This window comes from Pieris brassicae, chromosome Z (genome assembly GCF_905147105.1).
Source record: "Pieris brassicae chromosome Z, ilPieBrab1.1, whole genome shotgun sequence".
Lineage (NCBI taxonomy): Eukaryota > Metazoa > Arthropoda > Insecta > Lepidoptera > Pieridae > Pieris > Pieris brassicae.
The window spans coordinates 1,408,059-1,472,413 of NC_059680.1; the positions used below are offsets into that span (position 1 = coordinate 1,408,059).

At 34.9% G+C, this 64,355-nt stretch overlaps 2 protein-coding genes across 2 annotated transcripts; both read left to right on the top strand.

Moving 5' to 3' along the window:
• Nucleotides 1-33,438: 33,438 nt before the first annotated feature.
• Nucleotides 33,439-46,449, top strand: LOC123718864. Its single transcript, XM_045675800.1, has 13 exons — nucleotides 33,439-33,519; nucleotides 37,938-38,043; nucleotides 38,338-38,423; nucleotides 39,125-39,273; nucleotides 39,966-40,098; nucleotides 40,324-40,450; nucleotides 41,955-42,022; nucleotides 42,463-42,586; nucleotides 43,072-43,184; nucleotides 43,610-43,801; nucleotides 44,330-44,454; nucleotides 45,177-45,306; nucleotides 46,363-46,449. The coding sequence occupies exons 1-13, from the start codon at nucleotides 33,459-33,461 to the stop codon at nucleotides 46,410-46,412; spliced, it is 1,464 nt and encodes a 487-aa protein (XP_045531756.1). The 5' UTR covers nucleotides 33,439-33,458; the 3' UTR covers nucleotides 46,413-46,449.
• A 2,212-nt stretch (nucleotides 46,450-48,661) lies between these two features.
• Nucleotides 48,662-59,940, top strand: LOC123718906 (CTD small phosphatase-like protein 2). Its single transcript, XM_045675888.1, has 11 exons — nucleotides 48,662-49,140; nucleotides 49,344-50,293; nucleotides 51,194-51,370; nucleotides 52,031-52,096; nucleotides 55,336-55,437; nucleotides 56,233-56,325; nucleotides 56,412-56,510; nucleotides 57,405-57,553; nucleotides 58,438-58,543; nucleotides 58,689-58,796; nucleotides 59,605-59,940. The coding sequence occupies exons 2-11, from the start codon at nucleotides 49,364-49,366 to the stop codon at nucleotides 59,668-59,670; spliced, it is 1,896 nt and encodes a 631-aa protein (XP_045531844.1). The 5' UTR covers nucleotides 48,662-49,140; nucleotides 49,344-49,363; the 3' UTR covers nucleotides 59,671-59,940.
• The last annotated feature ends 4,415 nt before the right edge of the window (nucleotides 59,941-64,355 follow it).

Consider the following 64,355-nt stretch of genomic DNA (forward strand, 5'->3'; position numbering starts at 1 on the left):
GCCGATTCTCATCTAAAACATGATCATTCCAATTGCATAATTCTTCTAATTGATTAATAGATATAAAACTAACCGAAAAAAGTTAGATGGAAACAAGAAATGGAAATCTCAACGTATTTAATAATAAATAAAAATGGTTACCACATCATTTCCAACCGACTCCATCGCCTGTGAAGACTCTTCACTCACACTCTGGTCTGATGATTCCTGTTGTAAAGAGATTTCATAATATTTCAAGTAGTTTTCTATTTAGTTAGTTCTTGTTAAACAAATGTTTAAATTTTTTTTTATTTGAAAATTATATGAATTAAATATTGATGTACCTTATACTTTTGGTTATTATGGTTAAACTTACTGAAGTGCAACTGCGAGCCCTTTTACGACTCGTCGTTGGGACCTCCTCCTCTATCGTCATCGAAGAACTGCTCTTATGAATTGTCACGGTAGAAAGCCTCGATGAGAAATGCAGATTTTCTGTTTCCTGAAACGTGGCTGGCATACCACCATTTTGAATTAACGTTAGCATACATCGGTTTAATGGGACAGAGGACTCTGCCATAAAGACTGAGTTGTCTCGACTAATGCGACAGGTTTATTACGAGCTGGCCAAGCGAACTAACACCAACTGAATATGCGTAACTAAGGATTTGGATTTGAGTATGATCCAATAAGACATTTAAAATAGAATTAAAAATATAATAGTAACAGTAAGTACTTACGAGTCTCTGGAGGACATTGTATTCCGGTTCCCCGAAGCTCTAATAATGCTTTGGCGGCGATTATTTCGGCGATGCCCATTTCTACACGAAAACAATAAATATGAATTTGTTCTCGAACCAAAATAGTCATTCAAGATTCTTTGCGTTTAAAATTGAGAATACTTTTGCCCTCCGACCTTCCGCAGACTATTTAGTTAAGAAAAATACACGGGCAACACTCTATATTTCCAATTTGATGCACTGATTTAGGTTCATAAGTAGTGTCATTGGTTTACACAAATCATCACTTTGCTAACGCACTTACCACTCAACGGAGTCAAGCTGATCGATTCCTTCATCGCCAACAGGGCTTGGACGGCGGCTATTTCGAATGATACCAGAGACATTCTACAAATATTTGTAAATTAAGGAACACAAAAGTATTATACATACATCATATACTTAAAAAACATTTTGAACAGTTTGAACATGCCTAATTCCGAAAAAAAATATTTTAAAGACTGCATTGTTTACACATAGTTAATATTGGTTAATTTAAGTAAAACAGAAAAATGAAAATGACTTCAAATACAATTTGACGAAACTTGCACTGTTTTTATCAAAATAATTTCCAAAATTTAAAATTCAGGGCAACGTTGGCTTACAACTTAGTTGGCACTGTAAATTTGCTATTAATTAGTATTTGTCAACGGAAAGATCTGTATTATGGATAGTACTTTGGCACCTCATATGGCTTATAATAGCTTATAGCAACTAATAGATAAAATTTAACCCTACATTTAACGAGAAACAAATACGACAAATAAAAACAGAACATTGTTAAAAGTAACAATTATTAAAACTTAATGTAAGGTAACGTTTTGGAGAGATTTAATGATGAAAATTATACAACTCAATTCTGATTAATACATAATTGTAAATGTATAGTATAGTATCCTTTAAACATATAAATATAAGTCCCGTAAATAAATTTAAAAGTACCAAACATATTGATATGATATATTGAATAACTTTAAAAAATTATACACTGCTACACGAAAATAAACCATAAAATTGAAGTTTTTAAATATTTAATTTACAAAAATATAAACTAACCAAAAACCCCTAACTAGAATACAAAAATTTAGCTTAAAACAGTCTTCGTCAGTAAAAAGTTCAAATACTTACATTAAAAAGTTAAATCACAGGCAAACAACTGAATTAGCTCTGCTAATTTCAGACCTTTCACTCCGATACGCTAAAAGACACTAAGCGAATTTGCAAAAATATTAAAAGCGAAAACAAATGAAGGGGGATGATCATAGTTAAACATCTAACCTCTTTTGTTTCTCCCGATCGCGTTTTTACCTGATAGAAAAGAGCGAGACGCAAGAGGTAATGATACCATTGTCTTTAATTCTTTGAAATTACATAATCCCTGTCCCAATAAGCTTATTCTTCAAAAACATTTTGTTTGTTATTACAATTGAAAATACCGTGCAGATGGATGGTTTTATGACCCCAGATTATATTGATGCTATTTCTGTGAATTAGGATTTACTTTCATCTTTGGCCGTGGAATATTTTAAATGAACAACGAACATCTTTTTCTCGCCATTTAGTATTCTAGACGAAAAAGCCAAACTTAAACATTGATATCAAATAAAAAATGGTTATCAGAATAGTTTCTATTTAAGGATTTTTTTCATACACATCTAAAAACCTTTCGTTTCAACCTTGTTGATTACAATGGAACGGATATCAGTTAAAAATATAATTTCCCTCATGCGCAGGAGTGCCTATGTCAAGCGCAATCTTTTTAAAACCAAGGTGTTGCTTACATTTCCAATGTCAGCCTTCCTTTGCATGTCTACTGTTAGTACAATGTAACTTCAGTACCAGTGAAGAATTATGAAAATGTACTTGTTTTTGAGACAGAAAATCTACCAATAAAACATTTGGTCGGTCTTTCATACGATGTCATATATTTTAGCCAACGATTTCGATACAAATCGGGATTGTAAGTGTTATTGAAAGCCCAAATCACAAATATTAATATCCGATTGATCGGATTAAGATTAAGATCGGATCGGAGCTTGCCCCTGATATTGTTAAGAAGTTGTGTGTGTGGTAATGTGTACGTGAAAATGTTGACGTAAGTATTTTAATTCGTTCTTTCATTAGAATCGTTTAATGAATTATTTTCGGTGTAGGTATTATCTTATTAGTAATATCTGTAAAGATAGAAGGTTATGTGGGAAATTAGCATAAAGAAATGAGTATTTAGTAATTTGATGGAAATAGATTTGATTAAAGCTTAGTTGTGATCAGAATTATAAATGCAGTTTTCTAAAAAGTGAACAAACAATAATTTGTTGCTATGAACTTTTGCTAAATGTCTGATCTTTTGGGAGCCTCCAAGCTATTATTTTTATTTGCTTGTTACAAGTTACATTTTGGCTTATATCGATCGTTTTAGTAATTGTGGTCTGTTAGTTCCCAAGAGGAACATGGCAACTGGAGAGGAATCCTTAGACAACGATTTATGACTCATCAATCTAGTCCAATTTAATCCCAAAAAGGCAGAAGATAAAAATACTCTTTGTTGCTACTGCTCTTTTCGAAGCCACTCTTCTTAAAGCCGCAGCCAGCATCGTAAGGATTGGCGTTGATATACAGAACAACGTTCAGTTTCATGGTCATTTGGTGGAGGGAAAGGCTAAAAAGCCTCCAAGAAAGTTGGTATGCTCAGCATCACTCGGCACTGCATTTATTATGGCGAGTGTTCTGAGGGGTTGTTTGAATCAGTTGAGTTTCATCATCGCACGTCGATGCAGAATACGTAATTCCACCCATATCACCTCGGCGTCCGCCGTCCGGCGTTAGCCCTTTGATTAAAAAGCTAGGCAAATATGAAATAACTTGAATAGTTGACGTTTCATTACTAGCCAGCCTGTTCATTTCAGTTTATCGACATTCTGTCACCTAACGCGGAAACTTTCCAAACGGCATTATAGCGTCGCTCTTGATTTCCAAAGGACATATTATCTTACATTTTAAATGCTTATATTTAAAAAAAACGTGTGTATACTTATGTACACGCGTTAGAAGTTATACTTCTTTGGAGTAACCAAGATTTTTTCAAAATTTTAATCTTTCATCTTATTCTACGTTTGTATAAAAACAACAATAACGATAGAAAAAAGGTAATTAATACTTGAAAGTTTTATTATAACGCATTATCTAGTTAATTACAGTTTATTTAAATATCACAAACTCTAAAATGTTGACTATAGCTCACTTTAGCGTGTCGGTTTTTTGTGATGGTGTGTGCGCGTATTAAAATGATTTACTCTCTAAAGAAATATAACTTCAATAAAGAATTTTATGTCAAATGTTTCTTATTTCTCCTATCATACGAATGGCCAAAGCATTAGTCGGCCAGTTTGTTAAATGTTGTTACAAATGCAACGGCTGACTATCATGCAGGCCGCTAGTAGTAAGTAAATGCTGGTATATATATATATATATATAGGCACTGCTATAGTGCGAACGCTGCACTATAGCAAAAGAAAACAAGGATTAATACGAAGCACATTTATTACAAAAGTCTGAAGCTGGGACTTTATGTTTCTTGTAAATGTATGTGCTATTTTGATTTTCGTTATTATTGAAATTAAATAAAAGTTATTGATGTCCGTGGATTCTCGTTCTACAAATACACTGATATATCAGTGTAGATATCGTGTAAATAGTGTATATAACAAACAAAATAATTTTAAGACTTATCAGTAGGTACTATTAAAATAATATTATAATATTGTTATATTATAGCTTAAGTTTGTTACTAATATTAGTATCATCAATAATCAACTGTATAGAAAAACTAACGATGTATAGAAGGATGCGTACAACAGAACGAATTTTATTATTAAAGTTCTATTTTGTCGTTAACTGTTAAATTTATAATGTATAAAACTGAAGATTACCTAATTTAACCGATACAATGTAGTAAAGCATTTTCATTCTTAATATTGAATTCATAATCATAATAGGTTATATATTATTACATTAACACATTAAAAATATTCACTACAGTGGCTTAGTTCTACACTAATATATATTTAGAAAGAAAAGAGTTTTTAATTAGTGCTTCATTAGGACAAATGAAGATAACATTTACATATCTCTAATTATTTAAATATAAGTTAACTATGTAGCTCGCAGATATCATTATTAATAATAAAAATGTGTGCGTGTACTAGTATGTGTACGCACGTAAGAAATGAAACTTCTTTATGACCTTAGTTTTCGAAAAATTATCTTCTATATGAAACTGTACAGATATTGGTTAAATAAAATAAAATAGAATTACTACTATCATTGTTATCGATCGTTATTTTATATTTTTGTTATTAATGGCTTCGAATTTCTTCGCGTCAACCGTGGTAGGGACAAGGAAAAATGGCGTGTAACGGAAAAATGTGACAGTAGTTTTTTTTCCAACCCGATAAAGAAGTTTCACTTCAAAAAGGCGGCGTCTAGTGATTGTCTGTACACTGTTACATGTGAATGAAAAATGAAGCTGTTTTTGGAACAGCTGGTTTTAAACTATTCATTTCAATAAAGATTATTACTTTATAAATAGTTTTTTCTTACCTTCCTGTCTCCTACCTGAAAATAGTATTGATTATGAGATTTTTAACCAACGTTATTGATAACTGTAACTAATATAAGTATTATAAATGGTACGGACAATTACTAAACATCTTATCCTTAATAAACATCTTTTTGTCCTAGGCACGACTGCCCCATGTGCAGAGGCTGTTTCAGCGTAGAGATATCAGCCTTCCAGGTAGTCCTGGAATGCGAGGCTGTGGCTAAACAATGAACAGAAATTTTGCTTCGCGCTGCGCTAGCAAGTTCGCTTTGAAACCTGTGAAGTGCCCAGAAGACTTCTGTACATCTGGAAGGAGCTAGGCTAAATTAGCCAGATCTTTACGCACAATGGACCAACTATGAGGCTAAATGCGGCAAATGAGTCCACCAACCGATACCAACAACGATACCAAGTATAATGAATTATAAAAAAAAACACGCTGATATATTCTACGCCCCAAAATATTTTAGTTCTAGATAATGACAAGTTGCACTTTAGTACGCATTGTCGTATGCAAATTTATGTTTTTAATACATGTCTTTACTAAGACCAATATCACTTACTTATTTCTTATTAACATTCAAGAGCTACTCAAATTGAATACATTTAGAGGTTTAATTACATTACTTATGACAAGTGCGGACATCATTAAGTGGTGGTAGGCCTAATGTTCCTCGTGTTTCGTAAAGAACGTGTCTATTACAGATACCGGCAAATATCTTGACGAAGAAGCGATTTTTGGTATCACTTGGGGTGCGCGGCGGCGGACGAGTGATGTGTCGATAGCGTGATTGGTAAATCACACACTACACACTGGCGTGCACGAAAAGAGATCGTGTGGTAGACTGAGTTACCGACCAATTTTTTATTCTGGCGATGATAGTGAGTCCGAGGATGATGATGAGCATCATGATAACCCCATCTCGCATGAACCTAGACCAAGCACTAGCTTAGAGATTAAATATTTTTTTCCAATCATTATTAATAACATTTGAAATTGATGACGAGCTTTGGGGTGAAGGGAAACATCGTGAGGAAACCTGCAGCAACCTGCTTCACACCACCAAATCAGTGGTGCGTGTGAAGTTCCCAATCCGCACTGGGCCCGCGTGGGAACTATGGCTGAAGCCCTCTTGTTCTGACAGGAGGCCTGTGCCCAGCAGTGGGACATATATTATTAAGAATTACTACTATTAATTTATTATTAAGAAATACATAAATAAATATATTCTTTCATTTTTTTCTGGTGTTTCCTGTTTTCCTGGTTTCACTTAGCCCGTTTTCATTACTTGTTATCATATTTGAGAAGGTTTTAAAAATTATATTTGTCAACTCACAATAATATCTGATAAGCACTAACATACTACAAAAATTAAAACTGACTATTTTAAAAAGTTATCTTCTCCCTTGCTCATAAAGTTTTCCGGTATCTGTACTACTAGTGTTAAAACTTCATTTCTATTATTGCAAAAGGCGAAACCTGTTATTCGGAACGCGATATAAAAATATCATAATTATTTTAATAAAAAAACAATTTTGCCGAGTCTGCAACAAAATTGTTTTTTTATTAAAATAACTAGCGGACCCGACAGACTTCGTTCTGTCAAGAAGATTTAAAATGTGGCAGTTTTTTGTTCCTACTAATTTTATAGTCGGCGCAAAAAATTCTCCTGAACAGAACCGTCACCCTAATGATAGGGTGATTTGTGAGGTTCAGACCAAAGTATCTTCGCGTCCACGAACTTTGGCCACTCTCACGAATTTTGCACAGATTGGGATATTTAATTAATAATTTAAAAATTAAACCCTTTTTTAACGCGACTTGTTTGACAGATGTAATGACGTGAAAATGTCGCATGCCGAAACTAAAATAAAATAAATAATATTGCGAAGCGAACCAAAATAAAAATCAGTACTAATGATCTATAGCTCTCACATTTTTTGACTATTCAATTTGGTAGGGTTCGCGATATTATCACTTGTTGTTTTTCGGAACATTGCTAAGACAACAGTGAGTGCTTGTAATTTAATATGAACTTTATTGAATAGCAATAAAGTTCAAATTGACTCTACATTTTATTTACAAAACGTTTGTATGGGAAAAAGAAAAGGGCTGTTTTAGGGTTTTCCCGGAAATTATTCGAATTTTTCTCGCCGTAAACACCAACCTTAGACTTCAACTAACATTAAAAAAAATGGTACAATTGGTCCAGGCGTTGTAGAGTTATGCGCTTACCCACACATTTTGCGATTCATTTTTATATTATAGATGTATCAATAAATTTATTGCATTTGTTTCATTGTTATTTGTTCAAATATAAACACAACAAAAATAACCTCATTGGCTTCAAGGTACAATTAAGTTAATTATAAAACTATATCAATAACTTGTCTTTTATTTCTATATTATTTACTAATAAAATATTGTATTAATGTATTGATTAAAGTGACATCTATCATTTAATAGCGGTACTAGGAAGGTGTAATGCCGTTGAAAGCTGTAAATTTTCTTCACCTCCATAGATGGCGCTAAATATTTTTTTCATATCATATCTTTAAAACTTTATTAATTGCTATTATATAAAAAAAACCTGATTAATTTAAATTTTATTGAGTTCGCCTGAAAATTAAGTTCTCTCGTAAGAAATAGTTATATATAATGTATTGAATGTCTTCTTGCGTTTGTTTTTTTATATTGATAACACTATTTCAATCTTCTTTATGTATCTGTGTCGCCTTTTTGGCTTTTTCTCTGCCATGAACCACTGCTTCTAATTCTTAAATTTGGTGTGTATCCACCTTCTAAGTTGTCGTCCAACTCTTTGCTTATCTTAGGCACTTATGTTCCTTTTTATATTGATAAAGCCGTGTAAATATGTTTAAAAGTTATTCAAAATTTTTTTTTATACTAGCAACATGTAACAAATGTACCGTACTGAAATATTCTTGATTTCGTTAAATGATAATATAAATAATGATTAAAAGGAATACAATGAATAAGAGCGTAATAATAAGTATTTTCAATGAGAGAATATGAAAATAAATACTACTGAAGATCAAGACTGTGTCAAGCGACGCAAGTGGAAAATAAGCCATACGGAGTGTATGGCTAGAGATTCCAATTACAACCGCTTGCCAATGGCCATTGTTGTGGCTGCCTGACTCCATTTTTATTATATATAGATATAGATTGGCTACCTCCCTAACATCTTTTAAAACTCTTCTACTCAATCGTGACTCTTGTTTTTCCTATTCTTTTTTCTCTAATTCATGAATCCGTGAGATTGACTTTTTAGTTTTTTTTGTATTATTTAGATTAAGGTTATATAATGTTTTTTTATAACATTTGGTTATGCACTTCTTGCATATCTATCATGAGTAAAGTGCCCATTTTATTAATTTTTTAGTTTCCCCTTACTAGGGTCGATTAGTGTTTTTTTTGCTTAGAGCGAAATAGCCCTGTCTTGAAACTTTGTGCGGCTATACAAAGACCGTTCATGTTAGAAAAGGCTCATAAACGGTATTTTACTATTAAGTATCTTTTTTTGTCTAGTTGTAGCGCTTAAATCCGTAGATGATCATAATATTTAAGTTTATATTGATAATAACAACCAAAACGTGCGTTTTTCGCATGTGCCCCACCTTCAAGTTCGCAGCTAAAATTAATATCAATGCTTGCTATTTTTTGTAAGCTTATAAGTGTCATACGTATGATTTTATACTTGGCTTTCAATTTAAAATCTTATTAAGCCATCAGTTAGGGTACTAAAACTACTGTACTTGGTTTGGATTTTAATAAATAAAACATTATTTTGTCTATGGAAAACGCCTTCTTGGGAAAAAAGCGTCTGTCCTATAAAACGCCATTGTAAAGGATTGCTTAGTTATGAAAAAATTGTGTCCACTACGAACGCTGCGAAACAAAGGTAATCTTAGTTTTATTCCAGTCTTAGTCGTTTCCCATATTGCATAATTAACTATTTCATTAGTGAATTGCTTATCCCTTATAAACTCGGGTTTAGAAACATCTTTAATCTGGAATCTTATACCAGCCGGCGTAAATACGTAGTAGCGTCCTTTACGCAACGTTATGTATTAGTGGACAAAAAAGTGACCTAATAGAACTATAAGGACTACTTAATATTATGACCCATCCAAATATAAAGCTCTAAAAATTATACTTAAAAAGTCTGAAAATTTACCAAAAAAATTAAAAGCCTCGCTGAAGAAGAGAAAGCTAAAAGAAGCGAACTTTGGAGAGACCAAAAACAAAGAAGTAAAAAAACAAGAGAATATTTGGCGTTTCTCATCTGGGACAACACCTAACGCTACGCCTCAGAAATCGGGTAAAGCTCTCATTTATAAAACAAAACTAAAGAAAATCAAATCAGTATATATGAAAATGTTTTGGAAAAAATAAAGAAACGATAGGTTGGTTTTGGTTCTCTAAGAAAATGAATACAAAGAACCAAAAACCATCACGCACAACAAGTGTCAGCATTTACAGAAGAAAACAATAAAGCATGCCAAGAAATGTTTTAACGGTTAAAAAGGAAAAGTTCAATTTCTGAATTGAAAAAGCAGCTACCTCCCTACAGGACACATGTAATTGCAGATGAGGCAAAGAGAGCCGGAAATACTTGGAGCAAGGTGAAATAGGCTCCAGACTGCAATGGAGACTCTGCTCTGCTCACTTTGCCGCACCTAGCGATTATAGGAATTAAATTAAAGGACTTCAATAAAACATAAAAAAATACTGCATAATTTTATTTTACATTAGAGATAAATTTTCTACATTCAGCTAAAATAAATTTTCACCCAACCTGAAAATTATTTTAACGAATAATTGACTAGATTGAAGACGGATAGTTTGACTAGAATCGTTTTAAGTGTTGCCAGCAATATAAAATATAATAAAATCAATAACTAAATAGGTATAATCTTTAGAAATATTCAAGGTATATATTTCAATACGTATTTGACGAACGTTTTCGTCTTTAAAATGATTATCATTAACATTACATAATACAACTTATAAATCTAGTACCATATTTATTTAACAAACTATAATCTGTAATAAATTATTTTCCATTTTAATTTAAGTGTTGGCAACACTTAGGTATAGTCTGTAGAGTCAGATTCGCGCTATTTTGCAATACATTGACACTTATGATAATTCGTATAGCTTTGTTCGTTTATTTCTTGTAACCCAGTTTTTCGATTAAATCCTCGTTGTCGAAGTACGGAATCTCCTTGAACATGACAGATGCGTCAGATATGTGCATTTGCCGCTTCCCATATCTGTAAAAAGAAATTACATTAGAAATCGTACAATTGCTAACACGCCTTAACAAGGAACAACTAAACTATTTCTTATGTAAGAATTTACACATGAAAGTTAATTGTCATTGTGAAGGACAATGTGATATTTAAATTTGCGATTCAACATTTTGAAGAGAGACGCTCACTAGCACAGGGAAGTGATAAATCAGTGGTGCTACAACCTTTTTTCATAATCATTAATTAATCTAATAGGCAAGGAGGTGATCAGCCTCGTATCCCTGTCACACGCCTACGTGTTGTGTCAAAGGCACGTTTCCTCACGATGTCTTTCACCGTTCGTGGAAATGTTAAATGAGCAAACAAAAACAAAGTTATTTGGTACACAGCCGTACACAGAAGCTCGGAAGACAGCGCAGCTCACACAAAATAAATACTAGAGAAAAACATCATACCGCCCTCGTCCGTGCACAGAATAGTATTCCTGCAGCTCCTTCAAATAATTTGAAATTTGTTCTGCTGTGTCGAATCTTTCGGGTCGGCGCGGCCGTGGATATTGGGCGTACACCAATGTTGCCAGCAACAAAACAGTAAGTGTTAACCGCATCACTGAAAAAAGTTAAATATCTAGAATATAAAATAAAGGAGAGTGTCCAGCCAAGTTTATATCAAGTTTGATATTTAATTGAAGCTGCTAGCGTCTTACAAATTTTATTATTTTATTGGCAACACTCAGATTCTGGTCTTTGGAAATAACCTAGACCTGACAAATAGTAATGATAAATGAATGAAGCAACAAAGGGCAAATGCTCCGAACGGCCAAAGCTCACCCCTCTCGAGGGTGTGTGCAGCAAATGCCACATTAGAGTCAGACTAGGATAAAACACCGTTTTCGCCGGGGAATGCGTGCTTTACTATGTACTTCTCAGAATGAGCTTCCGCTCTACCCTTTAGGGGATAGATACTCCGAGTCGGACCTCGGCTTGAGCCGTCACGAGGTCAATTACCTGAAGGGCAGGAGAAATCGGGTAGAGACTGCGAGACTCTCTTCCACTAGTAGGAAAATCCCGTGCCGGCAGAGCTACGCTGGCTGAAACAGCCAAGGCTGTCATGACCAACAGCGAGATTCAGATAAAAAAATAGCCGTTGGGTCTTCGGGCCAGTCAGTAATTACACAGTTATCCTTTAGATTGGCAAACAATACACAAATCCTCCAAATCTAATCTATGGATTTTCGATTTTAATTATATTACAATAACGTGACAAAGACATCAAAGGGACACCGCGAATATAGAAAATTAGCTCATCGTAATCCACAGTAAATCCTTGATTGTTTTTCAATTGTTTGATCGGTTTTAAACAACCACGATTCAATATTAAACCTGATACGGTAATACTGATAAAAACGTATTTGGCTTCGCTTTTTACCCTAGAATGAACCAAACACCATTTTACGAATAATATTTTCATTTAAGAAAAGAGCAACCGCCAGAAATGGTACAAATACGTGTACAGACGACATAAATTGCAAAATATTTACCTTGATTTATATACTAAACACTCAAGTCAAATCGTTTATTCCAATTAGACCACCTACAGTGGCACTTTTGAACGTTAAATAAATTATAGAGATGATTCTAGAAGTAGAAGAATGGGCAAGAAACTGCTCACGTATTCTTTAAAATAGGTTTAACAATATTTTGTATACATCAGTTAAATAATTACAAATTTAATTACACAATTATTTAATTATTAGTATGCATGTTCCTTACATATTTACATATATTGAAACCGTAGAATATTAAACATTAAAGAGTAATAATAAAAAACAATATAACAGTATGTGAAAACAGAAATATATATAAATAGATCATTTCTATAATATATTATATATAATAATATTATATTCATAATTTCGAATTTGATTTTGTCAACCCTCTATGTCCTGTGGAGCAGGAGCTCTGTGTTCTAAATTTGAAGCTTGTCTGCTTGAAGTGTCAAGAGTTTTGATGGTCGGTCAATGAGTGACAAAATCAAGAAATTCTACTAAATATCATTCTTAAACTACTGGTTTAAATTGAATGAAATTTCTAATATATAATGTCTAATTGCTCAGACTTCAAATTTTATCCACAACGAAGTTGAGGGGCTCGAAAATGTCCTGAACTGTTTCGGGAAAACGATGGTACGGCCGTGCCGAGTGCGAGACTTGACTGGATAGGGTATGGATTGAATATACCTACCAACTACACACAGCTGTATAATAAACTACCCACAAATATAAAAAAAATATTACTTCTTTCAATTCATTCAAATCGAAGCCAAGTGAATATGTTAGACAAAATTACTATTGAATTCATTTCTTGTTTTTAATTTTTTTTACTTGTCTTTGGTTACTTTTACTTTTAAGTTTATTGCATATACGGCTACGTTCTATTGTGATTATTTTAGGTACGAGTACAATGTAATGTTAATCCAAAGTATTATTCTCAGTGACATTTTTGTCTTTTTTGAGAAATAAAGTCTTTAAACCTAACTACGGATGGTACAGCTTCATAGTTTAGGTGACGGGTAAGTTATATAAAAGAGGGCTTGGTCCATCCCTGCATGTACTGGACCCTAACTCCCCTATTACTACAAAATCGAATGGCCCTGTGTATTGCATGTTGGGACGCGGATAGGGCTCCGTTAACGCATCCCGCTGAGAAAGATAGTTCTGCAATATCGAGTCCCATATACTCCTTCCATACTGAGCATTTCCACTCCGGAAGCGGATGCAAATGCATTCCCAAGAAAAAATTTGCGTGTTAGTTGTGTTTGTTCGTCTCTAGTGTTGTGGCGACAAGAAGAGCTTCAACGTCTGATTTCGTGTTATTTTTGGAATGATGGATTTTTGGAAGGCTGCCCACTATAGCATTTCCGAACCAATTCTAGTTAGGGTCTATTGCGAGCCTTTTGACAATTGACAATGAGATTGTCCATGGGCTTTATAACTTAATATCAGGTGAGCCTCCTGGCCGTTTGCCTCCTGTTACATTTGAAAAATATCAGTTCTAAACAGATTTCATTAAAGTCTCATAAGCCCGTATCTTTAAGTTTGAACGTAATTAAACGTCAAACGACTTCTTAATTAACTTTTGCGTTTGTTTTGAAGTTGTCTCTACCTATAATAGTCTGTGGTAAAGCGTGATAATCTGTAATTTAAAATAGTCATCAAAAAAGGTTAACACTGCAGCGTCCTTCAATTTATTTATAAAGCCCTACTAATGTATTTTATACACCAAAAAACATATACTAAACATATAGCCAAAGATGGAATACATAACATACAAAAAGGTTCATTTTCGAAAGGAAAATTCAATAATTAACTATGTACTCCTAATTCACCTGTGTTGTGTGTGAAAGTGGGGGTATATATGTCTGTGCTATACAAGCCGTCGACTTTGGGTCTAAGGCTTGACGGTTTCCTCGCAATGTTTTCCTTCACTCAAAGCTCATTGGTGCACAGCCGGAGATCGTACCTACGACCTCAGGTACGTAATTAACACATTTTAACTGCAATAATATTATCTAGACTGCCCACTTATGTGTGTATGACAATGTCGGCATGTTTGTGTTAATATTAAACTGTCACTATGTTTGATAAGCTCTTCAGGCGCTATCAATTTTGTTAAATGACCTTTAAGTGTAATGAAACTAAATTTAGATTAAATTTCACAACAAGCCACTGTGTTAAGGTTTGGAGTCTCATCCAGGAGATGGAGAACCACGACTGTGAACCAATGGACTGTCCATGTGCACTTAACATTTGCTGGAATGGTGAACGAAAACATCGTGGAACCGGCTTGCCTTAGACCCAAAACGACGGTTGGCTCAGGAGTCTGATCAACCTACTTGGCTGTTGGATTGATAAAGAGATTAATTCTAAGGCTAAGACCTAAAAAGGATATAGTTGTAGGTTGTTTTATGTAGAGCAAAAATATAATTTAAAATATTGCTTAGTATAATCTTTATCATACCTACATGTAAAGGTACTCCAGGTACCAGCTCAGCTAACTAATATAGGTCCTCATATCCGCGTCTTATTAGGTGTCTGTTAGGTAATGCCGGGTTCGATTACCGGAGTGTAAGTTTATTTAACTTTTTACTGTATGTTACGAATATACATGGTAGGCTCGACTTTCTAAGACATGAGGGTATACAACCTTAGAAACGAGACGATGGGGTTTCGGATGTATGTAATAAGTATATCCTGCGCAGAAGATGGTTGCAATTGGTTGAAAATTCATATTCCTTTCAGGCCGGTGGTATGCAAGAATGATCCTGGAGCCACTCTAACGCGGTTTATAGGCACTACTTTACGTGGTTTTAGTGGGCATCCAGTCTCTCTGAATACCATAGATTCTGGTGTGGGTCAAGTTCCACATACCTTTGATTTTGGGGGCAGCCACTTTTATATGTCTATCTCATTGTTTTCTGTGTATCCTTTTTGGCGAAGGCCTCCTCACAATTCCGCCATTCCTGTCGGCACTGTGTGACTCTCTGCCGTGTATCAGCTGTTTCCTTAATCTGGTCTATCTTCTGAATAATCTTCCTTGCTTTTGTTTATTGTACCTTGTACCAGTTTAGTACTTGCTAGTTTTAGTACACTTTTCTGTTCCTCTTGTCATGTGCCCCGCCCATTTCTACTTAAGTATATATATTTTTATAACATCTCCTGTCAAGTACCTAGGCCATCGAGCTATAATAATATAAGTGTTGTCAAAGCACTGGGGCTGGTGCTTTATGTACCTAGCTCAATCTCAAACTCAAAATAATTTGATTCATTAAGGTAACTAAGTACACTTGTGAACGTCAAAAGAAAAGATGTTAAATTAATTTAAAATATTTACTACCAGTTCAATATTTACTACAAGTCAAGGGCGTAGAGCGGGCGAGAAGAACTGGCAAGAAACTCTCCGCCACTCTTTTTAATCGCCAAGTTTTGAGTCATACAAATTGTTTGAACTGGAGCGAATCAATCCCAAGGATTTGGATCATTTAAGTATTCGTCAAATTTATAAAAAGCTGTATTGATTAAGTTACGTTAAACGAGATTTTCGTAATTATTCAGTAATAATTGTGTGATTGCTAAACGCATCATCGCAATATAACAAGCTTTGTAAATTTGTTTTAATTTTCTATTTATCAATTTTTAATTATTATTACTATGTAGGTTAAGAATGTTGTAAATACTTTATATTTGTGTGTTGGAAATAATTATAAAGATGTTCTTAGTTGAAATTCGGTATTAATAAGTTTTCTATTGTATTAGTATTTACTATAACAGAAAATAAGGAAACAACTTAAAATAGATGTAGCGATGTCAGAGTTATTTAGCAGAGCCAGAGCAAACCTCACAAGCATCCCGTTTTCCCAGAGAAAAGTCTATTTTCATTTGCGCCGTTTATATTAAATTGTACGTTAGAATGTTTTATTTTTCAACGATAAAACAACGTTCCTATAACGGGGTGAATTATGGTCTAGGGATGTGACTTTGTCGATAGATTTTCAGTTAAGGGGAGTTAAAACCTGCAGCTGAGTTTCATCAGATGTCTGAATACGAAATTCCTCAACGTCACTTCCACAATTGAGAGTTTTTAAGGCAGACACTATGTGAAATCAGCTGCCCAGAAGCATTTCCAAACTAATTCGGTTTAGGGTTCTTCAAGAATAGAGGGTATCAGTTCTTAAAAGCTCGGCAACACATTTGCGAATCCTCTGCAATGTGAGTGTCTATGGGTGGTGGTATCTCCTTACATCAGGTGAGCTTCCTGCCCATTTATCCCTTGTTATATAAAATATAACCACCAAATAATAAATCTTTTGTCAGTTTAGTCAACGGACCATAAAAAATATTCCTAATCAACGTTGGTGGCAACACTCAAAGGCCGAATTAAAAAAAAACATTATATTAGAACACAATTTATCGTTTTTCAATTGATATAAGTTCAGAGGGAGTGGACTACATACACACGTCAAAACTTTTGATATATGCGCAGGTCAACAATCGTGTTAGATTAAAGTAGTATCCAAAGACTTTGAGTAGTGTTGACCAGTGGCTTCAGCATGAGACTCTCTTCCCTGAGATCGTAGGTTTGACCACCAGCTGTGCACCAATGGACTTTCTTTCGATGTGCGCATTTAACATTCGTTCGAATGGTAAAGGAAAACATCGACAACGTGTGTTAGGTAGGGGCTAATCACATTGCCTATTAGAATAACAAATTATCATCAAGGTTGTAGCGCCATTGATTTCATTTTATTCGTTAAAGACTTTAATGACAGTTTATCAAAGCTTCGTGTAAATTAAAATAGTATCGACAGATCCCATCCCTGGCAGATTTGTTCGATCAGACGCTGGCAAGACTATCGCGTAATCAAAATGTTTTCATTTCTCCATTATGGGTAATTCACGCGTGTTCTGTTGTTGGATGCTATAACCTAATTGCATTGAGTATTTTTGCCTATTTTGTACAGTGGGTCAGTGTTTTTAATAATGTAAAAATACAAATTATTTCAAGACGTGGAAAACACTGAAAATTGGTATAAATATCTGGTCTCAGAAAGGAAACTTTCATATATCACACATGATGACCAAAGCATGCAAATACTAGTTACTTAGTGTCTAGGCTCCGAATATATATTTTTCCCATTCCGCGTCTAGACCTTTGGTGCGTGGGATCCTAGCGCTATAAGACTTTTTAAGGAAATAGCTAAAAGGTTCTTCGACATCACAGGAGACCGAAGAGCTGGCAGCTATCTCGGACAAAGAATTAGTCTAGCTATTCAAAGGGATGCTGCAAGTATCTTCGGAACATTGCCTAAAGGGACTCCTATTAATAATATATTTTAGTTATTATATTATATTTTAAGGTTAGGTTAGATGTAAGGTTAGGTGTCCGTAGGTGAAGAATTGAGAACAGACCCTCAATACCGAACTCTTGAAGTATCGAGTCGTTTAAACGAAACCTCAAGCCTTCTCCAGCACCCATTACCAGAGCGTCTATTTTCTGCCTTTCCACATCTTCACACACAAAAATACATAGAAGTCCTTCTTCCTTTATTCATAGGGGATAGATTAATTAGTTATTTACGCGAAACGATTAAAATGTTAATCCTTAATGCCGTTTTAATTGCTAACGAATGTTGTTTAATCACGTGCTTTAAATCTTTACGATTTACTTATAAACACATTGTTACGATAATTTAATTATAACGCGCGTCTGTTTTAAGGTCCCATTACTGTAATTATAAAAGATTGTACATGTTAATATATTGTAAAATACATAGTACACATCCTTAAGAAATATATGTTGATTCATATTACCAATATACAGTATTTACCTAATCGTATCTGCTCTAAATTCTTCAAACACGTTTATACATAAATTAATTTCAGAAAAAACAATAACTAACCTTAAAATATAATAACTAAAATATATTATTAATAGGAGTCCCTTTAGGCAAGGTTCCGAAGATACTTGCAGCATCCCTTTGAATAGCTAGACTAATTCTTGGTCCGAAGTCTTCAGTCTCCTGTGATGTCGACTAACCCTATTACATAGTAATAATAAAAACAAATTTAGAAAGGTTGGTCCCTGTGGCAGTGTACCTTTAACGCTGGCATTTCCTCGCTGTATTGCGACACTTATTCGTCAAGAAAAGCACCAGCTCTAGTGTCACCGGTACCATCTACCAGGCACCAACTTAAATGTCTAATTAGCACCAGTGCACTTCAACCCTTACGGCCCAAGAGTCTCTACTCCCAATCATCATCTATTTTTGGTTCACAGGTTATCGTTATGACAAAAAACTGTTTTAATAAAAGAACCGCGTTTTTTATTCGTCATTTATGAAACATCTTTTAGGTCTGAGGTTTCAGTATCTGTGTCATAATTCGTCATTTATGAAACATTTTTTAGGTCTGAGGTTTCTGTATCTGTGTCATGATTTGTCATTTATGAAACATTTTTTAGGTCTGATGTTTCTGTATCTGTGTCATGCTACGACACATGCCGTCGACTTTTTTGGGTCTAAGGTAAGATGGTTCCCTCACGATGTTTTCCTTCACTGTTCGAATGTTAGTTGCACAATTCACATACGAAGAAAGTCCGTACGTGCATAGGAACCTGTGAGAGCCGCACGCTGAAGCCACCAGACCAGCACTGATCTGTTTCTACTAAACTGATGTATTTGTTTCATAATAAATAACATCAGTCCACTATTTATAAAGTCTACGTTGTGTTATAAACTTAATAAGGGCTGTAGCGTTATTGCAATTTAAATTATTAATCTAATTAGGTATGCAAAAGTCAAAAGTCAATTGTCAACTCAAAGGCGAGAATTCAAAACGCGTCTGATATTATTTTCCCGCATGGCAACACTTTAACGAGGAACGTGACTTTGAATTTCGAAACTTGGTATTTGCTTTTAATTTTTGTAAATTTATAATCACAGAATTCTTTACAGTTAAATGAGCTTCACTTTCGTCTCTTTCTGTCAAGTCGCGTAAACGCTGTGATGAAAAGAGATCAATATACGTTCTACTATCAGCTGACGAAATATCCATTGCTACATTGTATTCGTATCTTTAATCACTCTCTTCTTCGTAATTGTCATTACTGAAGCTCGTGCCTGTCTGAAAAACCTTAACCGATACGTCGACGATATTCAGCTTGTCTCAGTACAGAGATGTTGTACCCTTAATTGTCTATATTTGGTCAGACCAACGGGTAGGCGATCGACCCCTGACTCCTACTGCCACCACTCCTCTCTCACCAGCTTGTCGAGACTTCTCGGTACTCTTCTCGCAATATGACCAAAGCAACTAAGCACCCATGTTTACTCAATCACTGCGTATGTTTTATATATTTATCTTTATAGAACAGCGAGCAAACGGGCAGAAGTAATAAGCCTATGTATATAATAATAATGAGCAATGTTGGCCTAGTGGTTACAGCGTGCGACGCTCACCTCTGAGGTCGTTTAATTCGATAGGTTCGATCCCCGTCTGTGCACTAATGGATTTTCTTCCTATGTGCGCATTTAACATTAGCTCGAACGGTGAAGGAAAACATAGTGAGGAAACCGGCTCGCCTTAGACCCAAAAAGTGGACAGCGTGCGTCAGGCACAGAAGGGTGATCACCTACTTGCCTATTAGATTAACAAAAGATCGTGAAACATACAGAAATCTGAGGCCCAGACCTAAAAAGGTTGCGCCATTGTTTTTTTATATAATAATAATAATAGCCTTCTATTTCAGAAACAGACTTTTACACTTAAACACGTTTCTAATTCAATCTTCTTTCAGAGTCTGTACTGTGCCTCTCTCTCCCATGTATCAGCTGTTTCCTTAATGTCTATCCATCTTCTAATTTCTCTTCCTTCTTTTTGTTTATTGTACTTTCTTAATAGTTAAGTATTATTATTACTATATAGGTTAGTTAAATTAATACATTAAAAGAAATTGAAAGTTTGGCTATGTACCTATAACGCTGGCAGCATTTCTTCGCTGTATTGCGAGTATTTGTTAAAGAAAGCACCAGCTCTGGTGTCACCTATAACACCAGGCGCCAACTTAAATCTTTAATTGAACACCTGAACCCTACGGTTCAGAGTCTACTCCAAACACATCAAACATGACATCAAAGTTGATTTATTTATTTTTGAGGCAAGACCACGTTGAAGAAATTCTTTACCATCCTCTGTACCTACTAGTCCATCTTGACAATAGTCTGGTGACCCCCTTGTCACACAGCTGGGATAAACACACACCAAGCCATGCCAACATACAAAACAAGAAAAGTTTAGTTTAGATTTGCGCAACAATAAAAATAAATTTATGGTTTTGTACTTCAAAACTGTTTTCAGAAAAAAACCAAACAATTATATCGTCTTAACAACAATTAACATTTTGATAACAGGCTGTTTTAAGGCCGGATAATTTTATAACATTCATTCTGACACACGGCTTTATATTTACGCCAGAATTGTTAATGACAGTCTCCAAAGAATTATTGTTAAATTGCGGACATTGTTTTTCAGGGTGGAGTACACTCTTACTTTGAACAGTTGGAGGGAATCTCTCAGGGAAGATCCCCGTCGGGAGTTGATTTCACATTTTGCTATCTAATAAGCGATTTCTTCCAGGCAAACCTAGTAAATGCCTACTGAGGGTAAAGTGGAAATGAATTAATCTCAAATTTAATCAACGAGTCAGATGTATATGGTAGAAGAGAAATGCTCAATAATAAAAAAAGGAACTGAGCTCGTCTGTTTTCCAGAGCTGTTAAGCTAGTGCCATAAAGAAGACTGTTGCCAAATGCCTGAGCTGAGTAGTTCCTGAGTAGTCTACCCGTTACACTACTTATTTCTTCTGATACTTTAGATATATTTTTGTATTTTACTTTTGAAAACGTTTAGGAAGTTGTAGGTAGGTTCACAATTTATTCGTAAATCAGTTAATATTAAAAATCTACTCAATTCAATTACGATCCCCATTTTAACAAAAAGTCTATATCAATCAACCATTATTCCTTAGACATATCAAAACCTCTTTGATAAATGACAATTGACAATGAAACATCATTCACTTTGATGATTCCCTATTGACTCGCGAACAAAGATTTATAGGTACATAACAAACTAGACAATGACTACCTTTTTTAGGATTTTTAAGTATAAACAAATATATATATATATATATTTATATATATCTTGTATGTATGTATATATATATATATTGTTTTCGTATACATCTTTCTATACTATTAGAATTAAAAACAATATCTCTCATTTCTCAAGAAAATCTCAGTTCGGGCCGACCTGTAACTCCGTTATAGAGAACTAGATGCATGAATAATGTATTAACAAGTATATATATATGCCCTTAAAAACATAACTTGTGAAAAACGAGTCTCGCAACGCAGTTCTTCTACAGTAAAATGTTATGAAATCCAAGTAGGTTAATTTTTAAAGTGACAGGAGGCAAACGGGCCGGAGGCTCACCTGATGTTAAGTGACACCGCCGCCCATGGACACTGACATTGGTAGCGGGCTCCAAAATTGATTCTTTACTGCGTCAGCGTGAAGATGCGTAAGAGAAGCGCACCAATACAACAATTCTGACCCATCTCATACGGATTCGCCTGCCTATATGCCGACCGCGAAATGTATCTTATTTTGGCTAAACGGGACGCAGAAGCAATGGAAACTGATGGTGGTTGGTAACACAAATCTCGTGGCCGTTCTCCAACCAGATGGACCGATCCAGTGAATGACTCATCATCGTCAACTCACTGTCATAAGAGAGGCGCTGCATAGAAAACAGTGGAAACAGATAGTACACTCAGTATTGCTGACCGCGTCACTCAAACATCAGCTGCCAACTGAAGAGAGAGACTGACGGTATTTCCACCGCTACCCACACAGACGGCCCAAAATAAGTTTATTCATATAGGTAACCGAGTAAACTTATGAACGTCAACAGAAAAGATGTTAAAATAATTCTAAACTTACATTTACTACCAGTTCGCAAGTCAAGGGCGTAAAGCGGACGAGAAGAACTGGAAAGAAACTCTCTGCCACTCTTTTTAATCGTCAAGCTTTGAGTCACGCAAATTGTTTGTAATGGAGTAAATAGAGCTTGGTGGGCTCAGTTTCCGTACTTAGACTCTCATTAGATCCGTTGTGCGTTAGTCCTGGCTAACTAAGCCTAGCTCCTTCCAGACGCTCAGAAGTCCGGAGCAATTAGCGACCTCACTGTTCTGGGCATTTTTGTACGTTCACCCGCATTCAAGGGCTACGTGGGTGTCTGATTCCTCTGCGCTGAAACAGCCTCTCAGCTGGTGTACTACTGCTTATTTATTTTCGAATTTAGTATCATTTCCCAAAACTAAACCCGCTGTTACTTGGGGAGCCGGCTTACTCTGACTTTGGGGTTTGAAACACTCGTCCCGGACTACATATCTGACTTCCGTATGGGAAAAATTTATTATTTACATATACAGGAGTAATGTTCAAATGGTCAGATAGCTGAAATGGGCTGGTCCAAAAGGAAAAGGGAACGAGGGCAGACCGTTGAATAGAGCGTTGCGCTGGTAGCTGGAAAAAATTTAATGACGATGGCACAAGATAAAATAGGATGGAAAAAGTTGGAGGAGGTGTTTTCCCGGACAGTGGCCGCATCTTAGTAGTAGTATTTCAGTAAGATGTGAATGAATAAAGGCTTATTATTATCATTATTTTACTGAAATAATAGTTCCCGCTTGTTTCTGTATTAAGTTGAGAGGCGTATCTTGACATTGTTGAAAGGATTTTTAGCTTTTTCTCCCCAACAATGAAAGTTTTTTAATTAAGAATATGCGTTTTCATTAACTCTTTTGTTTCCATTTTGGCTGCAATGTGATTTTCTCGCCCGTGTGCATTTTCGTGTTGAGAAAGCATTATATTTCAGTCAATTTCCACAATACAATATGAGCGCGAGCGGCTTGATCCTTTGGCGTTGCGTGAAGATTTGGGGTCATTCTGCATCTTTTACCCCATTTAAAATAAAGGGTGTTCAAAGGAGATGTTGGGATTAATACCGGCAGCTAAGTTTCATCACCGGACGTTAAGGCAGAATACAAAATACCATCCGTATCAGCTCGACGTCCGTCGTTCAATAACTGAACGTTTTAAGGCAGTTTTTGCACCACTATGCGGAACCAGCTGCTCACTGCAGTATTTCCAATTCGAATTAGGGTTATTCAAGAAAAGAGCGTACCAATTCTTAAAAGGCCGGCTACGAGTCAGCCCTCTAGCATTGAGAGTGCTACCTGTTCTATAAAAAAATATACAATAATATCAAATCACTATACACTATCAAATAGTGTAAACCCTATAAAATTCATTCAGTGAGTTCGCGATTATACACAGGTGGTGTTATTTAATGTGTAAATTTCTGATATTTAAGACATCCGTCACAACAGGTTGATATAACAAAAGACAATTAAAACAAATTTAAAAAGTTTGGTCCCTGTGGCAGTACCTTTAACGCTGGCATTTCCTCGCTGTATTACGACACTTATTCGTGAAGATAAGCACCAGCTCTGCTACCACCAGTACGAACTACCTAACCTAAATCTTACTTCACCAGTGCACTTGAACCCTGCGGCCCGGAGGGTCTCTACTCCAAAGGTAACACAATCGAAGTTGGAGGAAAGACTATATTTAACTATATTTAACACTGTGGCCGCGCTAACGTTAGACGGGGTCTTACTGGTCCACACAAGTAGCATCCCATACCAAAGCCGTTCCCACCTTCACAACGCGATACGTGGACGAAACCCCACGACATGCCATCCGAAAATTGTAAATATAATGTACATTACATTGTTCTGGTTTTAATAAACCGTATATTAATTGTTTAAAAATTTTAGTTTATTATGTTTACATTTTTAATTTTACTGTTTTCGCAAAAATTGTACGTCGACGTTATTAAAAAAGATGAAAGATTTGATTATTTGTTTTGATATTTTGATTGGATTTGAATAATTCTTACACCATTCGAATAATTCCTGATGAACATAGGCTATAAATTACCATAATAAAGACCAATAAAGATTCCCATATGCTGCGGAAACTGTTGACAATAGAGCGGTGTTCAATACATACATATGCCTAAAGATGTCTGCATTTAAAAGTCTATTTAGTTTATTTAGCTTTAGGCTATATTCCTCGCATTATATTTATAAAAATATTATGGATGTATACAAAAATAGTGATAATTTTATTAGAATAGAACATACACACAATCTTAATACTCGGAACAAACGCAGGCTGCAACTACCCCTTACTAGACTATCTAAAGTTACTAATTATTTTAACGGAAAAGAGATACTCTTCTTTAATAAAATCCCAGAGGATCTTTTATCTCTGCCTTTTAACAAACTTAAGAAATGTATTAAAGAAAAGCTGTGTAAAAAGGCTTACTACATAGTTAATGATTATCTAGTTGATAAAAGGGCCTGGGACTAGTGCTAGACAGGCTACTTATAATAAATTTGGGAATTGTTTTAAAATAAGTTAGTTTTTTACGCCGGCTTTTTCTCTCGACCTAAACCCTCTGTCTTCTTTGACGATGTCTGCCGTACAAATTAAATGACGTGGAATCAATCAAACCTATATCTTATATTCCTTAATAAACATATTTTATTTATTTTTACCAAATTAATGCGGCTGGAAGCTAGAAGCTCACAACTCAGTTCTTCTAGAGTCAAAAGTGAGATCCAATGCCAAGTGCGTTAATTTATTTCTTAAGAAACCATCTGTCTTAAGTTATTACGTAATTAGCTAACCTAAGAACACCTTAAAGTGATCATAATAATTACGATAGTATTAAGGTGTGAAGACCAATAAAGAGTCCAATATGAAAAGGAAACTATTATAAATAGAGCAATGTACTACAGTTTTATATTAATTCGACCCAAACATTTTATTTCATATATAGTCAAATTCAGCCGTGAGATGCCGGGACATAGTGCTGTATTTGTTTTAATATAAAATGTCATTTTTAACCGAAAACAAATTGAAAGAAAATTATCGCTTTGATGTGTAATTTTTTCACAGGATCACCAAAAGTGTTATCATTTTAATAATTTGACAGTAATATTTTTTAGTGTGAAATAGTGCGTTCTAAACACCCTAATACATGTTAAACAATTATGTATTGCATTAATTCGTTATAAAGTATATTATTCCACTAAAAAACTAGGAAAACAGTTATTTTTTCATATAAACTTTTTGTATCTATGGTTATTATAACTAATTGTAACATAAATTTCTAATTGCGCGTAATTACTTAAAAATTACTTTAAAGCCAACTAAAATATTGATAAATTATTATTATAAGTTCGGTAAAATCCCTAAAATATATTAAAACATTAATTATGGCATTAATTCGTTATAAAGGATATTTTTCTACTAAAAAACTTGCAAAACAGCTAATTAATATAAAAACGTACTGAAATAGGGTTAATACGAGCCCCGATGCAAAATAGTTCTAGTATGGAAAGTAATGCAAAGCGTCAAATATAGGTATAAATATTGGTGAAATAATTAAGAATGTTTATTAAAAAGTAAACCATAATTTGAAGAATATTTTAAAGTTTATTTTAACATAACACGACTACTTTAATAACGTATAAAATTAAAAAAAATAGTTCGTCTACCACTAGTTGTGTTTAAATTATGCAACATAATTGTACAAAAAATAATCTTTAGACGAACCCTTTTGCATCTATTAACAATTAGACGAACGACTTTCCTTATTACTTCTTCGATTTCAAAACAAGATATGTATAAATTTAAAAAGCTAAAATAGTTCATAATTAAAAAATGGCAAAATTAATGCGGCATTTGATAGTAGAACAGCTTAATATTTTATAGAGATATACAAAAATAATGAAGTTAGAAAAAATCTCACACAAATTTCACACTAGACGATCTATATTGCGTATAATTGTTACAGAAATATTGGTCGAAGCAAACCGCGTAATAAACTAATTATAACATAAATTTATTATTTCGCGAAAAATGCCTTCGTAACCAGCTAGAATATTAATAAAATCTAACTATTACTGTTAGTTAAAATCTCAAAAAATTATACATTAATTAAAGTATGTTTTTGCATAAAATTGCAAATCGCTTATGAATAAAAAATACTTACTGATATAATGTTGTATGTTCCTGCGAGCACAGAATAGCAGAGCACAGTGTGAGCACGAAGTCAGTGCGCGGTCGTATTTATCCGTTTACCACAGAGCATACCTGTTGATTCTAACAGGTGGGCGGTGCCGGACAGGGAAAATAGAGTCGCTTTCATTTATAAAAAATTAGCTCTGATATGAATATTATTGGATTAAGTTTTTTAATGTTTACAACTACAGTGCCACATAATTTATTGGCCTGTAAGTGCGTCACTGTCATGAATTGTATCGCCAGTAAATAGAAATTAACCATTATAAGGGGAATAATTTAGTTGTGCAGGCTAACTTAATAAGTTATTGAAATATCTTAATAAACAATATGTATTAGTATCTAGAAAATACAATTCTAGGCTTGAATAAATGCGACACAAACTTAGGAACGGCTGATGATAGGTTTTGTTACCTGTACAAGTAATCTATCAGAACAGTTATATTATTAAAACTTTGCCATTGTTATTAATAATGCAGGGAATAAAAGTAAATACCTTTTAGTTTGATTTTTATTAAATATTGGTAGATGGTAAAATTATTTATTTTAGGCACCAAGAATCAGGCTGACATTTCAAAATGGCGAAATGTATGTATATGTATGTATGTGGCATCGTACGTTCGTAGGTATGATCGCGGCGTCCAACAATTCAGCTATAATAAATCCGGTTTCCTCACGATATTTTCTTTGTGAATGTTAAATGAGCACATAGAAAGTCAATTTGTGCACAGCTAGGGATCGAACCAACAACCTCAGGGATGAGCCGCACGCTGAAGCCTCTAGACTAACACTGCTATCGATTAGTAAAAGCTAATAAAAATAAATTTGTGATATAAAGCGACTCCACGACATTCGATTCCGCGTTGTATCGCGCCGGTTTTTGTAATTAAGACCGCGCTCAGCCTGTTAATGAGAGCCTGGCAACACTTAAATGCACTCTTGAGATTGAGGTGAAATTAATTGGGAATTCATTTTATAATTGTATTGCAGGCTATTCAATGGCTTGTATTAGCGTTCAAGTTCAAAACTTTACACAGTGGTGGATTTACCAGCGAGCTAAATAGGCTGGTGCCTAGGGTGGCAGATTTTTGGTTTTTTTTTAGCTTACAGATAGAAGTCAACAACAAATTTTTAAGGTGACTCTTTCCTCTCAGTTGTCATTGTACATTCGGAGTAGCAGACTGCTCAGCTGAACCTCACACATTGTATGAGCGAAGGGAGCGAAATTGCAGAAAATGTCTTTCCCTCTTCTGTCTTCTCCCTGTTAATGTACATCTAATGTAATACATGTCACTCCTACTACTGGTTGGAGGCTGCGAACTGAATGGTTTGCGTATAATTTTGTGCTCAAACATCAAACCCAAAATGATGTTACGGGCATATTTAAAGAAATTGCTGGATTGTAGAGGCAAAGGCTAACTTCACAGCCTTTCAAATTTGTAAATGACTGACTGACTTAGTAACGTTACTAATGTAAGGGTACATTAGTAACATATATATAAGGAACTGCAACTATTACACCGTGTTACACTGCTACGTTTTAAATTTACAAAAGGATTATTTCATAATATTACCGACCTAAAGTCCATGATGACAAGTTGTTTAATTACTTGCGGTTGAGCAAGTCTTCGTTTCAAGAACTGTTAAGTTAATACGGCCGCCAGGACTAGTGCGCGCACACAGATGTTTATCTACACTACAATTTGATCTCAACTGACCACGAGCGACATGGTCATTACATGATAATGTACGGTCTATCTATCCCGATGGCCAGTGCGACCTAGTCGCTAGTGCGCTTTTGCCCTTATAAAAAAATAAATCAATGGCGCTACAACCTTTTAGGTCTGGGCCTCAGATTTCTGTATCTGTTTCATGATCGTTTGTGAATTGAATAGGCAAGTAGGTGATCAGCCTTCTGTGCGTGACGCACAACGTCGACTTTTTGGGTCAAAGGCAAGCCGGTGTTTTCCTTTACCGTACGAGCGAATGTTAGACACATAGAAAGAAAATCCATTGGTGCACAGCCGGGGATCGAACCTACGACCTCAGGGATGAGAGTCACACACTGAAGCCGCTAGGCCAACACTGCTCTGCCCTTATAACTAATAATATAACAAGCAGCTCTTGTGAAGTTATCTAGTGAACAAATAAATAAGATCTCAATAGGAATTCAATTTATTATATGAATTGCTAGCACGAGTAGAGATTCGTGCAGAGCTTCCATTTAAAAAATTAATCTTACCTATCGAGGGCTTTCCTCATCTCGCTGAAAAATTGCTTTCAAAATAGATTCTCTTGTCCGTACTTTTTAAATACATTATAAATTCTTGAGTATATGGCTGACGGACTCTCGTTAGATCTGTGGTACGTAAAGTCCTGGATAACTACGAAGACATAGACATAACATTTATTACTAACGAAATATACAATATAATAAAAATAGTAGATTTTAAGTGTGTAATGTGTGTGTGTGTTGTGGTTGTAACTGGCCCTGGATCGGTATTATGCTGTGGAGCAGACGTGTTCCACAGCGCTGGTCTTTCTGTCAGATACCCAGACAGTTAGTTTGCGCCGCAGACGCCAAATAAATGTAATAATAATAGTTGAAAAAATTAACAGTGTATGTAAAGAGGTCTTGGAAGAAAACAAATTATTATACGTGTCACCGTGACCATGCACGCTGTAAATCACGCGAAACGTCGGAAAAAAACCATTTAAAATTATGTAAAATAATTATTAGTTTATAATAATACAAATAGCTTGAAACGGGTTAAAAGTTGTTTTCTTTCAATGTGTAAAAGCTATATTAACAAAAAACAATACTAAGTCTTGGAAGATTTGCGTTTCCAATAGTATATATAGTCAATAAAAAAAACTAAAATAGATCAATAAATATTTTACAGAAGTCTCCTTGCCAGTTCCATGCTTCAGAGCGACCTTCCTGCTCCGAGGATAATATGTTAAGTGATACCCATGGACACTCGCAATGCCGGGCTAAGAATTGGTACGCTCTTTTCTTGAAGGATCCTAAGTCGCATTGGTTCGGAAATACTTCAGTGGGAAGCTGGTCCCACATAGTGTGATCGCCAAAAAGTCCCTTAAAAACGCTCAGTTGTGGAACGACAGACGTCGAGGTGTTGTATTTCATATTCCAGCGTTATCTGTTGGCAATTTGGACTGTCTGCATTTCGCGTTTACTGTATTATTTAACAATATTAAATTAAGAGGCAAAACACGTCTAATATCAACCAAGTTATGATATAAAGCCAATATTAGAAATCATTTATCTTTGTACAGCGTGAATTGGATGGCGTTATGCAATACTAAAACTATGGGGATTTATTAAAATAATTAAAATTAAGTCTCCGATGTCGTCATACCCAGAAACGAAGTTATTGCTGGCACTTAACTGGCAAAACGTTTGCTTACTACTCAGGCCTTTTTCTTATTATTAGGGTGAGCTGTTATAACAAGTAATTCTATTGCATTTATCTTTCTTTTATTTAATCTTACCAGCCTGTGGATTCTAGTTTCCTCTACTTAAATTAATAAAAATAGCAATGACATTAGTTCAGTCTTTTTCATGCTTTATGCAGCTCACTTCTAGAAGTTTGCCCTTCATCGTTCCCGCCGACCAGACTCGCAATCGTGCTTTGTGCAGCTCACTTCTAGAAGTTTGCCCTTCATCGTTCCCGCCTACCAGACTCGCAATCGTGCTTTGTGCAGCTCACTTCTAGAAGTTTGCCCTTTATCGTTCCCGCCTACCAGACTCGCAATCGTGCTTTGTGTTCATGATACAATCAAAAACTCAGTACAAATATTAAATTTGATTTGTTTAAGTCATCGCGGAATATGGTTAAAAATATTATATTTTGACATACATTTATTACGTAATCAGATCTGTGTAGCAAATAACAAGTAACCATAATTTGCTAATGCATAATGCCGACCGTTTCGTAGATCTTAATAAAAATTAATGTCTTTTAACAATATATTTTTGTAAATGTAAATTTCAGTAAGAATTTATAAAAAACTGTTTCGACGAAGAGCGCCATACAATTCCCTACGATGACGTCATAAACGGGCTATCAAAATATCTCTCGGTGACCATAATATACTTATGTTGCAGCCAACTAGCTTAATTAGCCGTTCAATTAACAGCCTAGTCGATTAACTAAATGGCGCCGTTTAACTAACGGCCTGAAAGATATACAGCCGTAGCGTTTGTTACTACATTTAATAATCTGGCTGGCGAATGCTTAGGCCCTTCGATACATCGTCATTATTTGGCATAAAAATGAAACATAACATTAAAAAATATTTCTTTTAAAATTAAATTGCTTAAGTCAAATTCACATTACTATTGTTACTACATTCTTCAATAGTACTTCTGGTTTTTTATGAAGCTTTGGAAAACACCATCAAAGTTGTGGTTTGCCAACGCCATATTGACATTTAGAAGAGTTTCGTTTCGAGTTTGACAGTCGCAGAAACTGGAAAACCAAGTAACGAAACGTCATCGATCCAAGTCATTAGCCTAGCTGTTTAATTAACTGCCTGAACATCTTTCAGGCCGTTAGTTAAACGGCTAGGCTGTTAATTGAACGGCTAATTGAGCTAGTTGGCTGCGACATAGACATCTCGAGATTCGAGTTAGTTAGCCTATGTTTGATTGTAGAAGAAGGAAACAAAGTAGCTGATAAAAATGACTAGTTCTTCAATTCTTTCATCACTCACCACCTATCAATGCTTAAATACTTACCCATAGAAGAATGAAAACAAAATCACACACACACACACACGTATAGGTATATTGGGCCAGTTACTACCACAACACACACATTACACACTTAAAATGTACCTTTTTCCTTTTGTTTGATTTTCATTTTTTTATTTTGTTGTAATATACACAAAAAAGTTTAAATGGAAATGGGCCGGTCACATTGGCCGCATTTGTGATGGCCATCTGCCAAAAAGACCCTTAATTGGAATGGTGGTAAGCAAAAAAGAGGAAGCCCACCAAAAACTTGGGAAGACAAAATAAATAGGTTAACGGGAAAAATTGGAAAATTGTCGCAAAGAATAGGGACAAGTGGGAGAATTTGGAGGAGGCCTTCACTCCGTCGGAGGTAGAGTACCAGTGAAAACATATATGACATAGTACTCGAATAAAGGCTATTTTTATTTTATTTATTTTGTGTGTTTCTGTATCTGTGTTTAGTAATAAATGTTATATCTGTAAATACAAACATAAACACTTTAATCAACATCTTTTTCACTTCTTCATCTAAGATTGAGCTATCGTTCCCTTAAACGTTCACTAATACATAAGAGTCTTTCCGCCAACTTTGATTTTGTTCCCTTTGGAGTAGAGAGTCTTGGGGTTCAATTGCACAGCTAATTAGAGATTTAAGTTGGCGGCTGGCAGGTGACCCCAGAGCTGGTGCTTTCAACGAAAAAGTATCGCAATACACCGAGGAAATGCCAGCATTAAAGATACACTGCCACAGTGACCAAGCTTTTTAAATTATCAATTTTTAATTATTATTATTACTATATAGGTATACAATATTTTATTAAATACACATATAGAATGTGTGTCTGTTTAGTTAAGAAACAATTTCTTATACTTGTAAAAGTGCTTCCATCACATTATATTTACGTTACAAAGAAATTTTATTTGACAATACATAATCCGCCATCTTGTTCTTTAAGTGAGACAATGGCTAAATTCAGTTTAAATAAAAACCCAACTATTTAATATTAACGACAAATAATACGTTTTGTTCGCTTTAAAAGGTAATTATTTTCATATCAAAGGCTTCTACCTGCACACGACATTTATAATCAATAGTTTTATAATAACCTATTAACAACATTGCTTTTAAAAACAAGTCTGGATAATCGTATCAATATACGTTATACGTATATTCCTGAACCATCTTCATGAATCATTCTAGATACTGGAGAAAATCGCAATAAACAATAAATAAAGTAGGTTTAATAAATAATTTTTTTACACTCGGGCAGGAGGCTCATCTGATGTTAAGTGATACTGCTGCTCATTGCCAGAGGACCTGCAAATGCGTTGCCGGCCGTAAGTAAATTGGTAAGCTCTTTCCTTGCGTTTTATGTGCCTTTTAATTCAGATACATAGATTTAAAACTGGTTTCAATCTCAATCTTCTTTTGAGCACTTTTTTGGCAAAGGCCCCCTCCATATCCCTCCATTCCTCTTTGCCATGCACCACCTGCTGTATCTGTAATTAAGTATATCCACTCTTTCTTTACTGGTAACTCTATGCTCCATATTTTTGTTCCTCTTGCCATGTGCCACGCTCATTCCGGCCGATACACTCGCCAAAACAGCCCGAGCTGGGCCCTCCAGGCCAACAGCGAGATTTCATAAAAAAATTGCTTTGCTTGGGGATATAATCTCTTCGAAGAGATCCTATCCATTACCACTAGCGTCCCTTGATCTGCTGGTCTGATCTTGGTTTCCCAGCAGCGCTTCCAAAGTAGCTACCCAGAATACGGCGAAGGCAAAGTCACAGATAATGAATTCATATAGATATGTACACTTATGAACGTTATAAAAAATACATTAATTGCTTCTAATTTTACATTTACAGTTCTCAAATCAAGGGCGTAGAACGGAAGAGAAGAACTGGCAAAAAACTCTCCACCACCCTTTTTGATTACCAATTTTTTTTTTGTATTACACAACGTTTGTAATGAGCTGTAACCAAACGTTGTGTAATACAAAAAAAAAAACTTGGCGATTAAAATAGTGGCGAAGAGTTTCAGAGAGAGACAGCGGTCGAGGAAGACTTGCAGTCGGCGTGAGATGTTAGATTTGACGTACAAAAATTAAAAAAAAAACCTTTGAACTTTCTTTGATTACAATTACCACCATTGTTAACTATTGTAATGATTACGTGTTAACAATAATATTAAACGATTCAATATTATGAAAATAAATGTAACAATGATTTAGTCTTTGAATCATTGATGTGTCACAGATCATAGAGGACGGTTGTGCGATGTTTGTTTTGTTTTTAATTTTCGGAACGTGTGCGGCCAGTTACAATGAACAATATCGAGGTATATTTTTATCTATATTTTTTTAACTTCTATTTTTTTTATTTACATGTAATAATTATAACAAAAATTATGCTAATATTCGTATAGATGTGTATAAGTTTACAACTTCCGCGGAATCAAAAGTAGGGTTCAAATAACGCATGCGCCACTGTTTAATCTGGGTGCACAACTTAGTTGAGCTGTCATGATAAAATCATCACGGCCCTACCACACGTTTCGTTCACTATAACTTCGTTGTGAATAAACTTTGAAGCCTGAATGCTTCAGTTTCCAAGCAGCCATTCCATAAACTCTCATTCAAACTTAATTTTGTCACTCACTGACTGAGCGATCATCAAAACTCTAAGACACTTCTGGCAGACAGAAGCATCATTTAGAAGACAATACGTTGTGTATGCCTAAAGAATATAAGAAAATATGACATCACAAATTTAACACACATACGCATACACATCAATGATATTAGAACATAAGTAATCTACCAAAGGAGAAAATTAAAACAAACAAACAGAAATAAAAAGATAATAATAAATACAACTCGAAAGATAAAAAGCACAATAATAACCATTCAAATCATTAGGAGAATGATAAACAAGGTTACCGTAACTGGGCAGACTGTTGTAAAACACATCAATATTTTCATCGAAGTTGATGATAACCTATACACTGGACCATTCAAAGTAGCAGATAGGCTATGCAGTATGTATTAGCTGCACCAAGACTACAAGAACAACAACCCAAGCCTTTAACCTTAAGCCCTACAGATGTACCCCAACATATCTAATAAATACGGGATGTCTGCACCAAGAGACAGACTGATTTATTGTTTGAAGACATCTTAAATACTACTTGGCCCCGACGGAAAATAGTTCGTCTAGTGTGAAATTTTCTCTGTGAGATTTTTTCTAACTTCATTATTTTTGTATATCTGTATAAAATATTGAGCTGTTCTACTATCAAATGTCGCGTTGCTTTTGCCATTTTTTAATTATGAACTGTTTTAGCTTTTCAAATGTATACATATCCCTGTACTCGAAGAAGTTACCAGTAAAATAGTTCGTCTAATAGTTAATCGATGCAAAAGAGTTTGTCTAAAGATTATTCCTTTTTTTTTGTACAATTATGTTGCATAATTTCAACACAACTAAGTGGTAGACGAACTATTTTTATTTATTTTTAACGTTATTAAAATAGCCATTTTATATTAAAATAAACTTTAAAATATTCTTCAAATTATAGTATACTTTTTAATAAACGTTCTTAATTATTTTACCAATATTTATACCTATATTTGACGCTTTGCACTACTTTCCATACAAATAAAATAATATAAAAATAACAATGACGCTACAACCTGTTTAGGTCTTGGCCTCAGATTTCTGTATCTGTTTCATGATCATTTGTGAATCGAATAGCCAAGTAGGTGATCAGCCTTCTGTGCCGAAACGCCGTCGACTTTTTGGGTCTAAGGCAAGCCGGTTTCCTCACGATGTGTTCCTTCACCGTTCGAGAGAATGTTAAATGCGCACATCGAAAGAAAGTCCATTGGTGCACAGCCGGGGATCAAACCTACGACCTCAAGGATGAGAGACGCACGCCGAAGCCACTAGGTGAATACTGCTCACTTATTCACACATACATAATATTTTTCTGGTTGACTGTTGGAATATCGCGCACCTTCAGCTCTTATTTGGAACAGCCACGTGTCAGCTGTTGTGTCTTAATAATACATATTTCAAATTACTCCTGTAACCTATCGGTGTATCGCATCTTCAGCTATTAAAGCGTGGATCAGCCACGTGAGCTGTGTCAGCAGTTGGTCAATGTTCAAATGAAATCTGAGTAGCGTTTAGTGTATATATCAAGGAAATGTATATTTTGACTGCAAAATCACAAAAAAATCTAATTTAATTTAACATGTATTACTTGTGAGAGGCATTGCGTTTCCCAATGGCTCAGTCAATGTATTTATTTAAAACCAATATTTTAATATAGATATGGTCACTATAAGATGTCGTTGTGAGGTTTATATATCTATTACTGGCATTAATTCGGAAACACGATGTTCTATAGCCTAAAACTTTGGGTAAATAGACGTTTAACTGCAGTTTTTTTTAGACATATGTCAATATTGATTTTATAAAACTGTAGAACACTCCTCTATTGTCAATAGTTTCCTTGCCATATAGGAATCTTTATTGGTCTTCACACCTTAACACTATCGTAATTATTATGATCCCCATAAGGTGTTCTTAGCTTAGCTAATTACGTAATAACTTAAGACAGATGGTTTCTTAAGGAATAAATTAACGGACTTGATATTGAATCTCACTTTTTACAGTATAAGAACTGAGTTGTGAGGATTTTTACAAATTACGTTTTTTGTTATACCTCGAAATCGTCGCAACCTATAAAGTGCCCAAGCGGGAAAGCAGGATGATGGATATACTGCTTTCCCGCGTTCGTGAGATGGTGATCCATCCTTGCAAGTTCTGGATCCGATCTTCCCTAGCCATTAATAAAAGCGAATGGCCCGCTCGGTGAAGGATACTTGCCTTACTAACCACACTAACTACACTTGTATCTTCACTAACCAACAATGGGCGTGTAGTGGCGCCGCCGCATCGCAAGTCGGGAAGCGGATAAGGCTCTGCTGTCACCTCTTCCCGCCTATGGCTTTTATTGGTGGCACATTGGGGTTTTAGCCGTCCCTGAACAGTCAATGCCAGAGGGCTCGCGACTGCTGCCCTTTAAAGAATTGATACGCTCTCTTCTTGAAGGACCCTCAGTCGAATTATCAATCTCAAAAACTGCCATGAAAAACGCTCAATGGTGGAACGACGTGGACGTCGAGGTGATACGGCTGGAATTTCTGCCTCAACGTCCGATGATGAAACTCAGCTGCATGTATTAATCCGAACTCCTCTGGTCACTCTCCGTGGTTAATGCGGTAGAAGATGCAGAATGAAAGGGATTGGTCGTCGACAATTCTACTTTTGTATTGATTGGAAATTGAATGGGCTTTTAACCGCTAACACTACAAAATCTATTTATTTATTTATTGAAAGAATATGGTACAAAAATTATGGTGGTACAATCGAAAGTTTGCATATTCTGCCACACATAATGATGTGCAAATATGTCTTAATAGGAATTTTAAATTTTCCGTTATCAGTCATTGAAAGAAAACAATTTTTTAACTGGATTAAAGCTATTTGTATTATTATAAACTTATTATTATTTACAAAATTTTAAATGTAATACAAAGATAATACTATTATGAGTCACATCAATTTGTAAATACTTAAATTATTTGTATCATACATATTTATTATTATACGTTGTCAAATTAATATTATTTATAATGTTTCACGCAAGTATCACTGAGTATAAATACATTATTTATTTCTTTCAAGTCTTTCTTAAGTCATTTTTAAAAACTCTAGTCGGACCATCTTTTAATGATCGTGGTAAATTATTGTAAACCACGGTTAACCATGCAAAAGGTGTTTTTCCTATACAGCTCCAGATTAATTTTTGGCACAGCCAATTTCTTCCCATGTCTACTTCGACAAATGTTTATACGTTGACTTAGAAGTATGTAAGTTTTTGTTAACATTTGCGCACACACACCCATTTACACATACTTAATGTCTTATAAGACTCGTCTTTGATTAGTTATAACATTAAACCTACTTTTTCCAAAATACTGTTACAAAACATGTACCATCTACCACGGAATAATTGTTATCTAGTACCCTCAACACAGGCACTCCCTAGTGTGAGGACTAGCGATAAATGAATTTTACCATAAGGGGAGATTCTACACTCCCCTGCTTCCTGACTTCTTTCGTCAACATATTTGCGTCATCGCGGGCCTATGCTACTATGTAGGGGATCCTATGTTTAAAAAAACCTTAGTCAGGGAGTCAGTAGGAACAGCGAATGGGAAAAAATATGTTTAAAAAAATAATCGTGATTCCAATAGAAAAGACAAGAAACCTACTAGGTCTGGGCAGATTTCTGTATGTATTTCGTGACACAAGTCGACTTTTAGGTCTAAGGCCTCCTCACGATGTGTTCCTTGATACGAGCGAATGTTAAATGCCTACTTAGACCATTATAATTCCATTGGTAAACCTAGCCGGGGATCAAACCTGTACCCCAGGGTTGTGAGTCGCACGGTGGAGCCACTCGGCTAGTTGGTACGGTGAAGCTTCATTCTATGTGCGTATTTATCATTCGCTCGTACGGATAAAATCATCATGAGGAAACCGGCTTGCCGTAGACCCAACATGACGGCGTGTGTCAGGCCTAGGAGGCTGATCACCTGCCTATTAGATTGACAAATGACCAGACCTAAAAAGGTTGCAGCGCCACTGATTTATTTATTTTTACAAATTAACTATTAATTCCAGTCCCTCATGCCGCGTCAGACCGTTGGGAAAGCTACATCTTCGAAGAAAAAGAGTACTTGATACAGAACCTTCCCGTGAAATGGGAAAATGCTAAAATCTTATGTCGGTAAGAATCCGTACTGCCAATTAAATAACTCCAATGCAATGATTTATAGGCCGGCAATGCACTTGTCATCCCTCTCTGTATGTCTATAGGTATCACTTAACTTCAGCCTTCTGCCCGTTTGCCCTCTGGAAAATAAAAACGGTCTCCCGTTCGGTATTTCCAATTTTTTTTATAATAAATACTGCTCGGTCCTTCTCTCTGAATGAATCTTCGACGCTCGCTGTAATACGAGTGGTATAGCCTCTGCCATGTATGCTTCGATATCTCTTCTCAAAGTCTACACATATTTTTCAGAGGACATCACAATGGAACATTAGCCATAATAGATACGAAAGAAAAAGCCGAATTTCTCGCTGAGGCATTGTCGGAATTGCAGTTTTGTAAGTATAAGCTTTTACCAACTTAATTGTTTTAAATGCCTTCTGTGTCGACGACTTTTCGGTCTAAGAAGAGAGTCTTTGTCATATCTCAATGTAAAAACTCAATTCTCGACAATTTTCTACTTTCAATTATCTATCAAGTCTGCTATGCAATCAACTTTATAGGATCCTTAATATTTACACTAAGTTATTAAAATAAATTAAAACAATAATTACCAAGACGCTTTGTGCATTAAACTACCTTCTTCGTTATCAAGTGCCTCTGCATTACTGGCCGGATTGGATAAGCACGCTCTTTACACTCTTTCTCTTTTCCTTGGTTCTCATTTCTCCCAATCGATATAATCTTTGATAGGTACCTCATTCATTGCTAGGACGGTCTCCATCAATTACTCACTTCGCTGGCTCTGCAACCCAAAGAATTTCATCCTCATCACTTTGAGGACGAACCGCTTCACAAGACATTTTCTTTTACGAACTAGCGAACTGTGAAATCCAATCTCGGTGGGATCTTTCTTGGGATATACGACTTCCAATAGGCTTGATTCCCTGCCCTAGTAAACAATCTTTAAGCGCTTCCTATCCTGTGCCACCTTCCGCCAATTCCTCCTGTCGGTACCTATCCCGACCTACTGGACTCCAATGCTAATTTAGAAGAGAGATACCCATTGCGTCTAACTTCTTCTTATCCCTTTGCATAGCAATAGAATCAGTGTGGGTGGGTGCGAGGCGAGCGTCTTCAGACGACCCAGAGGGCTACCGGTGGAGTCATGGCGGTGAACTTAGAAGAACAGCATCTGATGTATTGCCAAACGAATTGGATTTTAATCTACAAAGGCATTATCCAATGGTAAGTATCAATGTAAAAAAAGACAGAAAGTTCACCTCAGAGATGACAGTCGCATGCTGAAGCTACTAGGCCAGCTCATTCACGAACTTCGTGTAATTCTTGGTGTCTTCATTGCATTTTACATAGACGTCAGCAGTCAGCAGTTGCGAAATGGTATAACTCCTCTGACGTTAAAAAAATATCCTTGACCAATCTAACACAAACAAGGTAGAGGAGATGAATATATCCTGCGTATCAGGGTATCAGACCTCATGGTCTTCCTAGTGATTTGTAGATGTCGCTACGATCATACGGAATAAATTCCTAAGACGCGGGATTTGATACTGCCCATGTACACTAATTTCAAGATTTAGGAATTGGTACCCTCCTTTCTTGAATAACCCTAAGTCGAACTGGTTTGAAAATACTTCAGCGGGCAGCTGGTTCCACATAGAGGTGGTGAGCTGTATAAACTGCATTAAAAACCTCTCAGTTGTGGAAAGGACGTCAACGCAACACGGGTGGAATTTCGTACTCTGCCTCTAGGTTCGCTGATGAAACTCAGCTGCAGGTCTCCGAACAACTAAAATGAAAGCTGTCAACCTTTTTCTATTTTGTTGTCTTTACATAATTAGCACGAATCTATAATCTTAATGTGACGTAATTATTCTCAGACGTAAGGTGCTTAATTCTTTTCCTTATATCATTTCTAGTGGTTGAACCGCACACACATACCAGTGCCTGAAGGGGGAGCAGACTGTGTAGCTCTGGAAAGGGTTAATCACGATAATCCAGTGTTTTTGGACCTACCATGCTTGCTGGAACGTCCCTTTGTCTGCGAGAAAGGTAGGATATCTGTATGTCTATTTAAATATCTGGCACCAGAGTGGCAGTTTTTGACTTCGTACTGCCTTTTAGGCAAGCATAACTCACCACGGCCCAAAGCTCTGGACACAGATATGGTAACGATGTCCACACAAAACAGATCTTGCCAGTAACAGTATTAAAAATAACAATTGTAGGTAACGAATGTAAGAGGTTTTTAAATTCTAGTTCTTTTATTCTTTACAGAAGCTCATATTGAGGTGAATATACAGGAATTGAAGCGAGTGCGGTGTCGATCTGGTCGCTACCATATATTTGATGGTCGATTGAACTGGGACCAGGCTGCTGCCTATTGTGTAATTCAGAAGATGACGTGAGTACTATGCACAGTAAAATAATAGAAGCGAAATACTGTTATTTGCTATGTAACGAATAAATTCAAAGTAACTGTTAAAGAGAGTGCCTACGTCTGGCTATACTCTCGGGGCGTAATTTTCATGATTTAGTTATTTGCTATGAAACGAATGAATTCAAAGTAACTGTTAAAGAGAGTGCCTACGTCTGGCTAAACTCTCGGGGCGTAACTCCAGCGATATAGGAAATCGCTACGCTTAAAAAACTAAGAACGCCTCTGTCAGCAAAATGTACAGCCTTGGCTCGTACAACATGTATTACTTGTAGGATACATTGTGTTTCCATGCGATGGCCAAATCATTGTATTTATTTAAAACAAAAGATTTGTATTATTGATATAGTTACTATAATAACTTAAGACAGAAAGACCCAACATATATAAATAAATTAACTGGTATTAGATCCTATTTTACGGTAGAGAAACTGATTTGCGAGGTCTTGACGTGTCAACGTCTAATAAATCGATGAACGCCATCTTCACGCACGAAATAGCATGTCTCATTGTCCCGTTACGCTCATTGTACGCATGCGCCGCATCTCTCTCTCTCTCTTTCACTCGATTAGCCTATGCATTCGAGGATTCACTACTTCTTTGTGTACAAAATAGTGATAATTCAATAAAAAATATTCAATTGTATGCAAAAGTATGCAATCATTTCATCCATGTTTTGTTATGACATTGTTACTTTAAACTATCGTCCGTAAACCAACTTGACATACAACATTTCTTGGCATTGTTTTTGATGGCATTCGGCCTATTTGGCTGTTTTTTTATTATATTTGGCCGAATACCGAATACTTAAATAATACATTTTGTCATAGAGAAATATTTGGTAAAATGAAAATATTCATATTTTCATTTCTGTAATAATCATTTAAGTAGTCATTGGTACATAGCACAGGTACATAATTATCTTCTGATATTCTGAGATTCTATGTATTTGAATTATTGTGATAATCAAAATTTAGAAGGGTAAGTGTCTCATTTCTATAATAATCATTCTTTAATTAGTACATAAAACAGGTACATAATTTAATCATTTTCTGTATTAATCAAGTTAAGAATTTTTCTATGCATTTGGATTATTTTCATAATCAAAATTTAGAAGGGGAAGGCTATGGTGCTGAAGGACTAACTTTTCTGCATTTTTAGGAAGTAGTTTACTTCTTTTTTTTCTCTCGTAGACCATCCGAACTTCAGAGAAAAGGCGCTCTAAATAAACACTTCTTCCTGGCGTCGACAAATATTTTGCTGCAATCTTAATCAAACACGGAAATTCGATTCCTTTTTTGCCACCATGTGTACGGGTTGTTATGTCGTGATACAATACTAATATTTAAGAAAATATCCATCAGTTTTAGGCGCTAAAATCCAGCCGAGTACTTTTGCCGAATATACTATTCGTTGCAAGTCTAATAGCATATCTTATGAGTTGAATAACCCATATGTTAAACTATTTCAGATTAGCAAATGTACCCTCAATCAAGTGCTTGAAAAAATTAGGAGTAACTATGCTCAAAGCAAGACCAAGTAAGTGTTTATTTTAACATTAAAATGTTGATATGGTCATCTTGTCATATCTACATGTACTCCTCCCGCATGTTTTTTTTATGTAATAGGAGGCAAACCGCCCATCTGATTTTAAGTGATACCGTCGTCCATTAAGTCCTTAGCAGGATGTTTTTTAGCCTAAAGCTTTCGGTAAATAGACTTTTAAATGCAATTTTTTTGGACATCCTGGATGTCTTCTTTAAAACTGTAGAACACTGCTTGATTATCAATGATTTCCGCAGCACATAGGAGTCTTTATTGGTCTTCACATCTTCGGTTATTCATAGCCTATGTTCATCAGGGATGGATTGCTGAAATATTTTTTCCAATCCTGTACAGTTGTCTGGTGAAGATATACAACAAGATACTTTTTGAGTATTTAATTTTTTGTTTTATCTAATTATATGTTACTTTAATAGGTATCGAAAGTGCATGGGTAGGGGCCAAAGGAGCCTTGGGACAATGGTCATGGATAGATACGGGATTGAGTATTTTCACGCCAACAACCTTCACCGATACGTCGCCGGGTTGGCCGCCTATGAGGTAATGTATTATATTATTGTAATAATAATACTGCGAGCTTATAATTATTTCATTTATACACAATAAAATCCAAGTTTTATTATTTAGAAAAGCGCCATCTATGTTCAAATATCTAAGTTTACAAATATTACAATGTATTGCACTCCGAAGGACGCTTCTTGGAATTCCACAACCTGATTCCATCATCCCCTTCCGTACAAAGTGTATAATTTCTACGTCACTATGATGTCACCGCTTCTGCCCAGGCTTCAAATCATTCTCGCATAAGGTGTAAAGAAGCCTTGCAAGAACGCCTAAACCAACGGCAAGGAACGGAATAAATAGTTCCGTACCCTGCAAGACCATCTCGGCGAAAAAGACCGAGTAATAGCGGGGAAATATTGGAAAATAGTAGAGAAAGATGGGTGACAAATGGATGAATTTGGAGGCCTTCACTCAGTCGGAGGTCTTGTACTAATATTAACATCAACTTCCTGTAATTACAGAGATGGCGCTGTAAAACAAAGCGGGTGTCTCCAGATAGACAGACACGAGACATTATCACCTATATTTTTGGAAGCGAGGTGTGAAAGAAGAATGCAATTCATTTGTTATCAAGGTAATCAGAAACCCTTTAATAGATTAGACTCTACCGTATGCGTTTATTATGTATCGTCAAACACGCACATAAAACAAAAAGTATCAAAAATTAATTAAGTACGTAATAAAATAAAATTATATAATTACAATAATAAAACAAATAAGCGGCGCTCCAAATTGTTTATGTCTAAACCTCAGATTTCAGAAACTGTTTTATGATTTGTCAGTCTAATAGGCAAGTTGATCAGCCTCCTGTGCCTGACACATGTCGTCGTGTTGGGTCTAAGGCAAGCCGGTTTCCTCACGATAGTTTTCTTCGTACGAGCGAGTGTTAATGCGCACATTGACAGAAAGTGCGTTGGTCCAGGGATGAGAGTCGCACGTTGAAGCCACTATGTCATCAGTACTCTACTTTATACTCAATTAGGCATTATAATATTCCAGGATTGCCAGGACTAAGAAAAACACTTCTGCCACAGAGCGACGATAATTTCTACTATATTCTAGTTCGACAATCTTTCTACTGGCAACACGCGTTGGAGAATTGCAAGAAAATGAACGGATCGCTTGCCAGTATTGAAAATAACGATGTCCTAATACAACTTTTGTTAGCTATGGGTGAAAATAAGGAGGAACGTAAGTTAAATAACTCAAAATTTACTTTTAATACAAGTATATAATAACGTACTTTTATTAATAAAAGACAAGGAGAAGACGTCTACATGACTGACTTTTGAATGCTATTCTTTTGTTAGACATAATAATATGTAGATCTTGATGTATTCTATAAAACTGTATAACATATTGTCAATAGTTTCCGCAACATATAGGAGTCTTTATTGGTTCACAGCTAACACTATCGTAATTTATAGCCTATGTTCGTCTGTGGTTTACGATTCTAATGGTGAAATAATTATTCGAATTGGAGTCAAGCTCTCCCGCATAATTTCGGTAGCACTATGTTCTAAAGGTATCGGTAAATAGACTTTTAAATGCACATATTGATGTGTGTGATATGTGCAGCATGACGCGGCCCGTTGCGGCAATTTTGAAGGCGCCCTTAATGTTGGCTTTAATGTCTAGTTTCATTAAAAACTACAATTTAAATTTGTTTTCTTCTCGTGTAGACATAATTTTAGACAAACTTTTTATTGACTTTATAAGCTGTCGAGCACGTCTGGATATCGGGACATTTGAACATGACGAGGGAGAATGACGTAATCTTTTCTTGGTGGAACCCGAATACCGGGAAACGAATTCCCGACCCCAAGAACGGTGAAATTGGATACGTAAGTATTATTCAAGGCTCTTCACCAACAACATATTAAGATATCTTTGTTTAACTTTTAAATGGTACGGTTTACATAAAAAAGTGAAACAACTGTATATTAGTAAATAAAGTAATTAATTAAGTGTTTAATTAAGTATTTCCTACTATTTATCTAGTCTTTATTAATACAGTATAATTTTAAATAAAAATAGCCTTTATTGGAGTACTAAATTAGATAATATTAAAACCATGTCTTTAATTTTCACAGTAAACGACCTCCGACTTCCTCGTGTCTGTCAACATCAATTTTCCAATCCTGCCCCGCTATTCCATTTTTTCGTTCTTCCCAGGACTCTGGTCCTCTCTTTTTCTTCCCACTGTGGTATTCCTGGGGAGTTGTTGATCCATCTTTTTCATTTTCCATTTCATTTCCATTTTAACTTTTTTTAGTTACGACGACTGTTAAATTTGTACGGCGTATTACACTGTTCTTAAGTTATAACCGAAGAATAGAGCATTTTATTAACAATTTAACATTTATTACTCACGAAACACTCACACACACAGATATACACAAAATAATAATGATAATAATCAAAGAAGAAAAATAACAAGAAAATATTTAGCCTTCACAGCTCCTTCAGCTTATTAGATGGCTTTCTTTCTTCGTTTATTGCTAACACGTTTTTCACTTTCCCATAAATAAATACGTTACAACTTTAGCAATGTATATCTTTTCAGATGCCTCCATGGCTAGACGAAGAATTCTCTATGGACAGCCCATGTCTGAATCTTGACAGGCAGGATCATTTAAACGGTGTTATCTATGGTCTACCATGTGACACACCGCAGTATTCTATATGTATGATTGGTGCGTGATTTTTTGAGATATTTCTCCATTTGGCCGTTGAATCATTCACTATAGGGCCACAACCTTTTCTTGCTCAGCGGCTGAAATTGGTACTACCGTCGCCATTTTGAAAATGTCAAACTAGCAGTGTTTATTTTCTGTAATTTCTTGGTGCGTGTTTAATTATTGTACTATCTACTAAAATCTAATAGTTAGCCTGCATGACTTCAAATTATCAACCTTATTATTAATATTTATTATATAATAATAATAATTACGGTAATTTTTGTTTACTGGCAATACTAATATTCATGACAGCGAAGCTCTTTTCAGCCATGAAAAGTATACGTGGCACTGTAATTATCCTTCCAGTTTTATTCGTGTAAAAATTAGAATCCCGACGCATTTTTATATCCGTCCGTGGTACATAGATATCTTTTAACATATAGCGCGAAAATCTTAACTTCAATTTGACAGTATCGATTCTGACACTAAGCATATCCACTTCAGACATAACTTATTGTTTCTTTTCTATGAAATTGTCGATGGCTCAGATTGGTTCTGCTATTATTTTGGCTTAAAGGTCTCGTTACCAGGCCATAAAATTATTAAAAAAAAAAAAAATTCTGCTATTATAAACATTTCTTAGTCATTATTTTCAATGATGAACATTATAAAACTTCTATTAAGTCATCAAACCGAAGCGATTATTAACTCCAATGTCGAAATAACAGCTATTTTATAATTAAATGTATTTTTAATGCATATTTGATTGTGTCAAACCGAGAGAACAAAAAAAAACGTAGTTTTTAAGTCGTTTTGAAGTTTAAGGGAAACACTGTAGAATTTAGCAGCTGGCATCAATGATAAGATGACGTTTGAAAAAAACAGAGAAATAAAATATGCAGCATAAAGCATAGTAAATTTATGAACATATTTACTTGTAAAGGGCTTAAATGAACTAGCAAGCCACTGCAACATGCTATTTGGTCACTGTTTTAATTCTCATGTCATATATATTTATCCACAAAACATATACACTATATTTCATATTTTAACCTAGTTTTATTATTTCAGAAAAATCAACTAAAACCGCCGCTGACACAGGAAATGAGGAGTCGTCATAATTTTCTTATTTTGGAAATAATAAAGCACATTTTTAATTGTATCGTTTTATTTTCAGTTACAGTTATACAACATCATATACAATGACAAAATTGCGCTAGTCACCAATTGATTTATCTCACTAACTTTTACTCCAACATGAATTGAGGTAACATTGCATATAACTAACCAACAAAGTCTGTTATAGATGATCAACATACAACATAATTAAGGAAATTCTAAATACAAAGCTTGTTTGAAGATATTTATTGGAAACAATTACCTACTTACAAGAAATATAAAATTAAACAAATCTAAATCATTTAAAGTTATTATTAAGGAATTGGAATGGCACCTACATTCACAGGATATGAATTGTCCTGAACTGACCTGACCTAAACTTTTGGCAGAAATATACTACATATTTTGTTAATGATCATTGTAATTCATATATATTTGATAAGTAGTTAAATAACATTATGACATATTTATAAAATTATGTAATCTTTATACATACTAATTTAAAGTTCTCCCAAATTGTGACAAAATTTGCATGCCATTGTGTGTCAGAATATGCATAGAACAGATTGTACACATTGTACAATCTGTTATGTAAATCCTACACAATATTCTTGCTAGAATCATTATTATGTTACAGAAATATAATTTGGATTTCATTCATGACATTCATTAAAGCAACTTTCAATCTAAATCCATAGAATTTACAGCATAGTTTAGCACAAAATTGATATGGCTATAGCATGGTGTAAAGCTAAGGGTATAGCGACTGTATTAATGAATAATGTGTAACAAATTCCTATAATCCCCATGCAGGTATTGCAACTGGACACCTGCCACCAAAACTACTTTCTTATCTTTTGTTTACAGTCACAAATGAGTCGGTCCTAGAGATGTGTACTGTAATTAATATTTTAAAAGTAGATCAACTGCCTTGTTTAAGTTAACTATACAAGTTGTAACATGAATAAATATCGAGACATTTTAACTCAGTTGAAGACATTAATTGAGTTCAATGTGTTCATATGAATAGTACATATATTCTTACAGTAAAATTTAAGAATAAAATTTACATATACTTAGCTAAATAAGTACAACTGTGAATCTGTCCTCTAGAAAAGTCGTTTCTTATTGCTGGCTTTTATATAAGGAAGTGTTCATTGTGCAGATAGACAGAGAGCTGTGAAATTTGAGATCACTAGGCTAACATTTATTACATATTCTAGTTCAGTCTTGTTCACTATGCTTTTCAGGACTTATCAAATGTATCATATGACTATTCACTTTATATAGTTTATTATAATTTTTAGTCACATCTCGCAAGCTTTCGCTAAATTTTTGAATACTTTCTAAATATGTGCGAAGATTATCATTAAAAATACGAATAATTTCCAACTCTTCAGTTAAGTGCTGAAAAAGAAAGTATAATTTATAAAAATAAAATATTTTATTAGGTCCATTTTCTTACACAATGTGTTGCAAGATAGCTAGATGGACGAAAATATTAAGGAGATTTTTTGCAAGATTTATACAGAGGGCTTAGTCAAGATGCCTTAACAGAATTATACGAAAAAGTAATTTTATTTTAGATCCAAGATATTGTATCGGAAATTTATTTTATACTTGAACTTATTTGAAAATAGTTGATAATATTACCTCCGCTGTATTTTCTCGTGTTATTGTTGAAAGTGAAGTATTAGAGTCAGGCACCGACATTGCGATTCAATTTTTTAAATTAAGACATAAGACAACACAAAGTTTGATTAAAACAAAACACGTTATAACTTGATATTCAAAATATTTGAAAAGTCAAAACTCCACAGACTCACAGAGTAGGAACTCAACTCACCTTTAAATTTCAAACACAAACTGACAACTTCAGAGAAACGTTAAATCCAGTTACTATTTTAATGAAATGAGATAAATTTAATGTTTTTATTATATTCGGCATTTATAATTGTTTGCTATACGTTGTTTGTTCCGTTTGATGTGATTATTATTGTAATCACTGTACTGCTTCTTGTTTATTGCGCCACCTGCGAGAAAATAACCAAAATCAAAATATCTATATAATATTTTATATATTTGCCTAATATTAAAAGTAAATTGTTTTAAAAGATTCATTTTAAGTCATCTATAATCACAAATAAAATTGCAATTTTTTTTGTCAAATGTCAAGTAAATTTTTAAGAGGTGGGCTGTGGCGACTGGCAACATTCATATTTCCTACAATACACATAATTTCGTAAAAAGAACGCCGCCATTTTGACATTTGTTTAGCTTTGTGTTTTACTGTAATAATTAACATCGAGTTACGCAAATTGATTCGTTTACGTTTGCGTTTCCGTCATTAAATTATTTCTCCGGTTAGATAAGTGAATAAATTCATACGCATCAGTGATCTTAATTTCCCTTTCCCAGCGCATAAATCAATACTTTGCCAGTGCCGCTTTTTTTATTTTTTTGCAATAGTTTTAATTCGAAAATCAAGTGTTTCTACTCTCTTTCTATTTTATAAGTGTAATTTTTTAGTTAAATTCACTTGTTTTATAACAGTGTACAGTGAAAAAACATATAAACTTATTTGTGTTAAGTATAAGAAAAAGGCGCCAACCCAGTCGCCGAATTTTGGCACGTAATAAATTACGACAAGCTATAAGCGCAATGTATAAATATTTACGTTTATATGGCTTTAATGTATTAATTAAGACTTTCTAACGCTGCAGCAATTATGTAAGTTATTACTTTATTTTTTTTTCAAATAGGATTTTTACAATAATCGTATGTAAGGCCTATTACAATTAAACTGTTCTAAGAGTTCCGCAGTTGAATGAAGCTAAATGCTCGTCAGATTTAAATATAATTGAATAACACTTTTGTTTAAAAAAAATTTTCCGTTGATAATTATAAATTACAACAGAATCGAAAATTTTCAGAAAATCTCATTAGAATTGCAATGCGGTTAAGAAGTAAAAAGCGGGAGCGACGGCTCTCAAAGAGAATATCACAGAAAGTGTCGAAAATCAATGAGAAACCCCAGATTTTGGTAAAAAAAACCAATTGGAAGAAAATTTTAAAGGATGATATTTTATCATCTGAACTACACTATACAAGATCGCGTAAAACATTAGGGCTACGTAAGTCAAACGTCAAAATGGAGAACGTTAAAAAGGATGAAATCAAAAAGCCAATTTTCCAAACTGTTGTTCGGAACGCAGTGAAAGAAACAGTTACATCGTCCACATCTGTCAAAGTTAAGGAAAAACCTGCAAAACCAAAATTGAAAGATGTAAGGATGACTAGAAGTGTTCAGCTAAGGCAGAGTTCACTAAACCGCGAGCGCAAGGCAGAATGTATATCCTCAGCCTTAAGCTCACCCCGTAAAACAAGACGTATGGACAAAACTGAAAAGTCTGCTTCATTAAACAGCTCACCTATCCGCAAAGTTAGACAAATGGGGACACCAGCTCCTCGTTTAAACAAAATAGTAATTTCATCCACAAATGAAAGCCCCAAGAAGAAGGTGAAACCAGACCCAGAACCAAGTTTGGAGGACAATGATATTACAATGTATGAACCTCACACAACAACTTCTGATTTAAAAACAGACGAGTCAGATTCTGAAACACAGGTTGAGTCATCGGAACTCTGCCTTCCCAGTGATTGCTTAAACGATTTTATGTCTATAGAGTGTGTATTGAATGAGGAGATCTCCACGGATCATGATATTAATTTATTGGCCGATAGAGCAGCTAGAATTATGACCACAGATAAAATTGAGAAACGGCAGAAGTCAAATGACCTTGAAATGTATCAGCCGACATCGACAACCGACGATTTAGATGTATGCACAGATTTTCTGAGTGCTGATGTAAAATATATTCAGGTGAGTGGTCCAAAATAGTAACTTAGGGTCCTTCAAGAAAAGAGCGCACCAATTCTTAAAAGGCCACCGTAGGAGTGTCTGTGAGTGGTGGTATCACTTAACATCAGGTGAGCCTCCTGCCCGATTGCAAACTGTATCATTAAATAATTAAGTAAAATTTTATGTTCCTTTCTGGCTGTATGGTAAATCTGTAGTGTCGGCTCCACCTTAAAAGCTACAATTTTTTCTCTGTTGCTCATTACAACTTGACTGCAGTACCCCAAGAAATATTAAAGAGACGCATGGCTTTGTAACCCTTAAAACAAATGAAATCTAATAATATTTCATTCAGTTCCCAGTGAATAGTTAGGTTAATGGAAAAAAATTGTACATTCTTTCAGTCATTTCACTAATCATGATGACTTAATTTCTATGGTGTTCTAGAGCATGCCACCACATTGCTTGTTACACATTTGCTGAGTGATGAAATATGTACAAGCTCATTTGGAGCTGTGATTCAACGAACTATCCAACTAAATTCTATCACTCCTCCTTTATTCTCCAAAGAACCCTGCTTTGGAACTCCTTACCTCTTATATTAGGTTACATAAGATTGATTGGGATTTTTTTTAGATCTTCTTTTTTGTTAATTATTCAAGCAATTCTTTTACTTTACCCTCTGTAGGTGTGTCCTTCTTTTTCATACCAGGATTGCCTGGAAGAAATCGCTTGGTAACGATAAGGCCTGTTGCCTAATAACTTATAAATAAGTAAAATCTAATTCGGATGTGTTGTATGATGGCGTGATACTGAGGGTATCTGGAATGTGCTCATGATGCAGGATGCTATGGTTATTCTTAATACTTAAGCATATTGCGCGATAGCTTAACCTTGAATAGTGGTCGTTGTTTGGGTTTTTAGCCGGACTTCGTGACGATGCTGGAGCAGGGGACCTACGTCCGAGACTCGGAGTGTGAGATTTCGTCAACCTGTGAACAGGGTGCAATAGAGAGTCTCGAGGCTCTATCAGCTAGGAACCCTAACACTCACTTTTTGGCTGAAATAAGCCAAAGTTTGGTCACCGACGCCAATGGATGGGTGAGCTATTTGATTATTTTATTCTTGAAAGCCCGGCAACCCACACGTGAGCCCTCTGGCATTGATTGCCCCGTTCTATAAATAAATGTCTGTTTAATAACTCTTTTAGGTACTCCTAAGATTTCTGTATGTCTTAAGTAGGTGATCAGCCTTCTCTGTCTGGAGGTCTACAGCTAATGCTTGACGGTACGAGCGAGAGTATAGAAGAGTATTTGTGCACAGCCAGGTTTCGAACTTACGACCTTAATGTAAGTAGATACCTTCTACCCGTGTCACCTCGACTTCCCTTCCACAACTGAGCTTTTTTGTACCACCACTATGGGTGACTTAGGGTCATTCAAAGAGCACTCGCAAGCCCTCTGCCAATGTGAGCGTCTATGTATTAACATCAGGTGAGAAAAATCCTCGACCTGGTGCTCCAAAACACAGCGGTTAACTCACTTACACCTGGCTGCTGCCTGATTTCCGACACGACTTGGCCTACTGCAAAAGAGCGTACCTCAAACTCAAACGTCGGCAGCACACTCGCTAACACCGCGCATGTCCGTCTACCAGTTAGCATTACTCTCCAGATAGTTTTTCTTTAATTAAAAAGGTACCTTGCTGGCATTAAACTTCATTTAAAATCATCTCCGGTACTTAAATGTAAAATGATTACAGAGCGCAGACATTGCCTCTGATGAGAACTCCTTGACGTGTCATGATGAAGTACCACCAGACATAGAGGTAGGTACAACTTAGGTTAATGTTATAATAGGCAAGTAAAAAGTCATAATTTTCAAGAGATTTTTTTTATTTTTCTGAATTTATTATAAATATTTTACTGTCTGATAGTCTCCAAAACTACAGGATTTGGTAATCTTTCACCATTAGAGCCTAATGAACATAGGCTATAAATTACGATACTGTTAAGGTATAAAGACAGTAAGAATTTAAATCGCATAGCAAATCCGTTAATTTATTCCTTAAGAAACCTTCTGCCTTAAGTTTTTGCGTAATTAGCTAACCTCAGTACATCTTATAGTGAACCATAATAATTACGATAGTGTTAAGCCTGGTTGGTCGTAGACTCAAATTAGATCTGTTTCCAGTATTATACTGGTAAAAGTCACCATTTGTTTTAAAATCGATTATATTTTTGTTCATACAACAAGACTCCAAGAATATATTGACCAGATAGTGGCATAACATTCAAATCCTTAAACTTATTCCGTACCAACTCCCTTGGGGTAACACAACAAATACCCAGAAAAGCCAGCTTTTGTAGCACAAACATGGATTGAAGCTCTGCAGCAGCACCCCACAGTAGAATACCGTAAGACATGCTGTGAATGTAACTATGATACACAATTTTATCCGTGTCCTTGTCAGTACACTGTCGGATTTTCTTTACTGCATCAGCTCCAGAGCACAGCCTATTCGAAAGAGTCTGTATGTCCCATACACTGTACATCCCCACTAGATTTTACTATCTATTGTTATGCCTAGAAAAACAGTTATGTCAACAAAGTTTAGTTCAGTATCCTTAACTCTCAACAATATCTCGCTTTATGCTAGTAGTTGTAAATCTAATACATTTTGTTTTTTTCTCATTAAGCAGTAAGTTATTTGCATTAAAGCAGTTAACTATATAATCCAATAATATGTTTTCCTATTCACTTTAAATAGAAGTGAAGTATCATCAGCAAACAATACCATCTCATGAACTTCGTTGACAAAGAATTGTTGTTTATGTAAGTGGTGACTCCAATGACATGCACTCTTTGGATCCTTCCCTTTAAATATTAATTCATCAGGCTGAAACGCCATAGTGTTGAAGAATTCCAACCAGTATATCAGGCTGAGCACAGTCTTTACACCACACCAATAAAGTCTTTTGAGTAAATACTTTCTTGAATTCATCAATAAATTATCCTAAAAAAGATATGATATCATACAGAAATGGCATCCTATAAACCAATGAGGTCATTTGATTTATCAAAATTTTCATCATTTTACATGTTTTTGTTGTCTTAATTGCAATTCAGTTTGTTGTCTTAATCGATTGACCAGTATTATCAGATTCAAATCTATTGAAAATACAAACATTCAAAAACTATGTCACTATACATTATCTATACAAGTTGCTGTTATTCTTGTAGTTGAATGAAATTGATTTATTAAATTGTATAAACATAATAGACAAAGTATGCGGTATACTTGAATTAGAATGATAAACTAAATTGACATTGAAGTCCCCACACACAATTAGCCCTGTATTACACTACTAATTTAGACAATATCTCCGCGAATACATTTTCAACATTATTATAGACAGCTGACGGAGGACAATATAAACTGACAATAAATTCCAGTTCCACACAGGAAATTGCAATAGTTAGTTGTATGAGTTAAGTTTTTTATTAATTAGGATTAATGAGCCACCATGAATTGCATTTTCTCTGCAGAACATACTACCAATCCCAAAAATTCAACAAACCTTCAAATTTTTTTAGTCAGTGCTCTGTTATACACAAAAAGTCTATTTTGTGAGTATTCAAGAATAGTTCAATTTGTAACTCTTTATTTTTTATCCCCTGTAATAATAACAATCCTTTATTTGCCAAGATAGTGGTACAGTGGGTTGATCCATCGACTAGTAATATCCGCACAATCAGCCATATATAAATAGATATGCAAATGTTAAATAATTTTTTACAATGTCTTATTAGAATATAAAATAATGTTTATATTATTGCAATCAACGTCAAATTTATGGTCCAAATATTCGCCAACGCTATATATACAAAATTTTTTTGGGAATTACTTTTATACACATACTAACTTATTATTGCAAGATTGTTGTTCTGTTGTCTTAATATCTAATTTAAATAAATATAATTTGAAATTTCTCTAATGCTTGCTCGAAAGAAGCAAGCGGTCGAGCCAAACTCTTGGCTGTCATCACTATAATATTTAGCGAAACAGTCAGTCTTTTTCAGACAGCGGTTAGGTAATATCTTCCCTTTGTATTAAAAATCTTTTTAATATACATTTTGGTATATATGACACAAAATTTATCATTATACATTGCCAATGTATGCAATGTTTGGTTAAGAATATACCTTGTGTCATTTCTTAGGAAAGCTTCGGCTATAGGGAAATGTAATGCTCTTAGAGTCTAAACAACCAGGATTTTCATACTATAAATTATTATTGTTTTTGAAAGTGGCATTGGGATAACAGCTGTTTATAAATGTTTGTCAATTATTTAATTGTAAAATATTACACATGTCCTGACCCGTTTCATCGGAAGACATTATATTCCTTTCTAATGGCTTATTTTTGTCCTTAAACTGAGTGTATGTTGTGTTGTATGTGAAGCTGTGAGTATGTTGTGATGTCTGTGTTGATTGGAGACTGGATTGGCTTTTATAATTGCAACTATAAATTTTATTCTCCGACTGCTCATAACATTCTGTAGTGTAATTATAAATTTGAAGCAGATCCTCCGTTGCAGAAGAATAGTTTTCTACCATACATTGTGATTCTTCATAATGAAGTGAGACAGGTGTTTTTAAATCTAAAGTGTCAGTGTCATATTGTATTTAACATTTTCAATTTCAATTAAATGCAAGTCAAGTTCATTTTGGAGTGTGTTATGAATTTTTGAATCAACACAGTTCCTATTTCTTTACATATTGTTTTACAAGTTTGTGTCTTTTTAAATATATTTTCTTACTACCTAAACATTTACATTGAGTTAGTGTAGATAGACTTAAATGTAGACATTTTTAGGCATATGTAGAATATTGAACACCGCTCTATTGCCAACAGTTTCCGCAGCATATGGGAACCTTTATTATAACCTATGTTCATTAGGGATTATTGTAATGGTGAAAGCTTGTCAAATCGTGTAGTTGGAGTCTATCAATGCTAAATATAATGTACTGTAAAAGATAGATGAATTTTTATATGGTTTTAAGGATGAGGGAGATGTTATATCATCATGCAGTACAAGAGTGGATTGCGAGCATAATATGTCATCATGGGCTGAGGCGTTCGACCCGTATTTGTTTATCAAGCAGGTAATTATATACATATAAATCCAAAAATTCGCGACATTTCAAGAAACCAATCTTTCGACAAAATGGCGTCGTCCACAAAATGATAAATCAATGGCGCTGCAACCTTTTTAGGTCTGGGCCTCAGATTTTCCCATTTGTCAATACGCAAGTAGGTGATCACCAGTGCCTGACATTGGATTTACGGCCTGCCTTTACGATGTTTTCATTTACCGAGCGAATGTTAAATGTAAAATAATAAAGGCGAACTTATTGCTTCACTTCACGCCGGTTTTTTAAGAGACAGTAAGTAGCACTACCATTGTGCAGATTACACGCAATAACACTTTTAATACTGTACAATATTCAACTTTTTTACTGACAAAGCAAAGGGGTTTTGTCTATGGAGTTTATGTTATTCTCAAGGTTAGGTTCAACACAATAAGGAGTTCTTTAAAATCCCCTAGACATCTCGATTCCACCTACTTGCATCACTGACTCAACAAATTGACTTTGACAATCACAATTAACAACCTGTAAGATGTCATTTTGCGTGATGTGGCCATTAATAAAACAAATGACGTTGTCTTCTCTTATGACATTGTCTCTGACATATGTATTATAATGCCGCTTTGAATTATGGTCTATTGCTTGTTTGACAGCAAATGTCAAAATACGAATAAACAGTTGTCTTAAACGTCAAATTATGTGAAATTTGACAGCGCAAAGAGCAGTCCTAAATGTATAACAGCTCCCGCGCATAACCGTGGCTTTTCAACACCCTAACATCTGTAATATCTGGAATATTTATTCTTTCAGCTGCCTCCCTTAGAAACTGTAGCAACAGGGGCCCTTCGAGCCAGGTATCCAGCTCTACCCCTCAAAACCAGAACCAGTCCAGATTTTAGCTTGGTAAGTACTACGTTTTATACTAGGCACGCGTGTGCGTTGCCGCCCTTTTATACTTAAAAAACTAAATACCTAAATTTTATGTCCAGGTTCTGGACTTGGATGAGACGTTGGTGCATTGTTCACTGCAAGAGCTGCCTGATGCGAGCTTCCATTTCCCAGTTCTGTTTCAAGATTGTCGGTACACGGTGAGTCTTTTTTTTTAAATTGTAAAATACTAGCTCTTGTCCTCTGGTTGCCACGTCAAGTATTTGGTTTCAGCAGTGTTGGCTTCAACGTGTGACTCTCCAGACCTAACACCTGCCTATTAGATAGACAATCATGAAACATACAGAAATCTAAAGGCCGGACTTAAAAAAGATAACACCTCTGGTATTGGTTTCCTACATTTCCTATCAATTTCCTTTACTAGTATGATGCACTTCCAGAAGTACGCTGGAGTTCCACGCTTTCGTTGTTAATAGCCTCAGGCCCAGCACGATTTGGTTCGTCATTCCTTGTAATAGCAAAGGAGTGGAACTCTGTGTTCCATCAGATAAGATTGTGGCCAAACATCTGTCCAGATACATATATATATATATCACGATATTTGATGACTCTTTTATTTAATTGATCCCCAAAGGGGGCCTTTGAACTCTCGGTTTTGGAATTTATCTCTGGTTCCAAAGATTCGACTCATGTTTCTAGGCAGTAAGTAACGTACCCTAAGTCGTGTTGGATCGGAAATGCCAGAGGCTTGCGAGTGCGTTGCCGGCCTTTTAAGAATTGGTACACACTGTTAAGGACCCTAAGTCGAATTGGTTCAGAAATACTTCAGTATTTCTTAGCTGGTTCCACATAGTAGTGGTGCAAAAGGTCTTTAAACGTTCATTTGTGGAAGAAGTCGAGGTGATACAGGTGGAATTTCGTATTCTGCCTTTACGTCCGATGATGAAACTTCATAGAATGTTACTTCTCTTAGATGCGGATAGGCATACAACTTTTTCCATTCAATTTTTTGCCAAACTCATCCAATTTTTCAGCTTTCCTATCTCGGCTCATGGCTAAGCATAAGCTAAGTTAACCAGACCATTTTTTTTCAGGTTTTCGTGAGAACGAGACCGCATTTCGCCCAATTTCTGTCTCGCGTTTCGAGGTTGTATGAAGTGATACTTTTCACTGCCAGTAAAAGGGTGTATGCAGATAGATTGCTGAATTTGTTGGACCCTCAACGACGCTGGATTAAATATAGGTGGGTGAACAGAAACAAAAAATGGAATTTTAACATTATATAAAACAAATTAACACATATAAGAATATTTACAAAACCTCATACAAGTAACCTAGCAAAATACAAATAAACTAAATCTTATAATTATCTTAGGGAGCGTTCAAGTATTACGTCACGCAATTTTTAGAGATTCTTGGAAACCAAGCCCTAATGAAACGTGAAATAGTAAAACGTTTCGTTACCCCCTAAAACTTACCATTATGAGGTAAAGATAAATAAATAAATGCACAAAAAGGATTTTGGTGTATCCTACCAAACCTATATGTGATAATGTTTACCACACAAACAAATTGTTAATTTATTATTTAATAATGAATATCTAATTTGAGGGTATTTCCCAAAACAAAACAAAACATTCCAGATATCTTCAACCTAAAACTTAAAATAATAATAAAAAAACATACCCCTCAACACAGTTATACCCGAAATACTCCTTATTGTATATGACACAAGACACAATTTATTTCTCTGCAATCACCGAACGCGACTTTTTGTCCCTACCCTCAACCTTTTTAAAAAAAATTTTTTATTATAATCCAAGAAAATTCTATGAAAATTAGTCTTTAAATGCATTAAAATCTAAAGATAATCTTAAACAAAACAGAAAAAATTGTCGGTTGTTCGTTGCTCGTATCGATTTCGTTTTGCAACTTTAAAAAAATATTTTTACGTCTACCATGTAACAGAGATTAATACTAAAAGCAAGTTATTTTTAAAATACATACATATATGGTAACAAGTTTATATTTTATTAAACAAACGAATATTATGCAGTTCTCAAATCATGCTTGTCACAGCTTTAATGACGTCACTTAGATAATACAAAAATAAATATAAATTTTCAGACTGTTCCGCGAACATTGTCTTCTCGTGAATGGGAATTACGTGAAGGATCTATCGATCTTAGGAAGAGATCTGCGCAAGACTGTCATCGTTGATAATAGTCCACAGGTGATATTAAAATTTTTCAATATATACTTAATCGTCCCAACGTTTTTTGTCGAGCATGGTCACTCCGTGATGCATAGTCACATGACAATGCAGTGTCCCGCTATGAAGTGTTGTTCTTCTTAATAACAATTGTGTTATATTCCAGGCCTTCGGGTACCAATTGGAGAATGGTATCCCCATAGACAGCTGGTTCGTGGACAAGAGCGACAATGAATTACTCAAGCTGATACCATTTTTGGAAAATCTTGCTACTGTAAGTAACCTATTTTTAAGGAAAAACTGGCCGGTAGGCTGATACGCTATAAAAATACCCCCATGGACACCCACACTGTCAAAACGCTCATACACTCATGCGTTGCCGGCCTGAGAATACGTTGGTATTGTACGATATTCTGAAAAATTCTTGTAAGTGAACAGTGACCATGGATTTGAATAATTTTCGGAAAGTTAAGACACAATGGCCAATTTCTAACATTCTAACAAGTAAACTGGTAAAACTGTCAGGCACTAAACTTGACAGGAGACACCCCTGCTGATCACTCCTCGGCCTGATCGCGTGCCTGATAGGCTCGAAGTGGTCCTAAATATAATAAAATAGGTGTGTTGGTTAACGGTCAACGGTTTCCTTTACCGTATGGGACGCACGAGCTACTGGGCCAATACTGCTTTCAGCTACCAGGCACCGATGGCTAATCACGTATTTGGATCTTAACCTCATATTTTTGTAAAAGGTTTTTTTCTAACAAAACATCATATTTTTTTTATAAAACCAAACATACAAAAATATGTGACTCACCCCAGGCTCAGGTTCGAACCCCAGCCAGCCTACAACCCTAACCCTAGCCAGCCTACAACCCTAACCCTAGCCAGCCTACAACTCTAACCCTAGCCAGCCTACAACTCTAACCCTAGCCAGCTACTCATATCGTGAAACCATATAGACGTGTTGTCAGGCACAAACACTGATCTACTTGATTAAGAGAATCACGAAAGAGAAATCTGAGGCTCAGAACTAAGTGTGTGGTTACTACGAAACCTCATTTGTTTTTTTTATTTTTCAGAAAGATGACGTCCGACCATATATACGCGATAAATATAAGCTGTTCAGTTATCTACCACCAGACTAAGTTTACATACATATATAGAGTTAACAAAGACACTCTTGCATTTATATTTTTTTTATCATACCTAAACATACGTATATACATATATAGTACGATTAAGGTAGTTTAAAGATTACATTTTGTATAATTAAAAACAATTTTAAATATTCTATGGAGACCCTACTATATTCATATGATTTGCTATGAGACCCCATGTAGTTCGCTTTTCCGGAGTAAAACCTGGTGTATAGGACTTTCCATGTCTCACTTGCGATAAATACCATAGACAACGATTTTTTTAAATACAGCATACATAAAATTGTATGAAAAATTACTTTCCGCCCAAAGTTCCTGAGCTCAGAAAATCAGATTTTAATTTGAAGCTCTGTTTAATGGCTCCAAATCAAGGGCGAACATTGGCTAGCATGAGCAAAGCCATTGCTAGTGGTCAGTTCGGTTCCTGCTGATGCAGGTCGCCAGTGATGCTCACTTCTACGGATTGTTACCGCTAGGACTATAGAGCATTTATGAAGGAAATATCTAAAGTTCCTCCTAAAATCCCCTTGAAGCATGAAGTTGGCAACACTAACTCGGGTGGACATATAACCCATCCAAGTTCTGACTGCCCACATTCGTTTGACATTGGTGATCATACTTTATATTATTATTTTAATAAACAGCGCATAATATGTACAATGCCTGAAGTAAAATAATACCGCGTTTTAAATGCAATAAACGCCATCTAGCGGTATGAAAATTAACTAGTTCATTAAATAAACGAATATTATTAATTGTAAGCAAAATCTTTTAAGAAAAAAAAAATTGTTTTCTTTTTGTTATTTTTCTAATACATTTAAGTCCTATTGCGTTGTTTTGTATCGTAATATTTTTTTTAATTATGTCTATTGCATTTTTTTTTATAAAATACTTTTTTTTTTTTTTGAGAAAATATCTTCAATTGTTTTTGGCTTAAAACCTCATTTTGTTATAATACAATATTTTTTAATTGTTTCTGTTGCCAATTTTTCTATAAAACATTGTTTTTTTTTTGCTTAAATTACATTATTATTTTTAACTTCAAACTTATTTTGCAACAATTGTTTTGTAAAAAACTTTTTGAATGTTTAGGATAAATGAACTGGTAAAACTTTTCAAGTTAATTTAATTAACTTAAGTTTTTTTATGAGAAAATATTTTTGTTATTATTTTTATTAAAATGTAAGAGTGTCTCAAATTGGTTTAAAAATTGTTGTAAATTAATTCGGCATTTAAAAGTATTATTGGTTTAATAATCTGTGATTATTAAAGTTGTTTTTATGGAGGTACAGTCAGCAAACAAATATATTTAAAAATGTAAGAGCCGGAAGCCGGTTAGCAAAAAGAATACATTTAAAATATTATACAGTCAGCAAATATATATTTAAAAAAAAGTCCGCATAAAAAATTTACAGCCGCAACAAAAAAAAACATTAAATAACAACTAATCCTTGATGTTGTGCGTTAATAATTTAGATTTTTTTTTTGCTATATTATTTGTCTAAGGCCTAGAGTTATAACGGTTAAACACATAAACCCTTGCCGACTGTACCTTCACAGGTGCTAAGTTAAAATATATTTTATTTATATCTTTTTAATACACATATACTCTTATAGCAATAATATATTTATAGAAATGCTTCCAACGCCCGTCTCTTTCTCTCAAATTGGATACGTGCTGTGAAGGAAAGAGACGGAGTGAGTCTTAATTGAATAGGCTATGTGACAAGACTGGAACTGAAATTATTAAATTATTAGGCTTTGAAAATTCAAATTACAAACTTCCCGTCAAAACGCTTCTATTCAAGATGGCGTCGCACTGTGACGTAACATGCTTGTAAACAAACATTGTTGCTATGTGTTGCGCGAAATAGTTCTTTATTCAAATTAATCTTCAAGAAAGTATTTGACGGAAGACATTTTCAAGCATGCTACGTCCTCGATTTGAATTTGTGTCACGTGACTAACGTAATTATGAACAAGTTTATGGAACCTATACGACCTATACGTATACGTTACGGGTTTGAAATATCAAATTACAAGGAACCAAATTCTCTAGGCAGGATGTTGTCCTGTGACGTAACTTGCTTGTAAACACGTGGACGAAGCTAGATTTTCATGTTTTACCAAATATTTTAATCATTGACCGTTGTCGTTGCTCCAGACTGCATTATAATCTACAAGCATTTGTCATCATAGCGACTAATTTGTGTCACCGTGACTGGAGTAAAAATGGATTTTTTAATAAATGACTAATTATTTCCTAGTTATTTCATATAAACCATGTTTTATACAGATTACTCTCAATAACACTTTGATACTGTCAAATAGCCTATTGAACTATGGAACACAATGGTTTTCCTTAATTTAGTGTAAGATCGAACAAAAATTGTTTTAAGAGGCTTCAATGTTCAGTATTAAAAAATTGGGGTGTGAAAATTTATTTTTGCTTTGAGGGTATTTCAAACAAATATAGAAATGTATCAAAACAATCAAAATTACGTCTAGATTGTATTTTTTTAATGTCAAGTGTTAAAATTTTATTTGGATGACGGTAGATTCGTTTGTTTGAGGGTATTTTATAAAAAATGTACGAAATAAACAGAATCGCATCTGTATTATATTAATGTTTTATAGAAAAAACTAAATTGTGTAAAAAATGTTTTTGGATGAGTTTTAGTTTGTTTTAAGGGTATTCCCAAAAATATTCAAAATAATGCGTCAATGTATTTGGATTGTATTTAGAAATATCTTATTTGTGTAAAAAAAATCGTTTGAGTTTATACTTTGAGGATGTTTCCAAAAAAAAAATCAAAAACATTTGAAATAGCGAAATATCTGTTTATTTTACTATTATAGATTCTCTAAATTAATAAAATGGCAACCCTAAAATTGTATTTTGACGTAAGAAACCCCATATCCGGTTGTATTTGACATACAAAAGTTGTTTGAAAAGGAAAATCAAATTCTAAACAACTCTTTCGTTTCTTTCTGTTTACTCTATGAAACGAGGGTAGTTTTCAAATTTCATTATTACACAACTCAAAAACGGCTATATTTCATCATATTATCAATCCAGACAATAATAAACAATATCATAAATATTCAATAAAATAAGATAAGAAGTTATTTTTTTAAAACTGCCCTCACAAACATGATTTGCTATGCTCCATAGCTTCTCCGGAGACTTCTTCGTAATCTCGATTACTGAAAGTCGTACCTTGCTTCAAAATACGTTCGTAAAAGCTCATCTCAGTACAGAGTTGTTTTTGTCTTTTTTGGTCCTGCCATCAGCCTACCATTACCGGTTTATTGAGGCTGTCTCCTGGCATAATGGCCAGTACCAATTATAGTCAACAGGTGATTTTTAGTTGGTTAACAATGGTTTTGTTGACCATGATATTCGCAACATTCTCCTGCAAAACATCTAATTTTCCGCAATAAAAACTATAACAAGAGAGTGGACTACCCTCCTTTTTACATTAGTTAAAGTTTCGTAACATATTGTCCACAATTTGTCTGAGACGAAAGAGTATTGAATGATTAGATTTTTATGAAAATGAGGGTAGTTACGAATAATTTACAATCTTGGTAATAGGATATTAACTTCCAGAATTGCGCTTCACTTGTCACAAGGGTATCTAAATAACGAAAGTATTTTGGATACTAGTCGTCATTTTGGGCTTGTTGGACACTGCCCGGTGAACATTTGACCTTCCGCTTTGAGTTATTGTATTTTAGATAGTAAATAGACAGTAGATCTAGATTAATCGTCGTTATTATAATAAATATGTACTTGGAATTGTTGTTTTATTCCTCAAACACATCCACCATGAAGCCCGAAACCCGTTTCCTTTGAAAGTTCCATGGGCCATACAGCCTCTATAGCTGTCTATAATGAAACGCGCCAGATCCAATCTGGGTGACGGTTAGGGAGCCACAGTCATGGCTCCACGCCTGTTAAACCACGAAAGTGAGTTGCTCTATGTCTGGGAAAGAAGCCATCATTCATGGCCTTGATTTCTACGGCTTTCGCGTGGTTACCGTGGCCTGCCTCATTGCTGTTGGTGCTGTAGGGTTTTAGTGGGTCACCACCACTTCGAAGCAGCCTCGCCTCGGTATTTTTGACGCAATTCCGAAAGTCGTATGGAAAACAACAACTACCGTTCACCATTAAGCCAGCGCAACTAACTGCTGGAAATCGAAAGGATTTATAATTGCCGCTTGCCTCAGTAATTTCATAGCCAAGAGAGACTGGGCTGTGAGCTGTGTACTCATTCTAAATATCATTGTTTTATCATATTTTATAGTTTAACGGGCTGCGGGACATGTTTGTGCTGCATTTAGGTGAAAACTTCAGTTCATTAGCTAGGTCTTTTAACACCACGATCGACATAGTCTACTCCAAGGAGAACAAAATACATAGTTCGGCCGCGCCAGCCTGACAAATAGCAAACATTTCGCTTACCTAAATACGAGTATCTCGAATTATTTAGACTTTGTAACTCGAAAAAAACATTTCCCTACGAACTATTGATAACTCGAATTTCAAAAGGCAGACTCCCCGAAATAATAGCGATAAAATCCAAAACGAAAGTTCGCGTTCGGGACTTCTAATCTATTTTGTCTGTTACACGTGCAATGAATGAATACAATCGTAAAACTTACTAAGT

What these genes read in the sequence shown, in the direction of transcription:
- LOC123718864 (XM_045675800.1), top strand. Translation starts at nt 33,459, where the DNA reads ATGTTTGTTTTGTTTTTAATTTTCGGAACGTGTGCGGCCAGTTACAAT. An exon ending in TACAAAGGCATTATCCAATG is followed by an intron (nt 39,274 to 39,965) that starts GTAAGTATCAAT and finishes TATCATTTCTAG; the next exon opens with TGGTTGAACCGCACACACAT. An exon ending in TCCCTTTGTCTGCGAGAAAG is followed by an intron (nt 40,099 to 40,323) that starts GTAGGATATCTG and finishes TATTCTTTACAG; the next exon opens with AAGCTCATATTGAGGTGAAT.
- LOC123718906 (XM_045675888.1), top strand. Translation starts at nt 49,364, where the DNA reads ATGCGGTTAAGAAGTAAAAAGCGGGAGCGACGGCTCTCAAAGAGAATA. An exon ending in TCACCGACGCCAATGGATGG is followed by an intron (nt 51,371 to 52,030) that starts GTGAGCTATTTG and finishes AAATGATTACAG; the next exon opens with AGCGCAGACATTGCCTCTGA. An exon ending in CCAGTCCAGATTTTAGCTTG is followed by an intron (nt 56,326 to 56,411) that starts GTAAGTACTACG and finishes TTTTATGTCCAG; the next exon opens with GTTCTGGACTTGGATGAGAC.